General features: G+C 37.8%; 1 pseudogene; it reads left to right on the forward strand.

Annotated features, from left to right (window-relative positions):
- Positions 1-2,471: 2,471 nt before the first annotated feature.
- LOC129561275 (solute carrier family 25 member 36-like) lies at positions 2,472-31,632 on the forward strand (annotated as a pseudogene).
- The last annotated feature ends 40,457 nt before the right edge of the window (positions 31,633-72,089 follow it).

Below are 72,089 nucleotides of genomic sequence, written 5' to 3' on the forward strand. Positions count from 1 at the left end.
GTGCTCAGTTTTCTTTATGGTCCAATTCTCACATTCTTACTTGATTACTGGAAAAACCATTGCTTTGACTCGGTGGAATTTTGTCGGCAAATAATGTCTCTGCTTTTTAAAATATCCATAGTAGTCTCCATATTAGCTTTACATTCCTGTGCATAAGTATTCCAATTTCTCCACATCTTCACCAACACTTATCATTTATATTTTTGATGATAGCCATCCTAACAAGTGTGAGTTTATATTTTGTTGTGGCTTTGTTTTGCATTTAGGGATGGATAGTGATGCTGAACGTCTTTTGATAAGCCCATTGTTCATATGACATTTGTAAATCTTCTTTGGAGAGACATCTACTTAAGTCCTTAGCACTTTTTTTTCCAAATATTTATTGATATATTTTTTATTGAAGGTAATTGCTTTACAGAATTTTTTTGTTTTCTGTCAATCCTCAACATAAATCAGCCATAGGTATACATATACCCCCTCCCTTTAGAGTTTTCCTCCCACCTTTCTCCCCAACCCACCCCTCCAGGTTGATACAGAGACCTTGTTTGAGTTTCCTGAGCCCTACAGTAAATTCGCAGCAGCAATGTAACTTTACAAGTTACTCTTTCCACACATCTCATCCTCTCTTCCCTTCTCCCCATGTCCATAAGTCTGTTCTCTATGTCTGTTTCTCCATTGTTGCCCTGTAAACAAATTCTTCAGTACCATTTTTCTAGAAAAGAGGTAAGTAAGAAATTACCTAGATCTTTTTAAAATAGGCTTATTTGTTGCCATTGTTGTTGTTTGTTAGATTTCCTAATATATTTTGTATATTATCCATTGATTAGAATTATGACTTACAAACATTCTCTCACATTCCATAGGTTGCCTTTTCACTTTGCTTATTGTTTCCTTTGCTGTGTGAATCTTTTTCATTCTATGTGTTCCATTCTTTTTCTTTATTTACTTAAGTTGATGGCATGTTTGATGTCATATCCATGAAATAATTGCCAAAACAAATGTCATGAAAAATGTCTCTACATTTTCTCCTCATGGTTTTATAACTTCAGGTCTTATGTTTAAGTTTTTAATCTAGTTATGTTAATTTCTGTGTTTGGTATAAGGATCCAGTGTAATCCCTTTCAATTTGAGTATCTAGTTTTACTAACACATTTGTTGAAGGCACAATCCTTTCGTCCAGACTTCATCAGGCACTATATCTATCAGATCTAGTCCCTTAAATCTATTTCTCACTTCTGCTGTATAATCATAAAGGATTTGATTTAGGTCATATCTGAATGGTCTAGTGGTTTGCCCTACTTTCTTCAATTTAAGTCTGAATTTGGCAATAAGGAGTTCATGGTCTGAGCCACAGTCAGCTCCTGGTCTTGTTTTTGCTAACTGTATACAGCTTCTCCATTTTTGGCTGCAAAGAATATAATCAATCTGATTTCGGTGTTGACCATCTGGTGATGTCCATGTGTAGAGTCTTCTCTTGTGTTGTCGGAAGAGGGTGTTTGCTATGACCAGTGCGTTTTCTTGACAAAACTCTATTAGCCTTTGCCCTGCTTCTTTCCGTGCTCCAAGGCCAAATTTGCCTGTTACTCCAAGTGTTTCTTGACTTCCTCCTTTTGCATTCCAGACCCCTATAATGAAAAGGACATCTTTTTTAGGTGTTAGTTCTAAAAGGTCTTGTAGGTCTTCATAGAATCGTTCAACTTCGGCTTCTTCAGCGTTACTGGTTGGGGCATAGACCTGGATTACTGTAATATTGAATGGTTTGCCTTGGAAACGAACAGAAATCATTCTGTCGTTTTTAAGATTGCATCCAAGTACTGCATTTCGGACTCTATTGTTGACCATGATGGCTACTCCATTTCTTCTAAGGGATTCCTGCCCACAGTAGTAGATATAATGGTCATCTGAGTTAAATTCACCCATTCAAGTCCATTTTAATTCACTGATTCCTAGAATGTCTATGTTCACTCTTGCCATCTCCTGTTTGACCACTTCCAATTTGCCTTGATTCATGGACCTAACATTCCAGGTTCTATGCAATATTGCTCTTTACAGCACCGGACCTTGCCTCTATCACCGGTCACATCCACAACTGGGTATTGATTATGCTTTTGCTCCATCCCTTCAATACTTCTATAGTTATATCTCCACTGATCTCCAGTAGCATACTGAGCACCTACTGACCTGGGGAATTCCTCATTCAGTAGCCTATCATTTTGCCCTTTGATACTGTTCATGGGGTTCTCAAGGCAAGTATACTGAAGTGGTTTGCCATTCCCTTCTCCAGTGGACCACATTCGGCTGTGGTCCATGTGATCAGATCGACTAGTTTCCTGTGATTATGATTTCGGTGTGTCTTCCCTCTGATTCCTCTTCGCAATACCTACTGTCTTATTTGGGTTTCTCTTACCTTGGGCATGGGATATCTCTTCACAGCTGCTCCAAGAAAGTGAAGCCCCTGCACCTTACCTTGGATGAGGGGTATCTCCTCAAGGCCGGCGCTCCTGATCATGAACGTGGATAAGCTGCTCTCGGCCCTCCTGTACCCGCACAGCCACCGCCTATTGGACGTGGGGAAGCTCCTCTCGGCCTCCAGCCCTGGCTTCAGGCGTGGGGTAGGTCCTCACTGCTGCGCCTCTTTGCCAGGTCGGTTGCACCGGGGCCTGCATCTCTCGTGTCTGCGCTGCCAGGGCCGGCGTCTCTCACATCTAAAAAACTCAGCAGTGGCCAAAGGCCTGGAAAAGGTCAGTCTTCATTCCAATCCCAAAGAAAGGCAATGCCAAAGAATGCTCAAACTACTGCACAATTGCACTCATCTCACATGCTAGTAAAGTCATGCTCAAAATTCTCCAACCCAGGCTTCAGCAATATGTGAACCGTGAACTCCCAGATGTTCAGGCAGGTTTTAGAAAAGGCAGAGGCACCAGAGATCAAATTGCCAATATCCGCTGGATCATGGAGAAAGCAAGAGAGTTCCTGAAAAACATCTATTTCTGCTTCATTTACTATGCCAAAGCCATTGACTGTGTGGATCACAATAAACTGTGGAAAATTCTGAAAGAGATGTGAATACCAGACCACCTGATCTGCCTCTTGAGAAACCTGTATGCAGGTCATGAAGCAACAGTCAGAACTGTACATGGAACAACAGACTGGTTCCAAATAGGAAAAGGAGTACGTCAAGGTTGTATATTGTCACCATGCTTATTTAAATTATATGCAGAGTACATCATGAGGAACGGGGGGCTGGAAGAAGCACAAGCTGGAATCAAGATTGCTGGGAGAAATATCAATAACCTCAGATATGCAGATGACACTACCCTTATGGCAGAAAGTGAAGAGGAACTCAAAAGCCTCTTGATGAAAGTGAAAGAGGAGAGTGAAAACGTTGGCTTGAAGCTCAACATTCAGAAAACAAAGATCATGGCATTTGGTCCCATCACTTCATGGGAAATAGAAAAACAGTGGAAACAGTGTCAGACTTTTTCTTTTTGGGTTCCAAAAACACTGCAGATGCTGATTGCAGCCATGAAATTAAAAGACGCTTACTCCTTGGAAGGAAAGTTATGACCAACCTTGATAGTATATTAAAAAGCAGAGACATTACTTTGCCAGCAAAGGTCCGTCTAGTTAAGGCTATGGTTTTTCCCGTGGTCATGTATGGATGTGAGAGTTGGGCTGTGAAGAAGGCTGATCGCCAAAGAATTGATGCTTTTGAACTGTGGTGTTGGAGAAGACTCTTGAGAGTCCCTTGGACTGCAAGAGATCTAACCAGTCCATTCTAAAGGAGATCAATCCTGGGTGTTCATTGGAAGGACTGATGCTAAAGCTGAAACTCCAATACTTTGGCCACCTCATGCGACATGTTGACTCACTGGAAAAGACTCTGATGCTAGGAAAGGTTGGGGGCCCGAAGGAGAAGGGGACGACAGAAAATGAGTTGGCTGGATGTCATCACCGACTCTGTGGACATGAGTTTGAGTGAACTCCGGGAGTTGGTGATGGACAGGGAGGCCTGGCGTGCTGTAATTCATGGGGTCGCGGAGAGTCGGACAAGACAGAGCGACTGAACTGAACTGAACAATCCTTTCATCTTTGTGTGATTTTGGCACCCTTGTCAAAGATGATTTACCCATATGTGGCAGGATTTACTTCTGGGTTTTATTACTGTTCCTTTGGTCTGTGTGGCTGTCTTTATTCTTGGATATTGCCTTGATTATTATAATATGATTGTATGTCTTCAGGTCAAGAAGAATGAAGTTCTCTTTATTCCTCATTTTCAAGATTGTTTTGGATATTTGGGGTCCTTTGTTTATTCCACATAAATATTTGATTTTTCCCATTTCTACAAAAATATCACTAGAACTGATATTTATTGGGATCTGAAGGAATCTGAAGATTGATTTGGGTTGTACAGACATCTTAATAATATTAAATTTTATAATCCTGGGACATGGAATCTCTTTTCATTGATATCTGTCTCTTTTCTTCCAGCAGTGTTTTGCAGTTTTCAGTGAATGAGTCGTTCATTATCTTGGTTAAGTTTATCCCTAGTATTTTGTTTTGTTTTCTTTAGATGCCATTGTAAATAGGATAATTTCCCCATGTCCTTTTCAATTGTTTTTTGTTAGTGTATACAAAGGCAACTGATATATTTATGTTGATTTTGCAATATGCAACTTCATTAAATTTATTTTTTTAGTTATAAAAAGTGTGTGTAGTGCAACATTTAGTTTTCTATATATAAAGTTATGTCATCCACAATCAGAAATAATTTTACATCTTCCTTTACAATTGGGGTGTCATTTTTTTTTTCCTTTCTTATCAAATTGCTAGGCTAATACTTCCAGTACCATGTTGACTAGAAGTGATAAAAAAGGAATTCATCCCTTGTTTCAGGTCTTAGTTTAAAAGTTTTCATTTTTTTACCATTGAGTATGCAGATATTTATGGGCTTTTCATATAGGAACTTTATAAGGAGTGAGTCTCCTTTAGACAGTATATAGTTGGGTGTTGTTTATTTATTCATTTCATAATTCCATGGCCCTTAAGTAGAGATGAGTGCAATTGTGCGGCAGTTTGAGCATTCTTTGACATTGCCTTTCTTTGGGATTGGAATGAAGACTGACCTTTTCCAGTCCTGTGGTCACTGCTGAGTTTTCCAAATTTGCTGCCATATTGAGTGCAGCACTTTCACAGCATCATCTTTCAGGATTTGAAATGGCTCAACTGGAATTCCATCACCTCCTCTAGCTTTGTTCATAGTGATGTTCTCTAAGGCCCACGTGAGTTCACATTCCAAGATGTCTGGCTCCAGGTGAGTGATCATGCCATCGTGATTATCTTGGTCATGAAGATCTTTTTTGTACAGTTCTTCTGTGTATTCTTGCCACCTCTTCTTAATATCTTCTGCTTCTGTTAGGTCGAAACCATTTCTGTCCTTTATTGAGCCCATCTTTGCATGAAATATTCCCTTGGTATCTCTAATTTTCTTGAAGAGATCTCTTGTTTTTCCTATTCTGTTGTTTTCCTCTATTTTTTTGCATTGATTGCTGAGGAAAGCTTACTTATCTTGCCTTGCTATTCTTTGGAACTCTGCATTCAGATGCTTATATCTTTCCTTTTCTTCTTTTCTTTTCACTTCTCTTCTTTTCACAGCTATTTGTAAGGCCTCCTCAGACAGCCCTTTTGCTTTTTTGCATTTCTTTTCCATGGGGATGGTCTTGATCCCTGTCTTCTGTACAATGTCACGAACCTCCGTCCATTGTTCATCAGGCACTCTATCGATTATATCTAGTCCCTTAAATCTATTTCTTACTCCAACTGTATAGTCATAAGGGATTTGATTTAGGTCATATCTGAATGGTCTAGTGGTTTTCCCTACTTTCTTCAATTTAAGTCTGAATTTGGCAATAAGGAGTTCATGATCTGAACCACAGTCAGCTCCTGGTCTTGTTTTTGCTAACTGTATAGAGTTTCTCCATCTTTGGCTGCAAAGAATATAATCAATCTGATTTCAGTGTTGACCATCTGGTGATGTCTATGTGTAGAGTCTTCTCTTGTCTTGTTGGAAGAAGGTGTTTGCTATGACCAATGCATTCTCTTGGCAAAACTCTATTAGCATTTTCCCTGCTTCATTTCCTGCTCCAAGGCCAAATTTGCCTGTTACTCCAGGTGTTTCTTGACTTCCTACTTTTGCATTTCAGTCCCCTATAATGAAAAGAACATCTTTTTTTGGTGTTAGTTCTAAAAGGTCTTGTAAGTCTTCATAAAACCGTTCAACTTCAGCTTCTTCAGCATTACTGGTTGGGGCATAGGTTTGGGTTACCGTAATATTGAATGGTTTGCCTTGGAAATGAACAGAAATCTTTCTCTCATTTATATGATTGCATCCAAGTACTGCATTTCAGACTCTTTTTGGAAGGAAAGTTATGACCAACCTAGAAATCATATTAAAAAGCAGAAACATTACTTTCCCAACCAATTTCCGTCTAGTCAAGGCTTTGGTTTTCCCGTGGTCATGTATGGATGTGAGAGTTGGACTGTGAAGAAAGCTGATCGCCAAAGAATTTAATGCTTTTGAACTGTGGTACTGGAGAAGATTCTTGAGAGTCCCTTGGACTGCAAGGAGATCCAACCAGTCCATCCTAAAGGAGAACAATCCTGGGTGTTCATTGGAAGGACTGATGCTAAGGCTGAAACTCCAATACTTTGGCCACCTCATGTGACAAGTTGACTCACTGGAAAAGACACTGATGCTGGGAAGGATTGGGGGCAGAAGGAGAAGGGGACGACAGAGCATGAGATGGCTGGATGGCATCACTGACTCGATGGACATTAGTTTGAGTGAAATCTGGGAGTTGGTGATGGACAGGGATGCTTGCCGTGCTGTGATTCATGGGGTCACAAAGAGTCGGACACGACTGAGCAGCTGACTTGAACTAAGTAGAGAGTTTAATTCATTTACCTTTAATATTATTGCCAAAAGGTAAAGACATACTTTACTGTCTGAGCCACTAGAGAAGCCCAATGCAAAGAAATAGATGAAAACAACAGAATGGGAAAAGCTAGAGATTTCTTCAAGAAAATTAGACACCAAGGGAACATTTTATTCTAAGATGGGTACAATAAAGGACAGAAACAGCAAGCACCTAATAGAAGCAGAAGATAGTAAGACTAGGTCATAAGAATACACATAGGAACTGTACAAAAAAGGTCTTAATGACCCAGATAACCATGATGGTGTGATCACTCAACCGGGAGCCAGACATCATGCAGTGTGAAGGCAAGTGGGCATTAGGAAGCATTACCATGAACAAAACTAGTGGGGGTGATGGAATTCCAGCTAAGCTATTTCAAGTCCTAAAAGATGATGCTGTGAAAGTGCTGCACTCAATATTCCAGAAAATTTGGAAAACTCAGTAGTGACCACAGAGCTGGAAAAAGTCAGTTTTCATTCCAATCCCAAAGAAGTGCAATACCAAATAATGTTCCAACTGCCACACATTTGCACTCATTTCACATACTAGCAAGGTAATGCCCCAAATCCTTCAAGCTAGATTTCAACAATATGTGAATGAAAAGCTTCTAAATGTTCAAACACGATTTAAAAAGACAGAGGAACCCAAAGATCCAATTGCCAACATCCTCTGGATCATAGAAAAAATAAATAAATAAAGAGGTTTCCAGAAAAAATCTGCTTCTGTTTCTTTGACTGTGCTAAAATCTTTCACTGTGTGGATCATAACAAGCTGTGGAAAATTCTTAAAGATATGGAAATACCAGAGCACCTTACTTTCCTCCTGAGAAACCAGTATGCAGGTCAAGAAGCAACAATTAAAACAGGTCATGGAACAAAGGACTGGTTCAAAATTGGAAAAGGAGCATGTCTCGGCTGTTTAATATCACTCTGCTTTTTAACTTCTACGTAGAGTACATCATGCAAAATGTAAAACTGGATGAATCACAAACTGGTATCAAGATTGCTGGGAGAAATGTCAACAACATCAGATATTCAGATGTGTGTGCATGCTAATTTGCTTCAGTTATGTCCAAACCTTTGAAACCCTATTGACTGTAGCAAACAGGGTTCCTTTACCCATGAGATTCTCTAGGCAAAAATACTGAAGTGGATTTCCATGCCCTTCTCCAGGGGACCTTCATGACCTAGGGATTGAACTTGAGTCTCCTGTAAAGCTTGCGTTGCTAGGCAAGTTCTTTACTACTAGTGTCACCATGCAGATGGTACCACTTTAATGGCAAAAAAGCAAAGAGGAACTAATGAGCCTTCTGATGAAGGTGAAGGAGGAGAGTGAAAAAGCTGGCTTAAAACTAAACATTAAAAAATAATAATAATAAGATCATGGCATAGAGTTCCATTACTTCATGTCAAATAGATGGGGAACAAATGGAAACAGTGACAGCTTTTGTTTTCTTGGGCTCCAAAATCACTGGGGATATTGACTTGCAGCCATGATATTAAAAAACACTTTCTTTTTAGAAGAAAGGCTATGACAAACCTAGACAATGTATTAAAAGGTAGAGCCATCGCTTTGCTGACAAAGTTCCGTGAAGTCAAAGCTATGGTTTTTCCAGTGGTTATGTATGGATGTGAGAGTTGGACCATAAAAAGACTGAGTGCTGAACTCTGAGGAACTAACTGATGCTTTCAAACTGTGGTTCTGGAGAAGACTCTTGAAAATCCCTTGGACAGCAAGGAGATCAAACCAATCAACCCTAAGGGAAATCAACCTTGACTATTCATTGGAAGGACTGATGCTGAAGCTGAAGCTCCAGTATTTTGGCCAACTGATGTGAAGAGCTGGCTCATTGGGAAAGACCCTGATGCTGGGAAAGATTGAGAGCAGGAGGAAAAGGGGGCAACAGATGATGAGATGATTGAATGGCATCCATCACTAACTCAATCGACATGAATATGTGCAAATTTCAGGAGATAACGAATGACAGGGAAGCCTGGCCTGCTGCAGTCCATGGGGTCGCAAAGAATTAGATACAACTTGGCACCTGAACAACAACAAAATGCATACTGCTGCCAATTTGTTTGTTTTTTCCCAGCTTATAGCCTTTTTGTCTTCCTTTTCCTTTCTTGCTGTTTTTCTTTCCTCTGTATTTATTTTTTGTTGTGTTTGTGGTGACATGCTTTAAGTTCTTTCTCTTTCATGCTGTATCTTCTATATGCATTTTCTTTATTTTGACCATGTATCTTACTTAAAGTTTATTATATGTATATCATTCTAATTTTACAACATTCTATCTTTAATTGATAATTTTATTTCATTCGAACACTAAAATTCTATCCTTCACTACACCTTGCTCACATACTTCGTGTTATTAATGTGAAATTTGCCTCATTTTATACTTATATTTGGTATTCCCATATTTATTCTATATATTCAAATTATATTATAATAACATTTATATTATAGCTATTTTTAATATTTTTGTGTTTTAAATTCTGTTTCAGAGGAAAAGTTATTTATGTACCACTATTATACTATGATTGTATTCCATATTTGACTATATATTCACATGTATCAGTGTCAGTGAGCTTTGTACTTCCATATTATTTTGTTTTGCTAACTAGTGACCTTTTATTTCAACTTGAAAGACTCACTTTAACATTCCTTCTAAGGTAGTTATAGTGGTGATAAAAATAGGCTTTTATTAATCTAGGAAAGTATTTCTCCTTAGTTTTTGAAGGACAGTTTTGCTGGATAAACCATTCTTTATTAGCAGTTGTTTTTTTTTTCTTTTTTTTTTTTTCCTTTCAGCACAGATAGTCTATTTTGGTTGCTATAAAACCTATATAAAACATCTTGTAAATATGTTCTATTTTAAAGTGGTGACAACATAACTTGAATTGCAAACAACAACTCCACACTTTAACTTCTCCTCTTTCCACGTTTTTATTATATGTATTTGTCATAATTTTTATCTTTCATATATGATGTATCTGTTAACACATTGTAGCTATAGTTATTTTTAATACTTTGCCTTTTAACTTTCATAGCAGAGTTAAAAGTCATACATACATAGTATTAAAGTATACTGAATTTGATAATGTTTTTTCCTATTGACTTTTTATTTATTTATTTTTAATTTATTTATTTTACAATGAGTTTTGTACTTTTATGAGTCTTCAAATTATTTACTTTAAAAACTCTTGTATTTTCTGTAAGGCATGAATAGTGGTTACAAACTGCTATCACTTCTTTTTTTTTAACTTCAGAAGAGTGCTAAACTCTTCATTTCTGAGAACATCTTTATGGGGCAAACTATTATTGGTTGGCAGGGTTCCACATGACTCCCCCCACACTCCCACCAGCACTTTAAATGTATTGAATATATTGTCTTACTCTTTCCTAGCCTGCGGTTTTAATTAAGAAATCTGCTAATAACCTTGCAGGGCTCCCTTTTCTGTAAGGAATTATTTTATCTTGCTGCTTTTAAATGTTATTTTTTGACTTTGATTTTATGTAGCTTTAATGTATCATTAAAAGGATCTTTTTAGATTGAATATTTTGGAAGATACATGAACTTCATGAACTTAAATTTCTAAATCTCTTCTTATGTTTTGGAATTTCTTAGCCATTATTTATTTAAATAAGCATTCAGCCACTCTTTCCATTCTGGGGTTCCAACAATGTATTGATGATTTTTTTCTTAATGATAATCCATAATTCACATAAGCTTTCTTCATTATTTTTTATTTTTTCCCCTTTCCTTTTCTTTATTTTTTTGATCCTCTGACTGAATAATATTAAATGACCTGTCTTTTAGTTCACTGTTTCTGTTTGTTTTCACTGAGTCTGTTGTTGATGTTCTTTATTTAATTATCCAGTTTGATCATTTTTTTCTTCAGCACTATAACTTTTATTTGTTGATTTTTTTGATTCTTCTGTCCATGGAGGCAAGATTAGAATCTGAGTTCCCTGGATAAGGCCTTAGTTTTGGATCTGTGAGTGGATCTGGCACTTGAATCCAAGGTGCTGGGCCTGACACCTGAGTCTGCATGGACAGACCTGCATCCTACGTCACTTGGAGCCGACTAGGTGCCAGACACTCTTGAGGGTAAAACCTGGTGATAGAGCCTTTAGAGCTCACCATGGCACTATATTGGTCCAGTCTAGAGCCTGGAGTCTAACCTGATGCAGGCATGGGCCAAGAATCTGGATTTATGAGAGCACACCTGGAGCCTGAAGCCACAGAGTGTGACCTGGCACTCCGACGGCTCTGTGCTGGCTTTGTTGCTTACTTTACTCTCCCTCCATAAGGAAATTGTCTCTGTATATACAAAAGACCAAGAGCAATTGGTTAATATGAAGTTGTCTTTCCTGTCCTCTCTCCAGTGTATCTTCTCTTATTTCTGGGCTTCTCCGTAAGGACTTAACCTGGAATTCATAAGTCTTGTCAAGATATTTCTGTCCATGGGTAGTTGTTCAAATGGTTGTTTTTAGAAGAGAATGAGCACTAGAAACTCTCATTCTACCATGTTGTTTATGTCACTTGTGTTTCCATCTTTCATTTTTAAAACTACATACAACATAGTATAAGCACAATAAACACACAGGTTAATGTTGTCTTAACTAATCAAAAGATAATTGTTTTAATATTCATTCTATTCATCAACCCTTCCAATCACAGCTATGTATTATATAACAGAGAAAGTCCTACAGTGATTTATAGGATCAATTTTATTCTCTCTATGTGGATGTTGGGGTGTGGGATCCTTCTTTTACTGGCTTACAACGAGTTTACTAGAAATAAATAATTTATTTTGAAAGAGAAAATAAACTGAAATATACTAAACAATCTTTAGAAGATTACATTAAAAATAATGTGAATCAGCTTATAAGTTAATCATGACATCTGGCCAACAGCCCATGAGACAAATGTTCCAACTTTATATAAAACATTTTTATAGATAGCAAAGAAGATTTAAGTCCATGATTATTTAAAATTAAGATATTAATCTAGAATCATCCTCATATTGGTGGAATATTGGCTAATGACAGTTTACCTTGAACAACAGGGGTTTGAATTGTTTGGATCCATTATTTTTATAGATCATTTTTCCCAATGCTAATTCTACAGTACTGCTTGATATGCTGTTCATTGAATCATAGATGTAAAAGCTCTCATATGCAGGAATCACGTATATGGAGGGTTGAATACAAGTTATATGAAGGTTTTCAATAGTAGAGGAGGGTCAGCACCCCACCCTTCATATTCCCTAAAGGCCAAATGTACAATGATTTGAAGTGAGAAAATCAATGGTTGGCTTGTCCCATATATACCAATTATCGATTTATTTCCTGTCAAAATTCAGCATCTGGCCTATAAAAATAAACTGGACTGCTAAGCACTTCTTCACAATGAGCACACTGTTAAACTTATCTACAGAGTGGGTGTGAGTGTTCAGTCCTGTCTGCCTCTTCATGATTTCCTGGACTGTAGTCCACCAGACTCCTCTGTCCCTGGAATTTTCCAGGCAAGAATACTGGAGTGGGTTGCCATTTCTCTAGGGCATTTTCCTGGCCCAGAAATCAAACTGTGTCTCTTGCATCTCCTGCATTGGCAGGTGGAATCTTTGCAACTGTGCCACCTGGGAAGCCCCATCAAAAGTGTACTGGGAGGATACAGTAGAAGAGAGGGTGTTTTATTTCTCATTAAGGTGTGTTGTAGGGTTTTTAATATTAATTATTAATTTTCTACTCCTGCTATACTGTCAGTAGTGCAAGTATGTGAAGACACCTAGTGGTGACCTGACCCAGGTGCATGTCCAAAACACACAGTCCTGGGACAACTGTAGACGCCCAAATCTGAATGCAGTGACCACCTTCCCAAGTCTTCCCAAAATAGATACTGCCAGCTCCAGTCATCAAATGTGAAACTGTGTCCCAGTTCACTCCAGGTAACTGTACACCAACACTGGCTTGCTTGTACCCTAGAGGTTTCTTTCCTACTTGACTGACTGTAGTAGACAAACTCTGACTCCTGCAACCTGGCAAAAACATCTGTCATCCAGTGGCTGTATCATACCTTCTCCAATGAGGTCCTTAGTCCAGTTTTGGAAATCTTCCTTATTTAAGTTTGTTCTCCCTCAGACATAGTGTGTATTTTAGATATACATTTTTTTTTAATATTTTAACAATTAATCTCCTTTCATAACATAATCAGTCTTTGCGTCCCTTGTAAATAACTTTGTAGTTTGTGTCCAGATTATTTTTATTTGGCCTGTCCTGATTAGAATTACACATTATTTACCTCATCTTAAAAGAAGAGGCTGACCTTTTCCAAAGAAGATTGACTTTTGTTTTGTTTTGTTTGTAACCAAACTGACTCACGTTCCAAACCATATAAGGATTAGAAATTAAACTACATCCTCACCGTGCTGACACCATTTTTGACAAAGGAAAGTTTGTGTGATAGGAATAATAATTTCTTCATTGCACTGTTGTTTTATGTTTTTTTTTTAATTCCCAGAAGAATGCGGTAGAAAATGAGACAAGATAAGTGTTAAAATATCATTGTGTATTGTATGAACCGAAATCCATGTTAATAAACAATTGTAAAATACTTAGAAAATAACGACAGTATATGGTGCAAGAAGAACATTTGTCCTAAGGATATATACTATAAAGCCAAATTGAGAACAAAGATTTTGGCTTAAGAGTTACTTAAACTTTTGCTGCTAAGTCACTTCAGTCGTGTCCGACTCTGTGCGACCCCATAGATGGTAGCCCACCAGGCTCCGCCGTCTCTGGGATTCTCCAGGCAAGAACACTGGAGTGGGCTGCCATTTCCTTCTCCACTTAAACTTTTACATGCCTTCAAATCCCTCTTATCTGGAGAATGCAATAAAAAAATTATGTATTTGGAAGAAGGCATACAACCCATTTCTGATTCTTGACTTCTTTATCTCTTGTGAAGGTAAAAGCCACTTTCTCCAAGAGTGCAGGCAACTTTGGATTAGATTTATGAAACTTTAGAAAGATATTTCACAGACAATCTATGACACGTGGATTTCTGTGGTAGAAGTGGTCATTGCTATATTTTAGTGTGACTTGCTCCATGTTTTGATCTACTTATTTGGACATAAGCTTGATTTTCAGAGATACAAGAAGTAATGACCATCTATATTTGTAGGTCGCAGCTCTTGGGATGGAAATTTCTACCCATCAACTTAAATATCTGTGCTTCCTACTTTGATCAATTATTATTCTTAGAATCATATATTTTACTGTACATATAAATTCTGAGTCTCCAACTGACAAATTTTAAATTAAATCATCTCCTCCAAAGTCTTAGGCTTTCTAGACTTATAAAATTATACTACATGTGTTTACACTAACACTCAAAAACTGGTAGAGTTTGTGTCAGGTTTGCCACAAATCTTCACTTTGTAAAAATGCAATATCTGCAAAGTGTAATAAAGTGGAATGCAATAAAATGAGGCATATCTTTACATTTAAGCTGGAAGTGACATCATTAAAATTTCTAGATAGAAAATATAAGTGCAAAAGAGTGTACAATTCTTCTAAAACTGAAAAGTTTTCCCTCATCTCATTTCTTTGACATTTGAAAATGTGAAACTAAATCCTTTCTGAGTATTAGACAGTGGAGGAAGAAAAAAGTGTCACCTATCCAAGAGGGACTGCACTAGATCACTGACTGGCAAACTATGTCAAATGAGCTAAATCTGGCCTATTACCCTTTTTTTCTGAACAAAGTTTTATTAAACAGAGTCATGTGCATTTACGTGCTGTTTGCTTGCATGCATTTTGCCATCAGTGAATTTTAGTGTTGGAGAGGACAATAAAGATCATTCATTTTTATTCTCTTATTTCACAGATGAAGAACCTGAGGTTTAGGGGAGTTATGTCACCAGTTCAGTAGCTGTTTATATATAAAAATAAATAAATAAATAAATAACCTACAGCTCTTTTCACTTTGTTGCTTCACCCATTCCTTTTTTTTTTTTTTTTTTCCTAGCACACCTAGAGGGAGGCTGGGGAACTACTAGTTTGAGCCACTGGTCTGGCTTGATAATGACATCTGTGACCCCAAAGAAAATAGAGAAAAGTCTCCATCTGTCTTTTTCCATGTTATTGTGACCAAGGGGGCCATATGTTATATATAGGACACTAGAAGCCTCCAGCATCCTTGGTCCCTGAATGTCTCCATGTAGTAGAACTCCAGAGAGCTGGGTTAGAGAAACATGGCATGAATTTGAAATGGATAGACTGTACTTTGAAGAAGTACAGTGGTAGAAGATGATGATTTAGAAGTCCCTGCACCTACCTCTTCCAATAGACACAGTGAATCTATACCTTTGTAAATAGCAATTTCTCTCAAAGAATACCCAAATGTTGATTGTACAGGGAGTTCACATAGGATGGTCACATAGGAAATGGCAGAAACGATGGAGAAACAGTATTCATAGTAACTCCGTTCTCTATGTGGCAATCTGTAATAGGGTTATTGCTGAGGGGCCTGAGCACAGACTTGCCCACCAGGGTATACAGTGAAAAGTCAGTAGTTTAAGTGGCATCTGGGCTATATGGGAAGTAAATTTATTTATGAACCCTGGAAATTCTGCCAAACAGGCAGAGAATTGCTGACGTTTTCTCCAGAGTCAGAGGCACCGCTGGTTGAGATTCTCTAGGATACCTTCTGGCTATGCCTGCACCCCTCCCCAACCACATTACCAAGGTGACTTTGGGCCAGGAACTGACCCAAACCAGGGTTTGCTATAGTTCCACCCAGTCTGCCAAAGTTTACAAGTGCAAGCAGTCTACACATGACTACTCCTTCAATAGTACAAGTAGGTATTTTACCTAATTCATAACAAAAAGTTAAACAAATGAGGAAAGAGAGGAATATGATCCAAATGAAAAAAGAAACTAAAATTACAGAAAACAATCTTCAGTCAAGTGGAGAAAAGTAATTTACCTGATAGAGTTCGAAGAAACAGTCATAAAGAAGCTCACAAACTGGAGAAGAGAATGGAGAAACTAAGAGAGTTTCATCATAGAGACTATTTTAGAGGGATGGGTTGGGGAGGGAGGTGGGAGGGGGGTTCAAGATGGGGAACACATGTACACCCAGGGCAGACTCATGTCAATGTATGGCAAAACCAATACAATAATGTAAAGTAATTCAGTTCAGTTCAGTTCAGTCGCTCAGTCGTGTCCGACTCTCCTTGACCCCATGAATCACAGCACGCCAGGCCTCCCTGTCCATCACCACCTCCCGGAGTACACTCAAACCCATGTCCACAGAATCGGTGATGCCATCCAGCCATCTCATTCTCGGCCGTCCCCTTCTCCTCCCGCCCCCAACCTTTCCCAGCATCAGAGTCTTTTCCAGTGAGTCAACCCGTCGCATGAGGTGGCCAAAGTATTGCAGTTTCAGCTTCAGCATGAATCCCTCCAATGAACATCCAGGACTGATCTCCTTTAGAATGGACTGGTTGGATCTCCTGGCAGTATAAGGGACTCTCAAGAGTCTTCTCCAATGCCACAGTTCAAAAGCATCGATTCTTCGGCGATCAGCCTTCTTCACAGTCCAACTCACACATTCATACATGACCACGGGAAAAACCATTGCCTTGAATAGACGAACCTTGGTTGGCAAAGTAATGTCTCTGCTTTTTAATATACTATCAAGGTTGGTCATAACTTTCCTTCCAAGGAGTAAGCGTCTTTTAATTTCATGGCTGCAATCAGCATCTGCAGTAATTTTGGAGCCCCCAAAAATAAAGTCTGACACTGTTTCCACTGTTTTTCCATCCATTTCCCATGAAGGGATGGGACCAGATGCCATGATCTTTGTCTTCTGAATGTTGAGCTTCAAGCCAACCTTTTCACTCTTTTCTTTCACTTTCATCAAGAGGCTTTTGAGTTCCTCTTCACTTTCTGCCATAAGGGTAGTGCCATCTGCGTATCTGAGGTTATTGATATTTCTCCCAGCAATCTTGATTCCAGCTTGTGCTTCTTCCAGGCCAGCGTTCCTCATGATGTACTCTGCATATAAGTTAAATAAGCAAGGTGACAATATACAACCTTGACGTACACCTTTTCTTACTTGGAACCAGTCTGTTGTTCCATGTCCAGTTCTAACTGTTTCTTCCTGACCTGCATACAGGTTTCTCAAGAGGCAGGTCAGGTGGTCTGGTATTCCCATCTCTTTAAGAATGTTCCACAGTTTATTGTGATCGACACAGTCCAAGGCTTTGGCATAGTCAATGAAGCAGAAATAGATGTTTTTCTGAAACTCTCTTGCTTTCTCCATGATCCAGCGGATGTTGGCAATTTGATCTCTGGTGCTGCTGCCTTTTCAAAAACCTGCTTGAACATCTGGGAGTTCACGGTTTACATACTGCTGAAGCCTGGCTTGGAGAATTTTGAGCATGACTTTACTAGCGTGTGAGATGAGTGCAATTGTGCGGTAGTTTGAGCATTCTTTGGCATTGCTTTTCTTTGGGATTGCAATGAAGACTGACCTCTTCCAGTCCTGTGGCCACTGCTGAGTTTTCCAAATCTGCTGGCATATAGAGTGCAGCACTTTCACAGCATCATCTTTCAATACTTGAAATAGCTCAACTGGAATTCCATCACCTCCACTAGTTTTGTTAGTAAAGTAATTAGCCTCCAATTAAAAGAAATGAATTAAAAAAATAATAAAATCAGCAAAAAATAAATAAATAAATAAAATATGTATTATATACATCATATAACAGTCAAAAAAAATACATCATATGATATAAAAATATAATAGAAGTATTCACCAGCAGATTAGATGATACAGAGTAATGAATATGCAATCTGGAAGATAGACTAGTAGAAATCACCAAATAAGAAGAGCAAAAAATGAAGTTTTTGAAATAAAGAAAATTTAAGGGACTAAGCATGCAATTGCTATTAAAATTAGATAAATTTATCTAGACAGAAAAATAAGGAAAATCATGACTTAAATGACAACACTATATTAGATGATTGCAATATTCAGATATAGACAGACTATTCTATCCAAAAGCAACAGAATACACATTCTTTTCAAGTGCACAGGGAATATTCTCCAGGGTAAACCACAAGTTAGGCCACAAAATAATCTAAATACTTGTAAGAAGACTGAAATAATATCAAGATATTTTTTAGCCTTGCAAAGTATGAAATTAGAATTCAAGTATAAGAAGAAAACTAGAAAAATACTGAAATGTAGAGATGCTAAGCAGTGTGCTGCTAAACAACCATTGATTTAACAAAGAAATCATAGAGGAAATTTAAAAATATCTGAGACAAATGAAAATGCAATACAACTGTCTAAAATCTATGAGACACAGAAAAAATAGTGCTAAGTGGGAAGTTCGTATCAATATAGGTTTACATCAAGACTTAAGGAAACTCTCAAATAAGCAATTTAAATGTACACCTGAAAAAAAAAAAAAAAAAACTACAAGATAAAGAAGCCAAAAGTTACCCAGAGGAAGGAAATAATAAATATCAGAGTGGAAATTAATGAAATAGAGACTAAAAAAGTCATAGAAAAATCTGTGAGACTAAGAGTTGATTTATTAAAAAGATAAACAAAACTGATTAATCTATACCCAGACTCATTAGTAAAAATAGAGTCCAAATAAATAAAGTTAATTATGAAAGAGGAGAAATTGCAAGCAACACAAATGAAATGCAAATGATCATAAGGGAATTGATTTAAAAAAATACATGTCAACATATTAGACAACCTAGAAAATTGGAAAGTTCTTATAAACATACAATATGAAGAAATAGAAAACTTGAATAGACCTGTTGTTGCTGCTGCTGCTGCTGCTAAGTCACTTCAGTCCTGTCTGACTCTGTGTGACCCCATAGACGGAAGCCCACCAGGCTCCCCTGTCCCTGGGATTCTCCAGGCAAGAACACTGGAGTGGGTTGCCATTTCCTTCTCCAATATGTGAAAGGGAAAAGTCAAAGTGAAGTCGCTCAGTCGTGTCCGACCCTTAGCGACCCCAGGAACTACAGCCTACCAGTCTCCTCCATCAATAGGATTTTCTAGGCAAGGGTACTGGAGTGGCTTGCCATTGTCTTCTCTGATAGACCTGTTACTTGTAACTAAATTGAATCAGTAATCTAAAATCTCTCCAAAACAAAAGCCCAGGTTCAGATAGCTTCAAAGGTAAATTCTCTCAACATCTATCTCAATTTTTTTCCAAAAACTTGAAGAGAAGGAAACACTTCTGAATTTATTTAAACAGGTCAGCATTTCCTTGATACCAAAAAACAAAGGATATCATTTAAAAAAAAAAAAAGTTAGTTACAGGCCAATATCCTAAATAACATAGGATAATAATCTTTGAGAAAATATTACTGAGCTGAATTGCACGACATATTAAAAGGATCATACAATATTATCAACTGGGTTGCACCCCAAGGATTCAAGAATAGATTAATCCCCATAAATCAGTTGATGCAATACACTATATTAAGAAATTGAAGGATAATAATCTCAATAGAGGCATGGAATATTTTTTACAAAATTAGACATTCATTTATGATAAAAAACTGTCACCAAAGTGGCTATATTAGGTAAATACTGCAACATGCTGCTGCTGCTGCTAAGTCACTTCAGTCTTGTCCAAATCTGTGCGACCCCATAGACGCAGCCCACCAGGCTCCTCTGTCCCTGGGATTCTCCAGGCAAGAACACTGGAGTGGGTTGCCATTTCCTTCTCCAATGCATGAAAGTGAAAAGTGAAAGTGAAGTCGCTCAGTCATGTCCGACTCAGCGACCCCATGGACTGCAGCCTACCAGGCTCCTCCATCCATGGGATTTTCCAGGCAAGAGTACTGGAGTGGGGTGCCATTGCCTTCTCCAATACTGAAATATAATAAAGACTATATATGACAAACCCTCAGTTAACATAATAATGATGAAATGCTGAAAGCTTTTCCTCTAAGAGTAGGAACACAACAAGAGAGTGGTCCCACTCTCACCACTTTATTCAACATATTGTTGAAAGTTCTAACCAGAGCAATTATGCAAAGAAAAGTATATAAAGTACATCTCAATTGGAAGGGAAAACATAAAACTGTCACTATTTGCACATGGCAGAATACTATATTTCTCTCCCTATACATATAAAACACTAAAGTCTCCACCAAAAACCTATTAGAACTAATAAATTAATTCAATAAATTTGCAGGATGTAAAATTAATGTACAGAAATTAGTTGTATTTCTAGACACTAACACAGAACTATCAGTAAAAAAAAGAAAGCAATAATATCTACCATTGCGTCTATTATAATAAAATACATAGACATAAATTTAAGAACACAAAAGACTTGAACTCAGAAAACTGTAAGAAGCTTTAATCAGAAAGAAATTGAAAAAGACAATTTGAAAGTTATTCTGTGCTCGTGGATTGGAAGAATCAATATCATTAAATTGTACATATGACCCCAAACAATCTGTAGATTTAATGGAATCTCTTTCAAAATACAAATTTTTCATAGAACTAGTATCAATAATCCTAAAATTTGTATGGGAACACCAAAGACCTAAAGTAGCCAAAGCAAAATTGAGGAAAAAGAGCAAAACTGATATAACATGCTATCCAAAATATAAAGGCATACTTTATATATAGAAAGTAATCAAAACAGTATGGCACTGAAAAAAGCAAACAAACAAAGACATACATATAAATGGAACAGATTAAAGAGTCCAGAAATAAACCCAGGCTCATGTGGTCAATCAATGTACAGAGGAAATAATGTACAGCAGGGAAAGGCAGTTTATTCAACAAATGGTGCTGGGAAAACTTGATAGTTATAGGCAAAATAATCAAACTGGAACACTTTGGTTCACTGGATACAAAACTATACTCAAAATAGATTAATAACATAGATCGTACTTACATGTAAGACCTGTAAGTTCTTAAAACTTAATAGAAGAAAACTCCTAGAAGAAAGCAGGGAATATATTCTTTGATATTGGTCCTAGCATTATTTTTGCATATGTCTCCTCAGGCAAGAAAAAACAAAGGGAAAATTAAAAACTGGGACTACATCAAACTAAAAAGCTTTTGACCAATGAAAAAAGATATCAGCATAATGAAAGGACACCTTACTAGTGGAAGATACAAGCAAATTATATATTGGCTAAGGAAGTGATATCCAAAATATATAAACAAATCACACATCTCAATACGAAAAAAAAAATTCTGCTTAAAAAGTGAGCAAAGAACCTGAATAGATTTTTTCACAAATGAGACATAAGCAGATGTATATGTATATATATGAGCAATATATGCCTATATATATATATATACACAATATATGCCTATATATATATATATACATATACATATATGTACATTATTGTTGTTCAGTTGCTCAGTCATATCCAACTCTTTGCGACCCCATGGAAAGCAGCATGCCAGGCTTCCCTATCTCCCAGAGCTTGCTCAAACTCATGTCCATTGAGTCAGTGATGCCATCCAACCATCTCAACCTCTATCGTCCCCTTCTCGTCCTGCCCTCAATCTTTCCCAGCATCAGGGTCTTTTTTAATGAGTCGGCTCTTCCCATCAGGTGGCCAAAGTACTGGATCTTCAGCTTCAGCATCAGTCCTTCCAATGAATATTTAGGACTGATTTCCTTTAGGATTGACTAGTTTGATCTCCTTGTAGTCCACAGGACTCTCAAGAGTCTTCTTCAACACCACAGTTCAAACGCATCAATTCTTCAGTGCTCGACATTCTTTATGGTCCAATTCTCACATCCATACATGACTACAGGAAAAGCCATAGCTTTGACTAGATGGACTTTGTCAGCAAAGTGCTATCTCTGCTTTTAATACACTGTCTATGTTGGTCAAAGCTTTTCTTCCAAGAAACAAGGAACTCTTAATTTCATGACTGCAGTCACCATCTGCAGTGATTTTTGAGCCCAAGAAAATAAAATATCTCACTGTTTCCATTGTTTCCCCATCTATTTGCTATAAAGTGATGGGACAGGATGTCATGATCTTCATTTTTTGGAAGTTAATTTTAAGCCAGGTTTTTCACTCTCCTCTTTCACCTTCATCAAGGGGCTCTTTAGTTCCTCTCTGCTTTCTTCCGTAAGGGTGCTGTCATCTTCATATCTGAAGTTATTGATATTTCTCCCAGCAATCTTGATTCCAGCTTGTGCTTCATCCAGCCCAGCATTTCGCATGATGTTCTCTGAATAGAAATTAAATAAGCAGGGTGACAGTATACAGCTTTCAATTAAAAAGAAATAAATTAAAAAAGAAAAAATATGTATATTGTAAATTTGAGGAAAGTCACCTGAAAACTTTTAAAAGCATAAATAAAAAATAACTATAAAAGATAAATATAGTGATTAAAAATGGTCACTTAAAACCAGAAATGACAAAAATAGAAAAAAATTAAACAATGAATAAATCCATGACAAAAAGCTGTTAGAAATATAGCTATCTTTACCCAACTATATCAATAGTTACTTTAAATATGAATGATCTAAACACAACAGTTAGAAGATAGGGAAATTTAGGCTGGATTTAAAAACTAAAAGTAACACTGAAAGATCTACAAGAAACTCACTGTAAATATTGACTCAGATAATTTAAAAGTAAAGTAAATGGAGAAACATATGTAATTTCTAACCAAATGAAATTTGCTGTAACTATATTTATGTCAGACAAAGCTAGCTTTGTTACAAAGAAATTTAAATGTGATGGAGGAACATCACATAATGATAAAGTGTTTAATTCTGCAATAAGATATAATTATCAAATCACACAGTTATACAAAGCCAATACTTGGGAGAAAATCATCATTTTTATGATATCCATAAAACTTGCCTATGAAATAACTGCTGATTGATTAATTTACTTAATATTTGTTTCAAACATTTCTGTATTTGGCAATATCACTAAACTTTGGGGGAAAATGCAATAAAGAAGAAAAATAGGTAGAAAACAATACATAACTTAGCTGGCATAATAAAAATGTGTCAATTTCTTTTAGCAGTGTTTTGATTGTATTATATTACTATTACTTTCTCCAAAAGGAGTCATATCTGTTCTATTTGATACTTTCCATGAAATTAAAAGATACTTGCTCCTTAGAAGGAAAGCGTATTAAAAAGCAGAGACATCACCCTTCTGACAAATGTCCATTGAGTCAAAGCTATGTTTTTTTTCCAGTAGTAATGAACAGATATGAGAGTTGGATCATAAAGAAGGCTGAGTGCTAAAAATTTGATGCTTTTGAATTCTGGTGCTGGAGAAGACTCTTGAGAGTCCCTTGGACAGCAAAGAGATCAAATCAGTCCATCCTAAAGGAAATCAACACTGAATATTCATTTTAAGGACTGATACCGAAGCTTCAATATTTTGGCTGTCTGATGCAGAGAGACAGTTCATTGGAAAAGACTCTGAAACTGGTGAAAATTGAAGGCAAAAAAGGAGAAAAGTGTGGGACAGGATAAGATGGTTAGTTATACAGCATGGTTGACTCAATGTACATGAGTTTAAGTAAACTCCAGGAGATAGTGAAGTACAGAGAAGCCTGGTGTGCTGCAGTCCCTGGCATCCCAGTATTGGACATGACTTAGTGACTGAATAACAATGGCAGTTTAGGCATGAGGTAAGAAATTTTATAGCTTCCAATTATTGAACCATGTGATACTAGCTAGTTTCATCTCACATTTGAATTATCCTTCAGTTTAGTTCAGTTCAATTCAGTTGCTCAGTCATGTCCGACTCTTTGTGACCCCATGAATCGCAGCTCGTCAGGCCTCTCTGTCCATCACCAACTCCTGGAGTTTACCCAAACTCATGTCGATCGAGTCGGTGATACCATCCAACCATCTCATCCTCTGTTGTTCCCTTCTCCTCCTGTACCCAATCCCTCCCAGCTTAATCAAATTCAATTCAGTTATATTTTACTTTAAGAATTTTAGATTTCAAACGAAATGCTACTCTTTAGAGATAGCTTGTATATACTACAAGCATGTTCCCCATTTTCCCCGATGTCATTGACAGCCTCTAATGTGGCCCTCAATCATATCCCTACCTGGTATTGATGGCTTTGTACAATTACCTCTAATTCAATATGGAGAAGGCAATGGCACCCCACTGCAGTACTCTTGCATGGAAAATCCCATGGACTGATGAGCCTGGTAGGTGACAGTCCATGGGGTCTCTAAGAGTCAGACACAGCTAAGTGACTTGATTTTCACTTTTTACTTTCATGCACTAGAGAAGGAAATGACAGCCCTCTCCAGTGTTCTTGCTTGGAGAATCCCAGGACGGTGGACTGCTGGTGGGTTGCTGTCTATGGGGTCGTACAGAGTCGGAAAGACTGAAGCGACTTAGCAGCAGCAGCAGCAATATGGCCTGAATATCAGTTCAGTTCAGTTCAGTTGCTCAGTCATATCCAACTCTTTACAACCCCATGTACTGCAGCATGCAAGGCCTCCCCATCCATCACCAACTAGTAGAGTTTACTCAAACTCATGTCAGTTGAGTCGGTGATGCCATCCAACCATTTCATTCTCTGTCATCCCCTACTCCTCCCACCTTCAATCTTTCCCAGCATCAGGATCTTTTCCAATGAGTCAGTTCTTCACATCAGGTGGCCAAAGTATTGGAGCTTCAGCTTCAGTATCAGTCTTTCCAATGAATAGTCAGGGCTCATTTCCTTTAGGATGGACTGGTTGATTCTCCTTGCTGTCCAAGGGACTCTCTAGAGTCTTCTCTAACACCACAGTTCAGAATCATCGATTCTTTGGCACTCAGCTTCTGGAGAAGGGAATAGCAAACCACTTTAGTATCCTTGCCTTGAGAACCCAATGAACATTATGAAAAAGCCTGAATATAGTGACTCCTAAAAGAATAAAATGCATAAAAGTGATGGATTGTGACTTAACGATAGATATGAAATTATGAAACTAATGTAGCTTTTATCCTGCATGCAAATTCTTACCCTCTTACTGGCTCACTCTGAAAGAAGCCAACTAACATGTTGGGAAAACATCCTCTCTACCAATTGACTCTTCAGATGAGACTAAAGTCCTGGCTAAAAGTTTAAATCCAACATCATGAAAACTCTTTAAATAAAGGTTTAAACTAAGTCCTACACCACAGAAACTGTAAGATAATAAATGTTTGTTTTAAGTGGTCATATTTTGTGTTATGTTGTTTTGTAGCAACATAAAATTCATATAATGGAATGTGGAATCCACAAGAGCAATGAAAGAGTAAACATCATTGCTACAAAGTTAATCATTTTACTTACCTTACCCAGTTGTGGAAAGTCTCTGTAAAAATGACCTTTAGCTCAGATTTTGTAGAAAGAGTAAAACTCTGGGTCAGAGAATAAGAAATCTGATTTGGTAATATGTGCAACTAATAATTAACATAATGGGGAAAAGTAGATATAATAGTTCTCTTTATTATTTGAAGTTCATGGAGCACAAATTATTAGTATATAGTAAAAAGTAAACCTTGAAATACTCAGCAATGAATATAACTGGAAAATCCTCTCTGCATGTAAAATTCAGTGTGGTCTCAGGTGGCTGAAAACCAGATATTAAATGGAACATAACTTCCCATTTAAATACTATTTAATACATCTTGTAGAACTTCAAAGTCATCTGTGTGCAAAGAGTTCATGCATGCTAAGTCACTTTAGTCTTGTCTGACTCTTTGTGAGACCCTACATAGCCTGTCAGGCTTCTCTGTCCATGGTATTCTTCAGGCAAAAATATTGGAGTGGCTTTTCATGCTCTCCTCTAGAGGATCTTCTGACCCAGGGATCAAATCTGTGCCTCTTATGTCTCCTACATTGGCAGACTATGTATATGTATATGTATATATATATATATAGTCTCTCTCTCTATATATATAGTCATATATAGAGCAAATATATATATATATAGTCTCTCTCTCTCTATATATATATATATATATATATATAATACTTATAATACAGATGATACATATATACTTCTAACTCTTCTGGCTTCTAGAATTATTCATGGTTCCCATACATGATGCTATGATAAATAGAGAGTAATGTTCTCTTTTCTTCACCAACAGCAGCAAAACGAATTTTCGTGAATTTAGTACCCAAAAGGAAATTTGCACAGATAAATTTCCACTGACTATTGCTTTCTTTTTGAATTCCAAATGTTTATTCCACCTTCTTGCACCATATGATTATTTACTACTTATATAGAAAAAAAAAAGGTAAGTTTTTTTTTTTTTCTAAAAGAAGAGCAGAATGAAGGAAGTAAAAGAGGCAAGAATGCATCATCAGATATTTATAGACACATCACTGTCGAGAATAAATACTGGTGAGAGACAATAAAATCTACTCATAAGTATCTACAGAATATTTACCTATTACCCAGAACTAGGGTGAAATCATTGAAGAATATTTTACTTTTGTTTTAAATTCAAGGATAAATGAAACACACAGTGGTTTAAAAAAAAAAAAAATGATTCTCTCTTGATATGTCTAAAAAGCAATGCAAAATTAGAACCAAGCCAACTCCTAATGTTTGAGTTCTCAAAGACAAGTCAGTTGTGAATAGAAAATCAGAGAGGATTGACTGGTAGCTAGAGTTTGGATCACACATCTGTCTTGTATTTTTTCCAGTCTCCATAGTCCTGAGATAGAGGAATGTTGGAAACATAAAAGTACCCTGGGTGAAGATAGGCTCTGAAAGTAAAAGCAGTGTGATTCAGTAAAGTTGTTAATGATAGTGAAAGTGAAAGTGAAGTCGCTCAGTCGTGTCTGACCCTTAGCGACCCCACCGACTGCAGCCTACCAGGCTCCTTCCTCCGTCCATGGGATTTTCTAGGCAAGAGCACTGGAGTGGGTTGCCATTGCCTTCTCCTTGTTAATGATAAATTGCTATAATAATGAACATTTTATTGACAAAAACACGCGTATTTGTCAGCATGCAGTGGTGGTCAGAAGTGGCCATAGGACTGAAAAAGATCAACTTTAATTCCAATCCCAAAAAAGGGCAGTGCCAAAGAATGTTCAAAGTACCATACAATTATATTCATTTTCCATAATAGTAAGGTTATGATCAAAATCCTTCAAGCTAGGTTTTAGCAGCTTGAGAATTTCTAGATGCACAAACTCGATTTAGAAAAGGCAGAGGAACCAGAGATCAAATTGCCAACCTTCATTGGATCATAAAAAGCAAGGGAATCCCGGGGTGGCGGCGGGGGGGGGGGGCGGAAATCTACATCTGCTTCATTGACAACATTAAAGCCTTTGACTGTGTGGATCACAACAAACTGTGGAAAATTCTTAAAGATGTGGGAATATGATACAACCTTTTTTGTCTCTTGAGAAACTTCTATGCAAGTCAAGAAACAATGGTTAGAACTTTACATGGAACAAATGACTGGTTCAAAATTGGTAAAGGAGTATGGCAAGGCTGTATATTGTCACCCTGTTTATTTAACTTCTATGCAGAGTTCATCATGTAAAATGCCAGGTTGGGTGAGTCACAAGGTGGAATCACGTTTGCCAGAGACATATCAACAACCTCATATATTCAGAAGACACCACTTCAGTGTCAGAATGTGAAGAGGAACTAAAGAGCCTCTTAATGAGGGTGAAAGAGGAGAGTGAAAAAGCTGACTTAAACCTCACCACTCATAAAACTAAGATCACTGCATTTGACCCCATCATTTCATGGCAAATAGAAAGGGAAAAAGTGGAAACAGTTACAGATTTTATTTTCTTGGGCTCCAAAATCACTGCACATGGTGACTGCAGCCATGAAATTAAAAGATGCTTGCTCCTTGGAGGAAAAGTTATGACAAACATCAAGAGCATATTAAAAAGCAAAGATATCACTTTGCTGATAATGGTCCATATAGTCAAAGCTATGGTTTTTCCAGTAGTCATGTATGAATGTGAGAGCTGGACCATAAAGAAGGCTGAGCACCAAAGATTTGATGCTTTCAAATTGTGGTGCTGGAGAAGACTCTTGAGAGTCTCTTGACAGCAAAGAGTTCAAATCAGTCATCCTACAGGAAATCAACTCCAAGTATTCATTGCAAACACTGATACTGAAGTTATAATACTGTGGCCACCTCATGCAAACAGCCAACTCATAGGAAAAGACCCTGATGCTAGGAAATATTGAAGGTCAAAGGAGAAAAGGGCAGCAGAGGATGAGATGTTTGGATAGAATCACTGACTCAATGGACATGAAGTTGAGCAAATTCCAGGAGATGATGAAAGGCAGAGAAACCTGGCATGTTGCAGTCTGTGGGGCTGCAGTGTCAGACACGACTTAGTGACTGAACAACAATAGTAGTGGTCTACTAAGTTTGGAACTTAGTAGCAAGTATTCAGAGTCACACTGGGAATAAAAGGTGTGATTCTCCAGTCTGGTCAGTGGCAACTAAAACTTGAAGATTTATAAGATCAAGTATACAGAATTCAGTAATAAATTAGCATCTAGAAGCAAAAACTACAAAATGAATTAACACCACAGGTGGCTTCTACCTGTCCTAGGCATTGATAGCTTTGTTTAGAAATTGTGTTTCATATATACTTAAAGTAATCTCTTAATGCTTTTCTATTAGTACTTCTTTTCTTATGAACGGTCCCATTTGCCTGTGAACCACGGTCAATTGGAGCATCTCCTTGGCATCTCAGGTTCATCCTACAGCTAGCTTGAGTGATTTTATTTGAGCCTTTGCCGTATTGCATCTGCCTCTGTCTCAAGCTCTTTAAGGAGCAAGGGCCATGTGGGTGGGGATGAATTATGTGCTCTTTCCAGCCTCTGCCTTTCTCTCCTCTTCCATCCTTTCTGTAGAGGGTCAAGTTTGGGGCGAACTCTCCCTACGCTTCATGTCCACACTACTACAAGACAGGAGGCCCTCCAAGCTCAGAGATGTGGTCTTCTGGTGTTTTGGCCTCAAATTTCCATCTTCATTTTTCTTGTTGCCTATGCTAGTACCAAAACTCTATATAAAATTCATTATTTAGAATGTATATATCCTGAAATAATTTATAGTTAAGCCAAGTACATTGTAGGGATTATTGATGCATTTAGGCAAGTACCCTGCCTCACAAAACCAGTTTTAAAGACAGTTTAGAATATCCTGTATTAGAAAATGTTGTATATTCCCTAAACATCAACAACTGCATTTACTACATTAGAGATCTCTTTTTAAAGGCTACCATTTCCTGAAGACTTTCTATATTAGAGGCTTCATAAATGTTTCCTGTCCTATAGGGCATAACACTGTTACAAGATCGCATGGACTAAAATAAATGTGCAATGTGTGAGTTATCAAGTTGTATTTGGAACTTACTGAGGACTATAACCCGGGAGGCAACCTCTCAGTAGCTTTGAGGGACTGCTCCAAGGAGGCAGGGGAAGGTCATTGGTACACATGACTTTGGTGAAGGAGGGTACATGCAGTTAACACGCATTTTAGCTGAAGGTTGCTGCTAATTACAGGGAGGGCATGTGTCCATTAACAGTTCTAGTGCTTTTCTAGACATGAGAAGATTCAAGAAATTGGGCTCATAAAATCTCCTGAAAATAAGTGTCTGAAGGTCTGTTCTGTCGATTTTTCCCAGAGTACAGAGTATCTCACTCTTGACCTCCACCCAGAACTCCTTTCAGTGGGTGTTGAGAGTCAGCGACTGCACTGGTTGGTGACTTAATCCTTATGGAGCCAGATAGCAAGTGACAGTCTTTAGTTCACGTTTGGTACTATTTTAATTTTAAAGTTTAAATAAATTCAGTGTGGTTCTCAACTAAAATTACAAGTTTATCTGAAGAGGTAGGATTTAAACTCAGATATCTTCTCTCTAAAGCCTAAAGTATTTTCTAAGTACCACTGAAAAGAAAAGAAAGTAGAACAAAACAAAATATCATGTAGAGATTTAGTCCATTATGCCAGGATTTGCAATATTATGATTATGTTTTAACATATGAAGAAATTTAGAGAACATAGGACATGAGAGAGGGAAACTAAGTTATTTTAAGATTATCTGTGTTTAAGACATTGAACCAATTGTATTGGGTTGGTCAAAAAGTAAAGCAAAAATACACACATATTCCATTTTCACTTAAAGTAAAAATTTTAAAAACATGTATTTCATTTTCACGAAGAACTTTTTTGAACCATTTCTTCACAATTTTGTCCCACCATCTTCTGCCATTTTTCGGGAAAGTTCATAATGCCATTCTCCCAAAACTTTCTTTAACCTTTTTAAGTAAAGAACTGTTCCAGGTACCTTTTACAGTCTTACAGGGAATTTAAATATTCCCCATCAAGAGGATTTTGTAAATACTAAAATAAACAGCCCTCTAGCACGGGTGGTGAGCGTGGGGCCAGAGGGGAAGGCTCCAGCTGCAGCGCTGCGGGCAGGGCTGCACGGGCTCCTTCTGCAGCCATGTGTCCATCCATGCCCCTCGCCGTCCCTGGGGCGCCTGATACTCCAGGCAGGGCGGAAGCTGCCGCCGGTGGCTGGATCCGCGTCCCGCCTCAGCGCCCGAAGGACACTCTGGAGAGAGGAGGAGCCAGAAGCACAGGCTGGTGCACCTGTTGGCCGGATGATGGATGATGTGGTGGTGCAGTGGGAGTCATTCTGACACATCCGCTGGAATGTCATCTTCTGTGACACCTTGTATCTCTGCAGTTCAGCTGAGCACCACAGCTGGAGCCAGGGTCAATGGAGTAGTGTCTCTTGGACTTCTCCATTGTCTAAAGGTGATTTTGGAAAAAGAAGGGCCTAAGTTCCCTGTTTAGAAGATTAGTCCTCAATTTGGTGGCGGTGGCCCCTTCCAGAGCAATATAATTTGCTGCTTATTCAAACCACAAGGAAAATTTGAATGGTTTATTTGATACTGATTCTACCCAGGTACACATGATTTCAGCAGCAATGGCAGACATTTATTGTACATTTCTCCCCGAGGAAAGAGTGAGATCGTGTCATATCATGCTCCCCATCAGCAGGTCACTTCCTGGATGGACTAACTTAAACCTCGTTGTACTACAATCACAGCGACCAACCCCATTTGACTTATAAAGACTCGATTACAGCTTGATGCAAGGAACCGTGGGGAAAAGCGAATGGGTGCTTTCCAGTGTGTCCCTGAAGTGTATCAGACAGATGGACTTAGAGGATTTTATAGGGGAATGCCTGCTTCATATGCTGGTATATCAAAGACTGTTATCCATTTTTCCATTTATGAAAACATTAAGCAAAAACTACTGGAATATAAGATTGCTTCTACAATGGAGAATGAAGAAGAGCCTATAAAGAAGTGTCAGATTTTGTGGGAATGTTGCTAGCTCAAAAACTTGTGCCACAAGTATAGCATATCCACATGAAGTTGTGAGAACAAGACTGTGTGAAGAGGGAGCAAAATATAGATCCTTTTTTCAGAAATTATATTTGCTTGTTCAAGAAGGCTCTGGGTCTCTTTACCGTGGTCTGACAACTCATCTGGGGTGAGAGATTCCAAACACAGCCATTATGATGGCCACCTATGAGTTGGTGGTCTACCTGCTCTATGGACAGCACCACCAAACTGCTCTGCTATAAAGAGGGAAGACCAAAAGAGAAAGTGGACCATGGAGTACCAAAGCCAGCATGGTAGACAGAAGGAAAATAGTGTGGGAACATGAAACTATGCCTAAGTGGAACTTTAGTTGTAGGAATTAAAATAATCCTAACCACAATACTTAGTATTTTTAGTAATGCAAAAAAACAAAACAAGCAAACAAACACGGCTGCCTCCAAGAAAAAGTCTTTAGAAGCACTATTTACTCAAAATTGCCATCTTCCCTATCATGTCTACAGGATACTGTTGGCATTTTGTTGATTTATGGCAACAAGAGTACAGTGTTTATTCCATTAGCACTTTTCCAGTCTTCCAGACAAAGCCATCTGTAACAATATACTATACTAGAACTATACAAAGAAAATACTAACAGTCATAAATTTCTAACTTCTGGCCTCTGTATAGTTCCCATAAAATTGGAAAATAACAATACTACTATTTACATTTCCTTAAGAGGATGTGGCAAGGTATTTTAAAATTAATTGTTTGGTATTAGTAGCCACTGTTTTTGACAAATAAAGTAGCAACCAAATATTGTGCTTACTTTTAGCTTTAAAATGTTTTGGTTTCTACTGCTCACAGGTGCTTTATGTTTGGCCCAATGTGAACACTAAAATTGTTTAATGTATCAACTCAAATGTTAATAGTTTCGGACAGAATAAACCTGTAAAATACTGATTCTTGGCCATTTCGATAACTTGAGCATGTCTTCTTATCTTTTCTAACCTAATGATACATAAATGAATGCAATGTCTTTTCAGTGACTTACTAATTATGAACTTGAATTATCATCCATCATACCTAGGTGTCATTTTCTTAAAGTGGAAAAAAAAGTGTCCTGTTTCTGAATCTTTCTCTGGCATCTACCATTTTAAGAATTTGAACCTTTGGATTATTTCTGGAAGATCTGCATACATTGCATTTATTTAGTAGAGAGAAAGGCAATTTTCAGCTTTTCGCTTAAACAGGGCTTTTCTTTTTAAGGCCACATTTTAAGTATCTGGGGCAGCGTAAACATTCATAGAAGGGCCTCTGTTATCTGATTGAGTGGGTAGGGATCCTAATTGACTTATAGTTTTATAAGTGAACAAACTACTTTGGATAAGAAATTTATTCCATCCTAATTTCTTGAATGGTAAATCATAAAAATGATGCAAGTTAATTCAGATTAAGTGTGTTAACAGGAGATAGATTTTACATTTTGCTGTTGAGTTCAACTGTACCTTTTAATGCTGTAAGTGTATTATATGTATGGCCCTTATGAAGATATTTTCTGTAAGTCTATAACATTAAAGACCTTTGCTTATGGATGTTGCTATATGGGTATATGAAGATTATACCATTAAACTCTGTACTCATTTCAGTATACAGGGACTGTACATTGTGTGCAATGGCTTTATCTTAAGAACAACTCTTTGTGAATGCACTTTGTGGACTTTTGAGGGCTTTGGGGGCTGTGACTAGGAGAGAATTCCCATGTTAGATTTTTTTTAAAACACTGGTTAATGTATTATGCAGAAACAGTATTCACAACATTTTTCTCTGGGAATTAGGTGTATTGTTTGGGGGATCTTTAATACAAATATATTCAAGTATTCTTATGTGTGCTGCAGGGCCCCAACATAAAATTCATGTCATTGCAAGCTTGCTCTGCTGTCACCAGTGAAACACAGTGCCCTGTTGAATTCCTCTACCTTCTTAACTTCCTTGTAATCAACAGTAACTGGATGTTTTTGAGGTGCTTGAATTGAAATTACTATTTCAATCAATTTGGAGGCCAAAGGCAAATTCAGTTTAATTACCTTTGGTATAATTCATATCCTTTATGGTGAATTTCAGCTTTGCTTTGATTGTGAGAAACTTGCCAAAAAAAAAAAAAAAAAAAAACAGTAATGGAGTTTATAACTTAAATCTGTAGAGAAAGTGTCAATCTATAGTGTTTTGATTTTCAGGCACCACTTATACTGCCTAATACAGTGCCATTTGCCTTGTGAAGATCTGTAAACATTAGTTGTTTTGAATGTGCAAGAGACTCTAACTTTAGTGATCTGAATACCCCACAATGGCTAAGAATGATATGAAAACCAGAAAGTAAGGAACATCTTCATTTCAGTTCAGTTCAGTTCAGTCGTGTCCGACTCTTTGCAACGCGATGAATCACAGCACGCCAGGCCTCCCTGTCCATCACCAACTCCCTGAGTTCACTCAAACTCATGTCCATCGAGTTGGTGATGCCATCCCGCCATCTCATTATCTGTCGTCCCCGGCTCCTCCCACCCCCAATCCCTCCCAGCATCAGAGTCTTCTCCAGTGAGTCAACTCGTCACATGAGGTGGCCAAAGTATTGGAGTTTCAGCTTCAGCATCAGTCCTTCCAATGAACACCCAGGGTTGATCTCATAGTAAATTCATAACAAGTGTCCTTCAAGGGTGAACTCATATTCTGTTACTGTTTGTATATGTATTGACCTTTTAGTGCATTGTATTCAGCTTTTATTTTATTTTTTTAATTTATTTATTTTAATTAGAGGCTAATTACTTTACATTATTGTATTGGTTTTGCCATACATTGACATGAATCGGCCCTGGGTGTACATGTGTTCCTCATCTTGAACACCCCTCCCACCTCCCTCCCCATCCCATCCCACTGGTTCATCCCAGTACACCAACCCCGAGCATCCTGTGTCATGCATCGAACCTGAACTGGCGATTCGTTTCACCTATGATAATATACGTGTTTCAATGCCATTCTCCCAAATCATCCCACCCTCACCCTCTCCCAGAGTCCAAAAGACTGTTCTATACATCTGTGTCCTTTTGCTTTCTCGTATACAGGGTTATCATTACCATCTTTCTAAATTCCATATATATGTGTTAGTATACTGTATTGGTGTTTTTCTTTCTGCCTTACTTCACTCTGTATAATAAGTTCCAGTTTCATCCACCTCATTAGAACTGATTCAAATGTATTCTTTTTAATGGCTGAGTAATACTCCATTGTGTATATGTACCAAAGCTTTCTTATCCATTCATCTGCAGATGGACATCTAGGTTTCTTCCATGTCCTGGCTATTATAAACAGTGCTGCGATAAACATTGGAGTACATGTGTCTCTTTCAATTCTGGTTTCCTCAGTGTGTATGCCCAGGAGTGCGATTGCTGGGTCGTATGGCAGCTCTATTTCCAGTTTTTTAGGGAATCTACACTGTTCTCCATAATGGCTGTACTAGTTTGAATTCCCACCAACAGTGTAAGAAGGTTCCCTTTTCTCTACACCCTCTCCAGCATTTATTGCATGTAGAATTTTGGATAGTAGCCATTCTGACTGGCGTGAAATGGTACCTCATTGTGGTTTTGATTTGCATTTCTCTGATTATGAGGGATGTTGAACATCTTGTCATGTGATTGTTAGCCATCTGTATGTCTTCTTTGGAGAAATGTCTGTTTAGCTCTTTGGCCCATTTTTTGATTGGGTCGTTGATCTTTCTGGAACGAGCTGCAGGAGTTGCTTGTATATTTTTGAGGTTAACCCTTTGTTAGTTGTTTCATTTGCTATTATTTTCTCCCATTCTGAAGGCTGTCTTTTCACCTTGCTTGTAGTTTCCTTTGTAGTGCAGAAGCTTTTAATTTTAATTAGGTCCCATTCATTTATTTTTGCTTTCATTTCCAATATTCTGTGAGGTGGGTCATGGAGGATCCTGCTGTGATTTATGTCAGAGTGTTTTGCCTACGTTCTCCTCTAGGAGTTTTATAGTTTCTGGTCTTACGTTTAGATCTTTAATCCATTTTGAATTTATTTTTGTGTATGGTGTTAGGGAGTGTTCTAGTTTCATTCTTTGACAAGTGGTTGACTAGTTTTCCCAGCACCATTTGTTAAAGAGATTGTCTTTTCTCCACTGAATATTCTTTCCTCCTTTGTCAAAGATAAGGTGTCCATAGGTGCATGGATTTATCTCTAGGCTTTCTATTTTGTTCCATTGATCTATATTTCTGTCTTTATGCCAGTACCACACTGTCTTGATGACTGTGGCTTTATAGTAGCGCCTGAAGTCTGGCAGGTTGATTCCCCCAGTTCCACTCTTCTTCCTCAAGATTGCTTTGGCTATTCGAGGTTTTTTGTATTTCCATACAAATTGTGAGATTATTTGTTCTAGTTCTGTGAAAAATTTCATTGGTAGCTTGATAGGGATTGCATTGAAAATTACTTTGGGTAATATATTTATTTTCCCAATATTTATTCTTCCAATCCAATAACACGGTGTATTTCTCCATCTATTAGTGTCCTCTCTGATTTCTTTCACCAGTGTTTTATACTTTTCTATATATAGGTATTTTGTTTCTTTAGGTAGATATATTCCTAAGTATTTTATTCTTTTCATTGCATTGATGAATGGAATTGTTTCCTTAATTTCTCTTTCTATTTTCTCATTATTAGTGTATAGGAATGCAAGGGATTTCTGTGTGTTGGTTTGTATTCAGCTTTTAAAAGTGAGTTTATTTCTGTACTGGAAGAAAATGATCTTAGTCTCAGACTTTGTTTCTTTGTGTGACATCTTGAAAGGAGCGATGATGTTTAATTCTTTTGTCCCACCAAAACTACAATCTGTTGCAGTTTACTTTATGTATGACAGAGATAATTTAAAAAAAAAAAATACAATAAAATAAGCAGACATCTGAAGTGGTGAATATAGGGAATGAATCAGAACTTTCAAACCAAACTGTAATAGCTTTTGCCCGATTATCAAAGAGACATGTGGTCTTGTGATATCCTGATGGAAGGTTATGTATAAAGTTGACTAACCCCAGATGCTTTTTGTTGAGTGCTGCCTTCAGTTGGTCTAACTGGGAGTAGTACTTGGAATTAATTGTTTGATTCTCCAGAAGGAGTTCATAAAAGAGGATTCCCTTCCAATCCCACCGTATACATAATATCACCTTTGGATGAAGACCGACCTTTGGTGAGGCTAGTGGTGGTTCATTTCCCCTTCTTCATGATCTCTTCCATTCCACATAATTGTACATTATCCATCTTTTATTGCCTATTATGATTTATTTTAAAAATGGAGCATTTTTTGTTACATTTAAGTAGAGAATTGCATGCAGAAATAAGATCAAAAATATTTTTTTGTTTGTTTTTGTTTAACTTATGTGGAACCCAAACATCAAAGCAATTAGCATAACTAAGCTGGTACAAATTATTTTCAGCACTTCATTTGGATATTTTGAGTATGTCTGAACTGAACTGAAGCTGATACAAATTATTTTCAGCACTTCATTTGGATATTTTGAGTATGTCTACTATCTCCTCCATGGTGTAACACTGATTATTCTCAAATAATGTCTCAGTTGAATCATTATCAAATTCAACTGGTGTACCCAACTGTGGGATAACTTCCTGTGAAAAATCTCCTGCATGAAACTTCCCAAACGACTTTTAACATGTTCAATCAATCACAGCACTTTTCTCATACATGCACAAATCTTTCTTACATCTCAGTTGAGTTTTTACCCTTAAATAATAAAAGATAGTATGTTGGAAATTTTGCTTTTTTTCTTCCGTCTTCAATATTAAAGTAGCTACACAAAAATTCACCAACTTTGATAATTTTTTCAGTGCATGCTGATATGATTGATATCACAATATAATAAAAGTGTTTGGAATTATTTTAAGGACAACTAAGACTCTGATGCTGGGAGGGATTGGGGGCAGGAGGAAAAGGGGACGACAGAGAATGAAATGGCTGGATGGCATCACCGACTTGATGGACATGAGCTTGAGTGAACTCCGGGAGTTGGTGATGGACAGGGAGGTCTGGCGTGCTGTGACTCGGGGTAGCAAAGAGTAGGACACAACTGAGAGACTGAACTGAACTGAACTGAAGCACTATTAGAGCCATCTTACAGAAAATCCTAAATGAATCTTTTGGCTGACCCAGTAATATACTCAATATTTCCTCCTCATGGATGATTTCTTTGTGATTGCTGGTAGGATAATCATTTCTGTATATATGTCAAGACTTAAAGGCAAGAAAACTAGTTTGGCATATATGTGTTACCCATCTTAATACCCTGGTGAACTGATAGCTGCCACATCAGAATAAGGAGTCAGTCCCTTGGAGATGAAGTCTATCTGAATCATTCAAATGGCTATTGTTTATGTGACTTAGTCTACTAATTGGAATTTGTGTTTGCTTATTTCTCTAAAAATGGGGAAGTAGGAGGTTGAGTGGATACTATTGCCCATACTTAACCTGCATTTGACCTAAAATTACATTTCCAAGGAAATTAGATCTTGGGTCCAAAACCATAAAAATTCTGCAGTGTAAAGCATAAATTATGCCTGATTTTAATCAGTGTAAATTACTCTGCTAGATGAGATGTATACATGCCATGAACAGCCATGTTTTTCAGAAAGGTACTCTTTGAATAAATTCTTACAGTCAAAATTTAATGAATGAGATTTCAACACACTTTTCAAATGAAACAGTTGAATGATTTATTAATTTTCTAAGTTTATGTTTTACTTAATTGAATGACAGACCTGTTATTTTCATTTCATCTGCCCTTGGAAGCTTCTGGGGATATTGCTCTCTTTGTCTGTCTTAAGCTCTATGAATATATTTTTATAAGTGAAAAAGACAGTATTAAATCCTTATTTGCATGGTACTAGATCTCAGAGTAAACATGATCATGGTAAAAATTGAAATTGTAAACATAAAATATTTTACCTTTGACAATGTTATTGCTAGCTATTGTTGAAATACAATAGGTATCTTTATCATTATCAATCTATCATCCTTCATTCCTACTGAATACTAATCAGTAGGTTTTTACTCATAGTTTTAGCACTGTTGCTAACCTTCTGTGAATTAATAATAAAACCTTTAAATGCAATAATTCCAGTTCAGTATAATATACCGAAAATAAAGCTGCCTTTTTCAGGTTCAGTTATAAGTCACTGTCCTAATAATAGAATTTCCCAAAGTGAGAGAAAACCTCTTACACCTAATGAACAGTCTGCAAATGAAAAGGTGTCTCCCATATTTTACTCTGGCATGATACTGAAATCCTTCCCCACTGTAATTAGAACTATATCAAGCTCGTGTTATTCTCCTGATTTTGCTTTCTCCAGTGTGTGTTATGTTCATCCTAATCATATAGGCTCTTCAATCAGGGAGAGTTAATGCTGATGTCTAGTTCACTCTGCCTCAAAGAAATGGTCTGTTGTTTCTTCCTCATTTGCCAATATAATTTAAATTACCGTAGAAAACAAAAGTGACACATGTAGCAGAGCAAAGAGGTGTTTACACAACAGTTTTTAGGAGTATAACAATACTGATTAAAGTGCTAGATTGTTTACTTAATCATTATGAAGCAACCAGGCTCAGGTCAATGGGAAGAAAAGAGAATTTTTGTGCAAATTCTTCTTTATGGGAGTTGATTTCCATTCAATAATGAGCTATGGAAGGAACAACTAAAACAATCCAGCTGCAAATTATACAATTCAATACCTTGTAAAATATCTTGGACAAGGTCAAATGCTAATGTGACCTCAACATTGTTCTTGTATTTTCCCATTGTGAATGCAGAACTGTGCCCATTGCATGGGATTTTAAATAAAAACTTTGATTTTAGTTCATTTATAAACAGGTGCTGATATCAGAGGACCTTTTTTAATATGTTATGTATCTGCTTATTCAATTATTTTCCTGAATATTTGTCTCTTTCTCTTGCCATGTTATCTAAATGTCACTATACTAGACCAATTAGACGGAGTATGGAATTAAAAATGCACAAATTGTCTGATTAACTAGGTGCTGCTATTAAAAAGAACTTTCCTAATAATTTTCCTGCTTTTCGGAAATGAACTTCCATTTTCACTTTCATAAGGCACATTCACTCTGTCTGAATTTGTATCTACATACTGGGTACCTTGTGGTTGTCTACTAAATATTTACTGATAAAAGCAAAGTCAGTCTACACATACTTGGAGGAGGAAACAAGTAAGAGCACAGGGTATAGCTGTGCTATCACGTCACTGGGTCACAAATCTCCTTTACAATAAATTAGCTACGTTTCATAGTCCTGCTTCCCACTTACTTTTGGATGTGACAAAATATTTTTATTATCTAAGTGCAACTTCCAGTCTTTGCATCTGTTTCTGTCTTTAGTTCTTACTGAGAGTGTTTGAATACAAACTTGAAAGGAATTCAAGCATCTTAGAATAAAGCTGTGCACTACTTTGTGACAAACTAACTTCAGACAAAATTATGTAAAGACACTTCCATAAAAGGAGCATTTGAGTTGAGTTAAATGTGCACATTAGTTCATTAATATTGATACTACTCAAATTGTTCTTGTCATAGAAAAGCTAAATAAGCCCAAGGAATTGTATAATAGATGGTCCATTTGAAGAGGAAAGGATGTGTATTCATCTTGAATTATTGAAATGATTTTTCCTTTACATTAGTACATGTGAGTGACAACAAACTCTTGCACAGTGTAGCAATATTTCTCATCTTCTTAATCATTAGTTAGCCAAATAATCAGCAGCTGTTTCTACTCTGCGTGTCATATCCTTTACTGGGATTCCTTGGGAGTTAAAGTAACTTCAGATCCAGTCTCTACCTCCTGAGCTGTGGAGATAAGGTATTTAGATGTGGAAAAGTAATATCATTAGCATAACAGAAATGAGAGAAATAGAGAAGAGGCTTTATCATCTGAATAAATGCTTGGGAAAATTGGAAGCAGAGGGTAACAAACCAAAAATTTAAGACACATGTTTCTTACAATGCTTTTAGGTTGGTTTAAAAAAAACATAGGTAAAAAAAACATGGCAAAAGTGTGAGGTGGGCAAATTTGATAGTTTCTTTTGTGTCACTTATTTTACTTTAGTGTCATTAAATTTCAAGGCAACCCAAGTGTATCCAAGAGGCCTTGGCAATATTTCTGAGGCAGAATAACTGATAATCAAGTTCAAGTGTATTTCAAGACTGGAAACAGACCTATAGAAATGCTACTGGTATAGCTGCTCTTTATTTAGCAGTCTGCAGTGTGTCTTGTTCCTACCCTGCGTCTCCTTGGGCTACCAGTTAATCACCAATTTTGTATATATGCCTTTGGTCTTTTTCCCCCAAAAGTAGCATGTGTCTGTGGCATTTTTGAGACAGAGATAGAAAATGTGGAGTCTGAATTCACAGCCTGCCCCTAGCACTCAAGGTTATGCATACATTTCAGCACAGCTTTTGTTTTCAGTGGAATCTCTGTCTATTGCCCTGTGATCTACTCGTAATGATCAAGTGTAAAAACATCTTGACTGGCATCTGCCTGGAGTTTCACTTAATGGAGGCTTTCAGTCCTCAGATACCAAGACTAAATTAAAATGTGTATCTGTGGGAAAACTTTCTGAGCATGTTTTCCATCCTGAATTGGTTGATTAAAAAAAAAAAAGTTCGAAGTAAGAATGTACAGTGACAAGAATAGAGAATTGTGAAACTGAAGAAGAAGAAAAAAAAAATCTCAGGTTAATGTTCACATAAGTTAGGAGCTATCCCAGGGTTGGTTGGCACTGTGAATGAAATATGCTTTTATTAAAACTGTTAGGAAGAACACATATTCATCAAAAAGTCCTTTACACAAGCAAAGCAAGCAAACCTAAACACCAAAAATCCTAACTGAATAGGAATAAGAGTTAGCAGATTAACCTTTAAAGAAAATTGCTTTACATTCATTATAGATTTGCTAATACAAATTCTTCATGTTTAACTGTAAGTCAGTTAATGGCTTATGATTCAAAAAGAAAATCATCTATTTGCAGTTGTCTTTGAACTATAGAAGTACTCAGATTTTGTTGTAGAAACATTGGAAAAAATATAACCAAAATGTAAATAATTCCATCATCCTAAAATAGTCAATTTGAAAGATTGTTATATTATTTTCAAACATACAGCTACACACAGACCATGTTATGTGTCTGTGTGTGTTTATAAAATTATGAACATATAATAATTGATCTGTATTTTAGAATTTTTAAAATTCTGGTTTGAATTGGGCATCAAAGCTGGTAATATATTAAAAATATTTCCTCTATGAAATTTACCTGTCAATATGTATGTGGCATATGTGCATATATATATATGTATGTGTGACTTTTTGTAGTATTTTTAACATTCATACATTTAAATATTTTGTGCTAGTCTGTCAACACATTTCTTTGTATTTTCTTCATTTGCATTTTGATTGTGAATTTGATTATTATTTATGCCATATCACTGTTTTACTTGAGGCTTATATAACTTCTTAAAATATGTGTTTTCATAAAGCACAATGCATACTCAATGGTTTCTTACATTGCTCTCATTATTGTGTTAATCTTAACTGCATTACTGGATACGTTCTTAATTACCGATTTAAGTTTTTAGCATCATATCCAGTTCTTTCTACCACCCATTAAAAGCTCGGATTGTCTCTCTTTACTCTTAAATTCCTTCAAAAGTCATATGCGTCTGTGTAAGTCACTTCAGTTGTGTCTGACTCTTTGAGAACTAAAGATTATAATCCACCAGGCTCCTCTGTCCATGGGATTCTCCAGGTAAGAATACTGGAGTAGATTTCCATTTCGTTCTCCAGGGTATCTTTTCAACTCAGGGATCAAACCCATGTCTCTTACATTGGCAGGCAGGTTCTTTACCACTAGAACCACCTGAGAAGCCCTCTATGTCATTTACTTCTTTTTAACCGCAGGTTATTTTATTCTCGTGACTTTTAAGCATTACTTTTTACTTTTTTTTTTCTTCTTTTGAAAGATGCTTATAAATTCTCTGTCATTAACTTTTTCAGGATTGAAGAGACTATTTTCAAAAGTATGCCTTCTTCAAAAAAATAAAGTATGCCTTCTTCAGAAAAACTTAGATATGTCCTCAACTTCTTGTTTTACGGTAATAGTATAGGTACCAAGATGATTAAAATAATGCTTTCCTTGTAGTCACAACAATCAATATATAATTAAACATAATTTCAAAGTATAAGGTTCATATATTATTTGCACCTCATTGTTCATCTGGAAGATACCTCATATATATAAATTCAATTCTCTTAGAGAGAAAAAGTTTGAGAAAATTTTCCTAAATCCAACTTTAAACCATGTGCAAATGTGCAAATAATCATTCTTCCAAGATTTGATGTAACTAGAAGAGACAGTTGCTCAGCCGCTCAGACATGTCTGATTCTTTGCAACCCCATGGACTGCAGCACACCAGGCTTCCCTGTCTTTCATCACCTCCCGAAGATTCCTCATACTCACATCCATTGGTTCGGTGATGACATCCAACCATCTCATCCTCTGTTGTCCCCTTCTCCTCCTGCCTTCAATCTTTCCCAGCATCAGGGTCTTTTCTAATGAGTCAGCTCTTCACAGCAGGTGCCAAAGTATTGGAGCATCAACTTCAATATCGGTGCTTCCAATGAATATTCAAGGCTGATTTTCTTTAAGAATGACTAGTTTGAAATCCTTGCTGTCCAAGGGTCTCTTCCAACACCACAGTTCAAAGTATCAATTCTTCAGCACTCATCCTCCTTGATGGTCCTACTCTCATGTCCATACATGACTACTGGAAAAACCATAGCTTTGACTATGTGGACCTTATTTGGCAAAGTAATGTCTCCACTTTTTAATGCTCTGTCTAGGTTTGTCATAACTTTTCTTCCAAGGAGCAAGTACCTTTTAATTTCATGACAGCAGTCACCATCATTAGTGATTTTGGAGCTTAAGAAAATAAATTCCGTCAGTGTTTCCACTGTTTCCTCATCTATTTGCCATGAAGTGATGGGACCAGAAGCCATGGTTTTAGTTTTATGAATCTTGGGTTTTAACCCAGCTTTTTCACTCTTCTTCTCCTTCATCAATAAGTTCTTTAGTTCCTCTTCACTTTCTCTCACAAAGGTGGTGTAATTTGCATGTAATCTGCATAACTGTAGTTATTGTTATTACTCGTGACAATCTTGATTCCAGCCTCTGCTTCATCCAGCCTGGCATTTCTCATGGTGTACTCATCATATAACCTAAATAAATAAGATGATAATATACATACTTGACATATTCCATTCCCAATTTTGAAACAGTCCATTGTTGCATGTATGGTTCTAACTCTTGCTTCTTGACCTGCATACAGGTTTCTCAGGTGGTAGGTCAGTTGGTCTGGTATTCCCATCTCTTTAATATTTTTCCACAGTTTGTTGTGATTCACACAGTCAAAGTAACTTTACCATAGTTAATGAAGCAGAACTAAATGTTTTTCTGGAACTCTCATGCTTTTTCTATGATCCAGCAGATGGTGGCAATTTCATCTCTGGTTTCTCTGCCTTTTCTAAATCCACCTTATACATCTGGAAGTTCTCAGTTCACAAACTGTTAAAGCCTAGCTTGAAGGATTTTGAGCACGACTTTTCGGGCATGTGAAATGAGTGCAATTGTGCAGTAGTTTGAGTATTATTGGACATTGCCTTTCTTTGGAATTGGAATGAAAACTGACCTTTTCCAGTCCTGTGGCCACTGTTGAATTTTCCAAATTTGTTGGCATACTGAGTGTAGCACTTTCACAGCATCAACTTTTAGGATTTGAAAAAGCTCAGCTGGAATTCCATCACCTCCACTAGCTTTGTTCATAGTGATACTTTCTAAGGCCCACTTGACTTTGCACTCCAAGATGTCTGACTTTAGGTGAGTGATCACACCATTGTGGTTATCTGGGTCATTAAGATCTTTTTTGCATAGTAATTCTGTGTGTCTCTGCCTCCTCTTAATATCTTCTGCTTCTGTTAGGTCCAGACTGTTTCTGTCCTGACTGTGCCCATCTTTGCATGAAATGTTCCCTTGGTATCTCTAATTTTCTTGAAGAGACCTCTAGTCTTTCCCATTCTGTTGTTTTCCTCTATTTATTTGTATTGATCACTGAGAAAGGCTTTCTTATCTCTCCTTGCTCTATTTGGAACTCTCCATTCAGATGGGTATATCTTTCCTTTTCTCATTTGTCTTTAGTTTCTCTTATTTTCTTGAAGAGGAAAAGTTAACATTTTACGTAACCTCATACACCTTCTTCTTCTGAACCCAGCTTGCTCCTTGCAAAGTCTAGATCACATAGGTCTCAGAAAGTGGGACTCACATTACTAGCAACTGGAGCTTATCTCACTCACCTTTGTCCTGCTCTTTGCAATCGCCCTAGGCCCTGCAAACCAGAAAACCCTGTCCATGTAAAATAAACTCTGTAACCCTTTTGTTTGAGACTCAGAGCTTACAGTGTTGACTCCTCTGGGCCCACAGTAGTAATAAACCTGAGAGTTCTCCAACTCTCCAAATCAATTGTGTTGATTGATTTCTCAAGTACTGGTTTCTGCAACATTTCTGGAGGTCCCAGTGAGATTACAACCACCTTGAGGCTCCTTGAGCCACTGGACTGGTGGCTCCACTGGGCTGGAGCAAAGGTACCCCGAGAAAAACCCAAGACGAACAAGAAGGTGTGCCACCTGATGGTATTATGGGCTCTCTTTCAGACCGGTGTTCCAACTCTCCTGACAGCCGAGCCCTGAGTCCACTCATTGGAGGGACGGAACAACTCACCAGTAACAGCCACAGGAGAAGGTAAGGCTCTGGGGCCGATCTCCAGGCAGGAACCTAACCCAACAGGTAGAAGAGGAGACAGATCACCTCCTTGGGCTCCCAGGAAGGGAACATCAGATAGGGAAAAATGGGAACTAAGGAGAAGGCAGGCATGGTGAATGATAACCTCCTTGGGGCTCCCAGGAAGGGAGCAACAGTTAAGGAAACCTCTGAAGGATTGTGAGTACGTGATTGGTGATTGAACAGTGAGAGATTTTTTTTTTTCTTCTTTGGAAACTGCAAAGCCAATTCTTTTTGCATATACAATTAAAAACAAGTAGCATGTTAAAAGGTTCTGCCTAGGTAAAAGATTAAAGTTTACTCTTTTCATGTCCTTGAAATACACAGCCCAATATGCCTGAGACCTCAGCCTTGAGCAAATTAGAACTTCAAGCAAAGGAAAAAAAAAAGGGGGGGGGTGGTAAAAGAGATATTTTAAATATCAAACAGAAAACTATAAGGTCTCTGTCTGGATTTATGTATGTCTTTTTTTTTTTTTTTTCTGATAATATTGTGAAGTTGTAAATGCATTCTAATGTAATTGGCATAAAGAAAAGTAAGAGCTTACAAATATGACCCAGAGGGGGGATATGGGGAGGAGGGAGGTGGGAGAGGTGTTCAGGAGGGGGAACACATGTACATCCGGGGCAGATTCATGTCAATGTATGGCAAAACCAACCAATATAATATTGTAAAGTAATTAGACTCCAATAAAAAATTTAAAAAAAAAGACATATGAGTATCTGAGAAAATGTAAAACTCTCAATATTTGCTGATATTTATAAATTATAACTTTTGTTAGCTGACAATGGTTTGTGATTATGGGTTCTTTAATAAAATAATAATTTTAATAATAAATTTAATTAAAATAATATAAAAATAAATAAATATAAGAAAATTTAAATAAATTTCAAATTCATGTAAACTGGAAACATTCAATATTAAATAATTAGTATTAATGTTTGTTTGCTAATCTAATAATGAAGTAAGATGTATGATTTTAACAAAGAAGATATAAAAAATAAAATTATATTTTATAAAGGGAAAAGAAAGTAGGTCTGACTTACAGGTGGCTGTTACACAAAGTCATTAAAAGGTTTGTGGAAAGTGAACCCTAAAAAGTTTAGTGCATAGTTAGGACTAAGTTTAAAATAGATTTAATTAAATTTACCTATAAGTTTAAAGTAAACTGGTGTAAAACAAATTTGGCCTTTCCCTCTGTTAAGAGGACATACTTTCTTCAGATATTTAACTGTTTTTAATAATAGATTAAAGTTTGTTTACCTCTTAATTGATCTGTTCTATATTTACCTTTAAAATCTTTTGTTAACTTTGGCTAAGTGAATAGCTATTATTTTACAGAGACTTATATGATCCTACCTGACTGAGTGTTATAAACCCTTTTGATATTTATTGACAAAGATTCCTAAATAAATTGACTTCTAGCTAACTTTGGGATGCTCCAGAGGGCCCCTGAGACAGTCCGAAGAGCTATTAAGCTGCTTGGGTTCATTGGGCATGTTAAATTATATGAGAAGTACTGTTAAAGGGATGACAAATCTTTTCAGATTGTACTATAAGGTTGATGTTACTAATATAGATATCTTTAAATTGTGTAAAATTCATATAGATCTGATATGCCCTGATAAAATATGGTCAACTATAATTCTAGTTGTCATATTAAAGTGTTATGACCAGGTTTCTTTGTCAATTGCAATAAAATCGGATTTTAAATATGCCTTCTATGGTTTTTCTCTTATGCCTTTAGAAAAATACTGCTAGTTCTAAAAAATTTATAGAAAAGACTTTCTAAGATTAAGCAGATAAACAAATTTTGTTACTAACAGTAAGCTGGTACCAGACTGGAATTTTGTCTTCTTTCTATTTAAAGAATAAAGTTTCATTAAAATGCAGCTTTTGATAACAGATTATGAGTTTCTTTGCCTTTAAGTTATTTATATTTGTTTTTAAAATCTTTTTGTTACTTTGACAAAGTAAATAAGCATTATTTAAGATTACAGTACATGTAGACAAAGTTCATTCTGCTACAACAACAACAAAAAATAACCCTTCATCGGTGAAATTTAGATATCTTGATGTCTTTAAAACATGGCAATAGTTTGCTCCTAAATCAGGAAATCAAAAATGGATAAGCAACAGCTGAAAATCAAAGGCCCAGGGCTATGGGAAATCCAAGATGGCCTCTTGGCTTTACCCAGTTCCCTGACATACCTCATTTTTATTTGATGGGTTGAAGCCTTACCTGGCTACAGTGTTAACGCCCTCACAATGAGTTCTCCAAAAAAGAAAAAAATCATGTTTCACTGAATATTAAGTTCTAATTTTGTTAGTTAAAGTCTGTGCTTACTAAGACTCACTTCTGAGATAGTTCCTTATTATGGTATATTGCTAAAAAGTTTTAATTAAGTTATTTAAAAGGACACTCTAAGGTTTTCTAAATCTTATATCAGTAACCAGTCTTTGGATAAAGGTCAGATATTTCATGATGTACAACCAGGAGATTAACAGTTGGCTATAATCATTTAACTGAGTCAGATGACCTGAGGAATACCGGGCTATACCCAATGAAAGTTTTTGACTTGAATTCTTGCTTGTGACCTTATTAATAACTGGTAGCTATATTATTTTCTATATAGCTTGCTTCAGAAGATTATCTGTTATGTTACCAATTGTGTGACTGAGCCTGTGATAAAATGCTGATATGCAGTTCCATATGAGATCAATAATTGTAATAATGTAAATCTAGATATGGAAAGAAGCAGCAAGACGAAATATTTTCCTGGACCAAGAGGTTAGTACGACAGAGATGGTCCAGAGACTTTTGCTACTTACAAGGCCTGGTCTACTGACAACACATTGAGTGGCCTGTCAAGGGAATCTTTGTTAGACTGGGAATGAGCCCTCCCAGCACTGCGGGACACAATGACCATGAAATGCCCCCAAAACATGGTCAAATATGTTGCTATGAAGGGGCCCTGCTGACTGGAAGTTGGCCCTTGCCAGCTGCCTCTACAAAGAGTGAATCATGACCATTACAAGATGCTAACCTTCAACACCGCCTTGAAAGGAATTCAGGGTGGAAACAAAATATAAGTCACTCTGTGCTCTGGGAAAAACCCAGAAAACATGCCTTCAGATAGCCAGATGTTTTCAGGTAAAGGTTTTTATAAGTCCAAGTTCTTGCATCTTCTCATACCTAGAGAAACACTAATGTCACAAAGCAGTGTCTGGGCCTGGTTCTCCTGGCTAGCCCCTCAGCAGCTTTCCTACTTCTGTTAATCTTTGGGCCATATATCTTTAATTTTCTTGTTAAGTTTGTTTCTCCAAGTAGTAGTACAACAAAAATATCCTTCGGCCAACACCCAGGCAGTGCTAGAACAAGCTGCCTTATCATTCTGTGCACTCTCCTCTCCCCCCGTAAATGCACCCCAAGGTCCTCAGTCTATGCTCCCTTTGAGATCTTATATAGGAGATGACCCCCAGTAATAGAAACGCTCAAGGGAGACCAACAGCAACTAGCTGACTTGGAGATGTCCATCTCTAGGACCTGGAAAAGTGGTCTGCCACATCACCCAAGAAACCTTAAAAAGGACACCCTTTCCTTTGGGCAATTGGGTTCATCCTTATCTGCCAGCAGATGAGATATGGGTTAAAGATTAAAAGAAGAAACCTCTTCAGCCAGTTTGAACAGCCCTCACACGGTCGTCCTGGAAATCCCTACTGCTGTTAAAGTTACAATGTCATCCCTTGGATCCACCACACCGGAATCAAGAAGGCAGCAGCTTCCTGTGATGAGGGCACCTGGAAAACAATCTGGGACCCCCAAAACCTCCTCAAGGTCTGGTTCCAAAGACAAGGGTCCTCACCCACTAAGGATGTTGAGCCCTACTCTAGTTAATCTGGAAGCTGACTAGGCAACGCTTGGCAGAGGCTTGAGGATTCTGCAACCTTGCTCCAGCTACACTTCTGCAGCTTGCTGGTCAATGCACAGCAGAAGATTGAGGATCTGGCTATAGAAGTATTAAAGGATTTTCATTGTCAACCCTGGCCTCTATCCCTAATCAGTATTATTGCTGTGCTTTTCATTGTAAGACCAACTAGACTCCCTGGTTGAGGTGGTATTATAGAATAGGAGAGGGCTAGACCTACTGACAGAGAGGACTCTGTCTCTTTTTTTTTTTTTTTAATTTATTAATTTTAATTGGAGACTAATTACTTTACAAATGAAGAATGTTGCTTTTATGTAAACCAATCAGAAATAGTCAGGGATGGCCCAACAGCTAAGGGAACAAATCATAAAAATGAGAGAGGAGCTAGCTAATTCCTTGAGTAATTAGAGCAGTATCTGGAACTGGGCATCCTGGCTTCTCCTTTTAATAGGTCCTCTCTTCATCCTCTTTGTCTAGATCTTGTTTGACCCTTGTATTCTCAAAGTAATTAGCAGTTTATAACCTCTCAGATTGAATCCATAAAGTTACAAATGGCAATAGCTCAATATAGCCCCCTAAATGATGGGGAGCTCTGAATGTCCAACCAAAACATGAGATGATGCTTTCTGTAATGAGTGATAGAAGCATCAAGAGGAGGGAATGAAGAGGAAAAGTTAAATTTTTACATAACTTCCTGTGTCTTCTACCTTTGTAATCCAGCTTGCTCCTTGCAAAGTCTAGATCACGTAAGGTCTCAGAAATTGGGGACTCACAATACTAGGAACTGGAGCTTATCTCACTCACTGTTGTCCTGTTCTTTGTAATCGCCCTAGCCCCTGCAAAATACAAACCCACTTAATCATACCTGTTCATGCATAAAAACGTCTGTAACTACTTTGTTTGGGGCTCAGAGCTTAGAGTGTTAACTCCTCTGGGCCCACAGGAGTAATAAACCTGAGTTCTCCAGCTCTCTGAGTGTGGTGCGTGGTTTCTCAAGTACTGGATTCTGCAATATTCTCAGCTCAGTAAGACCTCATCAGATAACCATTTTGCCTTTTTACATTTATTTTTCTTGGGGATGGTTTTGATCGCTGCCTACTGTACAATGTTACAAACCTCTGTTCTTAGTTCTCCAGTCATTCTATCAGATCTAATCCCTTGAATCTATTTGTCACTTCCATTGTGTAATTGTAAAGGATTTGATTTAGGTCATAACTGAATGTCCTAGTGGTTTTCTATCGGGGTCCAGCCCCGATATGACCAAGGGTATCCTCGGGATGAACGGCGTCGGCGTTAGAGAGAGAGAGAGAGAGAGAGACAGGGGCTGATGATTCCTTGGTTTACGCTGGAAACCAATAAAACCCCAGCATGGGGTTTGCTCTGTTTACGTAGGCCGCAGGCGCCCTCTCGAATCGCCGGAGGCACCCCACCAGGGCACCCCCTCGAGTGAGTCTTAGAAGCCCAGGCAGATAAGTAAACGCAGAGGGCCCAGCGCTCCAAGGATCTCAACCAGAAAAAGGAGAATAGAGAAAAGAATGGAAAGAGAGAAAGAACGACACGGGGAGACCAAGCTTCAGTGAGCAAGGCCCAAAACTTTATTTTCCAGTGTTGCTTTTATACCCTAAGTTATGCGCATAAGAAACAGAGAAAGGGAGGTATAGAGTTACGCCAAAATCGCGTGGGGTCAGCAGTCTTGACCCTTATTAGGATCAGGGCTTATTTTTGTGTGTCTCGTGATAAAAGTTTTTTAGGTGGTTTACATTATCTTCTGGCCAGGGGGCCTACTAACAGTTTTATGGCCCTCTTCTCCTGACAATAGGTTAGTTAGCAAGTAAAAGACCCTTTTTTTAAGGTGACTTTCCTAAAGTTAGGTGCATAACAAAGTTACATTCCTATAAGGCACCGGTGTAGTGAGCTGCAAGAAAGGAACTTATTAACTTAAGATCTGATGTGGTTAAATCAAAGGTTACTACTTATATTCTCTATATGTGATTAATATATTTCCAAGGATACAATAGATAGAGGAAACTTTGCAGCAAGCATTGATTCAACAATGAAATCTTTTTTAGTACTACCCTAATGATTTTAACTTCTTCAACAGATTCCTGTATATTAGAATATTAGGCTTTCTGTCCTTGCATGGCTGGGAGGCTATAAACAGTCACACTCATAGTTGTAAGAGTCCGGACAAACTTGTCATGCAAGTTAGAAAGCTATCAGAGGGGCTTGGGTCGGAACACTCCTATTAAGCTGAGGAGAACTTTTAAACTACAGTTCTGAATTAATGTTTTCAGAGAAAGTTGGTTGGGGGGAAGGCCCCGTAAGTATTAGAGGACTTGGTAAGAGGCGTAAGATAGTAAAGCAGTCAGATTCCGGTTTTCTTTGGGGTAGATGCTCAGGTAAGTCCAGGGGGCTCCTCGAGTCCTGATTAGCCTTTGCCCGTCAGGCATCTTCCCCAGTTGACCTTTGCCACGGGTAGGATTTCCCTCGCTGGCTCCCGGCAGTTTTCCCTACTTTCTTTGATTGAAGTCTGAATTTTGCAATAAGGAGTTCATGATCTGAGCCACAGTCCGCTCCCTGTTTTGTTTTTACTGATTGTATAAAGGTTCTCTGTCTTTGGCTGCAAAAAATGCAATCAGTATGGTTTCACTATTGACCATCTGGTGATGTCCATATGTAGAGTTATGTTGGTGTTGTTGGAAGAGGGTGTTTGCTATGACCAGTGTGTTCTGTTGGCAAAACTCTGTTAGCCTTTGCCCTGCTTCATTTCGTAATCCAAGGCCAAACATGCCTTTTACTCCAGGCAGAAGATGTGATATGGAGAAGGCAATGGAAAGCCACTCCAGTACTCTTGCCTAGAAAATCCCATGGATGGAGGAGCCTGGTGGGCTGCAGTCCATGGGGTCGCTACGAGTCAGACACGACTGAGCGACTTCACTTTCACTTTCACACATTGGAGAAGGAAATGGCAACCCACTCCAGTGTTCTTGCCTGGAGAATCCCAGGGATGGGGGACCCTGGTGGGCTTCTGTCTATGGGATCATCCAGAGTCGGACACGACTGAAGTGACGCAGCAGCAGCAGCAGATCTGCGAAGATAAATTTCCCTTCTTATTTCTTATAACTAATCTAAAACTTACCAAGTACTTGGGATGCTTTGCAGTTAGTAGAATCATGGTCACATTCTGTTTCTGAGGCACCTACACCAAGTGAGATATAGGAAAAGAACCTCAACATTAGAACTTACATTAGAAATTGCAACACAAGTGGACTTTGAAAGGCATTACTGAGACTATTTCCTGGTACAAAAGACTGAAGTTTGCAATCGAATTTACAATAGAAAAAAACTTCTCTTATCTTCAAAAGATCTTCTTTTCTATTATTTACATTGATGAGGAAAACAGCAAACATAACAATAGGAGTGACAAGTGAAAGAACGTCAGTTCAGTTGTCTCTCAGTCGTGCCCGACTCTTTGTGAACCCATGGACGGCAGCACGCCAAGCTACCCTGTCCATCACCAATACCCAGAGCCTGCTGAAACTCATGTCCATTGAGTCGGTGATGCATCCAACCATCTCCTCCTTCATCATCCCCTTCACGTCCTGCATCAGAGTCTTCTAATGAGTCAGTTTTTGCATTAGGTGGCCAAAGTATCGGAGTTTTGGCTTCAGCATCAGTCCTTTCAATGAATATTCATGACTGATTTCCTTGAGGATTGTCTGGTTTCATCTCCTTGCTGTCCAAGGGACTCTCAAGAATCTTCTCTGACACCACAGTTCAAAAACATCAACTCTTAGGTGATCAGCTTTCTTTATAGTCCAACACTGGCATCCATACATGACTACTGGTAAAACCATCACTTTGACTATGGACCAGTGTCAGCAAAGTAATGTCTCTGCTTTATAATATGCTGTCTAGGTTTGTCATAGCTTTTTTTCCAAGGAGCAAGAATCTTTTATTTCATGGCTACAGTCACCAACTGCAGTGATTTTGGAGCCAAAGAAAATAAATTCTGACATGGTTTCCATAGTTTCCCCATCTATTTGCCATGAGGTGATGAGATTGGATTCCATAATCTTCATTTTTGAATGGTGGGTTTTAAACTAGTTTTTTCACTCTTCTTTTTCACTTTTCCTCTTCACTTCCTGCCATGATGGTGGTGTCATCTGCATATCTGAGGTTAAGAAATAATATAGCAGAGTACATTTGCGGCTATCCTCTAAATTGCATAATAAATTTAAAAAAAGAAAATATATATGAGTAGACCAACCTAGATAACATATTAAAAAGCAGAGACATTACTTTGCCAACCAAGGTCTATCTAATCAAGGCTATCGCTTTTCCAGTGGCCATGTATGGATGTGAGAGTTGGACTGTGAAGAAAGCTGATGGCCAAAGAATAGATGCTTTTGAACTGTGGTGCTGGAGAAGACTCTTGAGAGTCCCTTGGACTGCAAGGAGATCCAACCAGTCCATTCTAAAGGAGATCAGTCCTGGGTGTTCATTGGAAGGACTGATGCTAAAGCTGAAACTCCAATACTTTGGCCACCTCATGCGAAGAGTTGACTCACTGGAAAAGAGTCTGATGCTGGGAGGGATTGGGGGCAAGGGGAGAAGGGGATGACAGAGAATGAGATGGCTGGATGGCATCACCGACTCAATGGACATGAGGTTGAGTGATCTCCAGGAGTTGCTGATGGACAGGGAAGCCTGGCGTGCTGTGATTCATGGGGTCGCAGAGTCGGACACTACTGAACGACTGAACTGAACTGAACTGAAGGTGTAAAAATTTTCAAATTTGCCGTGATTTTAACTATAGCTTTTGGTTTAATCCCCAGATCTCAGTTAACCTGCTGTTAAAATTATAACATACCTGAAGTATATTAATGTGTATTATTTAAAGGACTTAGCCTATATAACAATAATGCAATGTAACTAATTAAAATGGCATTATTCAAAGGTCATATCAATTTTAATAAAGACTTATTTTTCCCCTGATGGAGATAAGTTCAAAATTTTCTGAAACTTGAAATTTTAATTTCAAATATGATAACTCCCTGAAAGTAACAGGGTGGCTATGAATCCCAAATGGAAGTTGTTGATGATGAAAAAGCATCCCTTGAATCTAGCACTTACTCCAGTCAAATCTAGACTTTAGATTTATTTTTAAATTTGAGTGACCTCATTATACATCATCATTGCTGTTGTTGTTCATTACCCCAGTTATGTCTGACTCTTTGCAACCCATGGACTGCACCATGCAAGGCCTCCCTGTCACTCACCATCTCCCAGAGCTTGCCCAAGTTCACATTCATTGTATCGGTGATGCTATCCAACCATCTCACTCTCTGTCATCCCCTTCTCCTCTGCCCTCAATTTTTCCCAGCATCAGAGTCTTTTCCAATGGGTCAGCTGTTCATAACATGTAGCCAACGTACTGGAGTTTAGCTTCAGCAGCAGTCCTTCCAACGAGTATTCAGAGTTAATCTTCTTTAAAATTGACCAGTTTGATCTCCTTGGTGTTCAAGGGACTCTCAAGAGTCTTCTCAAGCACCACAGTTTGAAGGCATCAGTTCTTTGCCATCTGCCTTCTTTACAGTCCAGATAGCACAACTTTATGTTACCACTGGAAAGACTTAACTATACAGATCTCAATCAGTTTAGTTCAGTCGCTCAGTCGTGTCCGACTATTTGTGACCCCATGAATCGCAGCATGCCAGGACTCCCTGTCTATCACCAACTCCCGCAGTTCATTCAAACTCATGTCCATCAGATCGGACATGATGTCATGTCCTTCTCATCCTCTATCGTCCCCTTCTACTCCTGGCCCCAATTGCTCCCAGCATCAGAGTCTTTTCCAATGAGTCAACTCTTCTCAGGAGGTGGCCAAAGTATTGGAGCTTCAGTTTCAGCATCAGTCCTTCCAATGGACACCCAGGACTGATCTCCCTTAGGATGGACTGGTTGGATCTCCTTGCAGTCCAAGGGACTCTCAAGAGTCTTCTCAAAAACCCAATTCAAAAGCATCAATTCTTCGGCGCTCAGCTTTCTTCACAGTCCAAATCTCACATCCATACACGACCACGGGAAAAACCATAACCTTGACTAGACACACCTTTGTTGGCAAAGTTATGTCTCTGCTTTTTAATACGCTATCTAGGTTGGTCATAACTTTCCTTCCAAGGAGTGAACGTCTTTTAATTTCATGGCTGCAATCACCATTTGCAGTGATTTTGGAGCCCCACAAAATAAAGTCTGACACTGTTTCCACTGTTTCCCCATCTATTTCCCATGAAGTGATGGGACCAGATGCCATGATATTAGTTTTCTGAATGTCAAGATTTAAGCCAATGTTTTCACTCTCCACTTTCACTTTCATTAAGAGGCTTTTTAGTTTCTGTTCATTTTTTGCCATAAGGGTGGTGTCATCTGCATGTCTGAAGTTATTAATATTTCTCCCGGCAATCTTAATTCCAACTTGTGCTTCTTTCAGCCCAGCATTCCTCATGATGTACTCTGCATATAAATTAAATAAGCAGGGTGACAATATACAGCCTTAACGTACCACTTTTCCTATTTGGAACCAGTGTGTTGTTCCATGTCCAGTTCTAACTGTTGCTTCCTGACCTGCATATCAGTTTCTTAAGAGGCAGATCAGGTGGTATTGTATGCCCTTCTCTTTCAGAATTTTCCACAGTTTATTGTGATCCACACAGTCAAAGGCTTTGGCAGAGTCAATGAAGCAGAAATAGATGTTTTCCTGGAACTCTCTTGCTTTTTCCATGATCCAGCTGATGTTGGTAATTTGATCTCTGGTTCCTCTGCCTTTTCTAAAACCAGCTGGGAAGTTCATGGTTCACGTATTGCTGAAGCTTGGCTTGGAGAATTTTAAACATGACCTTACTATTGTGTAAGATGAGAGAAGTTGTGTGCTAGTTTGAGCATTCTTTGGCATTACCTTTCTTTGGGATTGGAATGAAAATTGACTTTTTCCAGTCCTGTGGCCACTGCTGAGTTTTCCAAATTTGCTGGCATATTGAGTGCAGCACTTTCACAGCATCATCTTTCCGGATTTGAAATAGCTGGAATTCCATCACCTCCACTAGCTTTGTTCATAGTGATGCTTTCTAAGGCCCACTTGACTTCACATTCCAGGCTATCTGGCTGTAGGCGAGTGATCACACCATCGTGGTTATATGGGTGATGAAGATCTTTTTTGTACAGTTCTGTGTATTCTTGCAACCTCTTCTTAATATGTTCTGCTTCTATTAGGTCCATACTATTTCTGTCCTTTATTGTGCCCATCTTTGTATGAAATGTTCACTTGGTATCTCTAATTTTCTTGAAGAGATCTCTAGTCTTTCCCATTCTATTGTTTTCCTCTATTTCTTTGCATTGGTCACCAAGGAAGGCTCTCTTATCTCTCCTTGATATTTTTTGGAACTCTGCTTTCAAATGGATATATCTTTCCTTTTCTCCTTTGCTTTTTGCTTCCCTTATTTTCACAGCTATTTATATGTCCTCCTCAGACAGCCATTTTGCTTTTTTGCATTTCTTTTTCTTGTGGATGGTGTTGATCCCTGTCCCCTGTACAATGTCATGAACCTCCAACCGTAGTTCATCAGGCACGCTGTCTATGAGATCTAGTCCCTTAAATCTATTTCTTCTCACTTCCACTGTATAATCATAAGGGATTTGATTCTATACATACATAAATATATACATATACACAGATTATATTTAATTCATTGGAAGATTTATTATGACTGCATCAAAAATGAGTATCCAGAAACAATATATCTGAACAATCCTAGGGATGAACAATCCTAATTTCTGTTCCCTTTTCTACCTCTTAAACATTTCTTCCAACAGAAATTTTCTCTGGACATCAAAAATTATATTTTGTTAAACCCACACTAGAGTGTATAAAACCTGAGGTAAAATCAACTTATAGAAAATTGAAAGCATGTAATTTCCTCTTATGCTCATAAATTTTCTACCTTACTTCTTAAAAAGTTCATATGTCTTTCTGCCAGACTTATACAATTCCAGCTGAGGCCCTGCTGTGGAGAGCATGTCCAAATCCTTTGAGCAAAAAACTGCATCTGGCTTTATAAACAGAGTTGTACCTTTTTTTCAGGAAATATTATGCATTTCCACAAGTTTGTGCTTTTAAAGAAGTGCCCAAGGCCTGTTATTGCAAAGGAAGACAAATTTATTTTCTATATCAAAATGTTTCTAAAAGCACATCTTTATGCATATATTATTTGTGTTGAGGTCTAAAATTCTCTCTTTATATAGCCAAACACACAAAGGCAATAACATATAAAAAGAATATCAGTGTTTCAATACCGTCTTTTCATCTGATTAGTTAGCAATTTGTACAATTACACCTAAATGGATGCAATGTTAATATCACTTCTTATTTTATTATAGCAGTGAAACAGGTACAGTACTATCTGCCCTGCTCATTTGTAATATTACTCATAAACACTTTTGTGTACACTCTATTTCAATTTCCCAGGTTGATTAGCTAACAATCTGCACTAAAACATTCAAGGTAAAATGGAAAGCTAACTGCATAGAGATTTTTAAACTCATTTTTACACACCGGGGCTTATTAGTGCCAATGAAGGTAAAATGCAGTAGGACTTCATTCATACCCTCACTAATTCCCTCTGTTAATTCAAATATCCACGAAAAACTTAAATGGGATAGAATGCAGCAGTAGCATTTTTGGTAAGAACAATATTTGAAGAGAAGAAAATGTTCCTTGAGTCTATGTGTGGATTATGACTTGCTTTTGTTCTGGATTATGGCCTGAATTGTAGACTGCTGCATCAAATGATGGAAAAAAAGACAAAGCTTCTTTCTATTAAGGGCTGTTTTTCACTCATTGCATTCTCTCACAATTTCCCATTTGGTGTCTCTATCTTATTCCCCTTAACTGAACAATACCAGTTATAATATTCCACAAGAGGAATCCAAGTGATAAAAGGCTCAAAATATATAACATGGAGTAGAAATTAAAAATATGCTATTCTCTAGTGGAAAAGAAAAAAAAATTAAATTGAAATTGTCTTAAACAATGCAAAGCAGGCCAAAACTGAATTTTTAAGCTCTCAAAACTTTTAAAATAATGAACTTATAATATTTTAGCACAAAATACTATTTCTTTTTCTTTTTTTTAAATTTATTTAATTGGAGGCAAATTACCTTACATTAATATATTGGTTGGTTTTGCCATACATTGACATGAATCCGCCCCGGTTGTACATGTGTTCTCTTTCTTGAACCCCCCTCCCACCTCCCTCTTCCCCATATCCTCCCTCCATGTCATCCCTGTGCACCAGCCCCAAGCATCCTGTATCATGCGTTGAACCAGGACTGGTCACTTATGATAATATACATGCTAAAATGCCGTTTTCCCCAATCATCCCACCTTCACCCTCTCCCACAGAGTCCCAAAGACTGTTCTATATGCCTATGTCTCTTTTGCAGTCTCATATACAGGGTTCATGTTACAAAATACTATTGATTGACAAAAATTTACAGTTGTCACAAATATTTATAACTTAGGGATTAATTAATTCAAATAACACTTAAAAGATAAATATTTTCTGGTAGATATTCTATAAGAGGAAGTCCAAAACTGTTGTCAATGTTCTAGTTAAAAGCTAAAAGTAGAAAAAGACCAAACAACAACAATGATACTTATCAATATTTATTCTTAACCTAAATGAAATTAATCATGCCATTACTTTGAGGAAGAAACATTTATATCCAGTTACTAAGAGGTGCTGACTTTTACTTACTGTTCTTGTTTTTCTGTGTGTGGCCTCTATCACTCAGTTGTGTTTCCCTCTTGTGACCCTGTGAACTGTAGCCCACCAGGCTCCTTTGTTCACAGGGTTCTCCAGGCAAGAATACTAGTATGGGTTGACATTTCCTGCTCCAGGGGACCTTTTCATCCCAGGGATCAAACCAACATCTTGGGCATCTCTTGCAATAGCAGCTGGAGTCTTTACCACTGAACCACATGGGTAGAGACATTCATATCACTGTCTTTGCAAACTCTCCCCAATATCCATTTTTCCATGTCCCTAGAAGAAATTTCAGTCTTTCATCATATTTAGGAAGAAAATTTTCTTTTAGATATATTAGAGGATGCTGAATCCAAGGGCATCATCAAACCTGCAGACTTTTCTCCAATTCTAGACTTCTCTACCCTCTTCTCCAAAGCAGGTCTTGTACACCTGTGGATAGATTGGGTGCTGAGAGCCTTTAATCTTTTCCCCTTCAAGAGGTGCATTAATGGCCCTGCAGTGGTTTCTTCTGACTATGGAGATCTCAGTGTCTGATTCTGTCCAATAGTGGGGAAGGAGGGAATGTTTCTCTTGTGACTTCCTCCCGTTGCTGGGCTGCTACCAGTTCTTTGAAGCAAGCCATGCGTGTTCTGACCCCTCAGATTTTCTCTATCTGCTGCCAGTTTCTGAATTTCCTCTCTGTGAACTCACATTGCTCCTTCTACTTTCCTCTTGAACAGCTTTCGTGCCAGGTGGCCTGGTCCAGCTGCTTTCTCATGAATCATATTATACTTATGCTATATATTGACGTGACCTTGCATGACCTTTCAGTCTGAAAGGAAAGACATTCACAAACAACTATGCCTACTTTACTGCCTCAAGATAACTTGCTGACAACTGACTCTAGACCTCAGGTTTTTCAGAATGTGTCAGATACTAGTTCCTCAGCCTTCAGAGAATCTCAGTTCAGTTCAGTCGCTCAGTCATGTCTGACTCTTTGGAACCCCAAGGACTGCAGCACACCAGGCCTCCCTGTCCATCACCAACTCCCAGAGTTTACCCAAACTCATGTACATTGAATCCGTGATACTATCCAACCATCTCATCCTCCGTTGTCCCCTTCTCCTCCTGCCTTCAATCTTTCCCCGCAACGGGGTCTTTTCAAATGAGTCAGTTCTTTGCATCAGGTGGCCAAAGTGTCTGAGTTTCAGCTTCAACATTAGCCCTGCCAATGATCACCCAGGACTGATCTGCTTTAAGATGGACTGTTTGAATGTCCTTGCAGTCCAAGGGACTCTCAAGAGTCTTCTCCATCACACAGTTCAAAAGCCTCAATTATTCTGTGCTCAGCTTTCTTTATAGTCCAACTCTCACATCCAAACATGACTACTGGAAAAACCATAGCCTTGACTAGAGGGACCATTTTTAGCAAAGTAATGTCTCTGTTTTTTAATATGCTGTCTAGGTTGGTCATAACTTTCCTTCCAAAAAGTAAGTGTCTTTTAATTTCATGGCTGTAGTCACCATCTGCAGTGATTTTGGAGCCCCAAAAAATAAAGTCTGTGCATCCGCCGCTCCTGCACCATTCAGCTCCCAGTATCAGGGTCTTTTCAAATGAGTCAGCTCTTTACATCAGGTAGCCAAAGTATTGGAGCTTTAGCTTCAACATCAGTCCTTCAAATGAACACTCAAGACTGATCTCCTTTAAGTCAACAATTCCAACTGAGGCTCTTGGACTTCTGAGATGAGAGTGAATTATTCTCCTACCCATGCTCTGAAAGTTTAGGAACTGTGCCTAAAAATATCCTTCTCTAAACAAAGCCCTGTCTTGTCTCTTCATCTGATTAAACTCATACTTTGGCTTCTCTTCTATAGACTGAGGTCCTGATGGACAAATGCTGATTAAACCAATTTCACAGTCTTTTACCAAGGCCAGCCTGTACATTCTAGCAAATCAGAATGTGGATACATTGTTCTTATTTTACTCTTGTTTGGAAACTCAGCCCTAACAATATAAGAAAAGTTACATGGTTATATTTCTTTATCTGTTCTCTGTCACACAGAGTCATGGTAGACCTGACTCATTCATCATTAGGCTATTGTGAGGTTGCAGACTTAACAGAAAGGCAATAGGAGTAGAATTGTCACCTACTACCTTTGCTTTATGGGCTTCCCTGATGACTCAGATGGTTAAGAATCAACCTGCAATGTGGGAGACCTGGATTTGATCCCTGGGTTGGCAAGATCCCCAGGAGGAGGGCATGGAAACCCACTCCAGTATTGTTGCCTAGAGAATCCCATGCACAGAGGATCCTGATGGACTGCAGTCCATGGGGTTGCAAATAGTTGGATATGACTGAGCAACTAAGGGAACACACCATTGATTTATAATTCTAATTTTTTAATGTTATGATTTATCTTAAATTTTTTAAAAAGATTATCATCTTCTGCATTCTTTTTCTCTTTAATTAAAGGGCTGAAATCTTAGCACTTGTTCATTTATCCTAATATAATAATACATAAAATAGGTCTATTTGAAATATAAGACATAAATTATTTATACATTAGCAAATTGGTCAATTGTTTTCTCTGGACAATTACAAAAAAGTCCATTGCTAGATGTGAGGTTAAATTTTGAAGGTATTTCATTCATGTACACAGAAGTTCAATTCCTTATCTTACAATTCCCCTTTCCCAATCTCTTTCTACTTTCCAAACAAGTCATCTCCATGAAATAAAAATGTTTAATGGGAACTGGCGTGATGTGATTCATGGGGTCGCGGAGAGTCGGGCACGACTGAGCGACTGAACTGAACTGAACTGAACTGAAGCATTACTTCACCATGTTAAAGTTCACAAGTTCACAGTACCTCTTTCACAGCCAAATGTGGCTTAGACTAAATCCTAATGAAGAAGGAAATGGCAAAACAGTATTCTTGCCTGGAGAATCCCATGGACAGAGGAGCCTGACAGGCTACACTCCATGCGGTCAAAAGATTCAGACACGACTTAGCAACTAAACCACCTCCACCAAATCCTAATGGACCTAATCTAAATCTTGGAAATGATGTTTAAGCATACTTTTTGAAGTGCTGGGGAGGGAGAGAAAGACAAGGAAAGAGAGGAGGAAGAGGAGGAATATGTTAGTCAGTATAGGCTTTTTTTTCTATCATAAAAAGCAACCACACGGTCTCGGTGACTTAATATAAGATGTTTACTTCTTGCTCACTCTTTACTTCCAAAGTGCATCAGCATGTGTGTTCTTTGTCAATATTCTGAAACTCATGGCCAGAAAATCAGAATATAGTAAATTGCATATTTCCTCCTAAGCTTGCATACTATCCTCCTACTCAGACTAAATATTATTAGCTAAAGCAAATTGTATATCTAGATTTGGTTTCAAAGGGGACAGAATAATACAACTCTACCTGTGTCTATGTGCAAAAGAGAATCAGAGTATTTGAAAACACCCCTAATGACTTCCACAAGTCCGTTAATCCAGTCAGCAGCAAGAGTCAAACAAGATAGGTAAATGAGGTCATGCTTTAAATAATAGTGACTGTGTTCATTTTCAGAATACAGTCTAATGCTGTGGTTCTTAAGGCACAGTCCACAGACTCCTGTACATCTCCAAAACCCAAAATATTTTTTATAAGAACATTGTGATGTTATACGGAGAAGGCAATGTCAACCCACTTCAGTACTCTTGCCTGGAAAATCTCGTGAATAGAGGAGCCTGGTAGGCTGCAGTCCATGAGGTCGCTAAGAGTCGGACATAAATGAGTGACTTCACTTTCCGTTTTCACTTTCATGCATTGGAGAAGGAAATGGCAATCCACTCCAGTGTTCTTGCCTGGAGAATCCCAGGGATGGAGGAGCTTGGTGGGCTGCCATCTATGGGGTCACACAGGGTGGGACATGACTGAAGCAACTTAGTGATGTTGAGTTTTTCAGTTCCTTCTCTCATGAGTTTGCTTGTGGAAATTTCCAGAAGTTACATGACATGCCATATGGCAACAAATTAAATCCAGCTTCTGTCTACTAAAGCAGAAAATAAAGAAATTTACACAAAAAATATTCTTCTCACTAAAACATTTGTCTTCAAAATAGTTACTTTTTTATGAAAATACACTGTATAACGTATGATGACTGTATTATTATCTTAAATTAATTAATAAATACCTGACCTCTGCATCAGAGCCTCCCATAGGATGGGCTGGACCTCTATTGTTGCTATATTATGGTTACAGTTTAAGTTCTTCCTTTGTCCATACTCCCATCCTTCAGTCCCCCAAGGATGATATTCCAAGAACAGTTTCCCCCTAAAATTCTTGCATTCAGATCTCTATCTTAGAGTCTGTTTCCTAGACATTCTGTTTAAGATAGTTGGTGCAAGGAGTCTAAGGAGGCTAAAATTGGATTTTTTTGTTCTGTCACCCAGGAGGCAGTGAGGATCCCCTCACTGGTGGTAAGTGGAAGACTAATTGCATTTGTTAAGTGGAGTGATAAAAGTGCATTTTTAAATACTTCCACTCATGGTAGTGGATCGGATAGGACACCAAGGTCACACTAGTGGGTCATGTGTCAGATATTTGGGAAGCGTGAGATAAATAATAATAGGAGAATTAGAGAATTATGTCTCTTTCTGGAACCAATGAATAATATGAAGAAAAAAAAAAAAAAGACTAAGACTGATTAATCACCAAGAAACCACAAGGGATGAAAGCAAGAGGGCCTGGGAGCTTATAAAGAGAGTCAATTCTTATAGCAGGAAGACAGAAACAGCTGATCATCCTTTATTGCAATCATCAGAGTAGCATAGCCCTGGGAGAGGGTGAATTTTAAAGTGAGGAGTTTCCTACCTCAGTATTAGGATCCTGAAAGGAAGAAGTAAGATCCTGAGTTATTATGAACTAGATTATCTTGACTCCTCTGATCTTTTTGAACTGTCTTGAAAAAAAGTTAAAGTGTTAGTTTCTCAGTTGTGTCCAACTCTCTGTGACCTCATGGACTGCTGTGCCAGAATCCTTTGTCCATGGAATTCTCCAGACAAGAATACTGGAGTGGGTAGCCATTCTGTTCTCTAGGGGATCTTCCCAACCCAGGGATCCAACCAGGCCTCCTGCATTCCAGACAGATTTTATTATATATATATATATTTATATAATATATATTTATATAAATAAATTATATATTATATAATATTTATATAATATATATATAAATAAATATATATATATATATTACCATCTGAGCCACCAAGGAAACCCAATTGCAACTGTCTTGCTAGATATAGTACCTCTACTACAGCGAATTAGCACTGTAGGAAGGCAAGGAAGATGCCATGTGGGCACTGATCTGACAAAGACATTCTTTACATCCCTATAAAAAAGGAGGATTAGGAACATTTTACATTAATTTGGAATGGACTACATTGCTCCCTTATGGTCTTGCTATATTAACTCCCCTACCTTCTGTTTAATACCTCCCTAGGGACTTGGACCATCTGGACATTTTACAGAATATCATATTGATTCAAAATACAGATATTAATAGGAATGACTGAGCAGAAATTTGCACAAACCATGAAAGAAAAAGTTGACAAGTTGGAGTTCATCAAAATTTTAAAAGTTTACTTTTTAAATGTCAATATTTATAAGACAAGCCACTGTAAGAAAATATTTGAAAATAATCTATTTGATAAAGGATCTTTAATTGAGTATATAATCTTCAATATCAGTAATAAGAAAAGCATTCACTTTAAGAATGGACAAAAATTTGGAAAGAAGCTTAATCAAGAAGATATAGGGTATGGGGAATAAGTAGACAAAAAATATTCAACATCGCTAGAAATTCAGAAAAACAAATTAAAAGTACAATGAGATACTATCTCACACCAATTATAATTAATGGGCTTACAGATAGAGAAACAGAAACAGGGGGAAACAAGTAGCTTATAATGTCCCAGCTAGAAGCAGAGAAGAGCTAGGACTCAAACCTAGAATCATTTGACTTCAAAAAATTACCTCTGCAATACACTGTGTAACACACTAGAGGTGACAGAATTGTTCAAAAATACTTCCACCTTTTGCATGTGATTGTTTTGAAATTAACAATTATGGCTTTGCATGCACTAATACACACAAAATTAATAAACTTCACTCCTATTGACTCATTAATAACATTTCCCTAGTGGGTCTTTAAGTGCTTTTCAGAAGTATTGGGATCATGTGCTTCATTTAAAATTATATGAGGCAGTATCACACAGCAGTGAAGGGTTTAAGGGTCAGTTTTCCAACTAGAAGTTGGAATAAATTAATGAAACAAAATCAAAGGCCCTGAGATTTCTCTTGTCTATTCTGGAAGACTCTCATCCCCAGTCATATATCCACTTCATCCCTGGATGTGAATAAACTTTATTTCGTAAGTCATATCATTACCATATTGGAGCATGCAGGAAATAAATTGTGTTATGCCCTATCTTTCCCTTAAAACTACTAAAATGTTTATTTTTCAACCTGCCAGTCTAGAGTCTGTTTTAACTCCATGGTATCTTCTGAACATAATCCTGCAGACTTTGTGATGACTAAAGAGTATATATATATATATATATATATATATATATATGATCAAAAAAGTGGTTTGAGAAATCTCCTACAGAATTACATAGACTTAGTGTTTAGACTTATACACATAAGAGTTCAAATCTAGGCACTCACTACCTGTGAGAAGTTTGAACAGATTTCACAATCTTTCTGAGGCTTTGTTTGCCCTTTTTAAATGAGAACCCTAGTACCTATATTTAGTATACGAGACAGCAAAAGAGACACAGATGTATAGAACAGTCTTTTGGATTCTGTGGAGAGGGTGAGGGTGGGATGATTTGGGAGAATGGCATTGAAGCATTATATTATCATATGTGAAATGAATCACCAGTCCACGTTCAATGCATGATACAGGATGCTCGAGGCTGGTGTACTGGGATGAACCAGAGGGACGGGATGGAGAGGGAAGTTGGAAGGGGGTTCAAGATGGAGAACACATGTACACCCGGGGCAGATTCTTGTCAATGTATGGCAAAAACAATACAATAATGTAAATAATTAGACTCCAATTAAAATAATTTTTTTAAAAAATTAAAAAAAAAGGATTTCACAAATTCAAGATATCAGTATGAAAAGCCCAATTTAAAAGAAAAGTATAAGCATTTTATATGTATTAAGGTAAAGCCTTTCTATTTACTTAAAAGTCTTACTTTTAAGGTATGTGAATTTTTATAAGATTTTTTTAAAGGTTCTGGGTTAACTATTTCAAAAGATTTATAATGCGAATATGTATAATTTTTGGAGGAATTTAGGAACTGAGGCCAGACTGAGTTGAATTATTCTACAACAAAGGGTGAGGAGATGAAGTTAGAGTTCCCCAAGTCCATCAAGTGGGGAGAGGAGAAGTAAGAAGAGAGAGATGGAGAATAAAAGCAAGTCTAGAGATCTTGACTTATTTCAGAAAAGTCAAAACTGCTATTACAAAAGACAAACCTAGAAATGGCACAGCCAAAAAGACAAAAAAACAGATGTTCAGTGTGTGTTATTTGTTTTTCTCTTTGTAATGAAGATGAGTGAGTATAAGCCTTTCCCCATAATCCTGTATTTTTACGTACTTAATGATATGATGGTTACCGCAGTCCTATTTTAGAGGTTCCATTTGTCCATGGTTCAAAAAGTCAGCTGGGGGGCTGATAGGAGAAAAGGATGTTGTCGCAGTTTGTGTAAAATCTAAGAAAAAGGTAAAGGAAAAGCAGTAAGTCCCGATAAAGGAAGAGCAATAAGTCAGAATAATGAATCAAAACCAGGTAGAAAGTCAGAGGCAATGAAGACAAGGAGCAGGAAAGCCCATCTGGGAATTTTCTGACATCTTGGAGAGAGAATGTGAAATGCTATAAAGATCATGTTGACCCCATCTAATATTTGTGGTAATACAGAGTGGTGAGATATGTAGTTATAATGTTCAAATTTTTGTCTATATTAAGTATGTTTTTATTTTTCTACCTTGATGTTTCCTTTTCCATTGAAAACTTTAAGGTAGAAGAGAAAATCTAGACCATTGCAAGTAAGGCCTGTTACGTAAATCAGAGAAAAATAAAAGCACATTACATCTGATAATGATATTATAGTAAAGGATTTCCTGGGCATCTTATCAAGGATAGTGCAATATTTCTTCAGAAGACTTTCCTGTCCTCCAGCTACTTTTAAAATCCCAGTCAGGATGTGATCTCCAAAGCGTCACAGACTATATCAATTTCTATTCTCCTTCACGACAGATCAAACCTTCTGTAGCCAGTACAATGTGGCCCCTTCACATATAACTCAGCTTTGCTAAAAGCATGCAATCTTTGTTTCTTTCTGCTCTCAGCCCAATAGAGATTGTGTACATTGGACTTTAAAGCAATGCTTCTATTTCCTTGAGTTTCTGCTGGACTGTGGTTGTTTTATCTGTTCTCAGATGATTTATGTATTTTCAATGCACAAATGTCTACAGGCTAAGATAAATAGAGATATTTTTTATAGTAAAATTTGAAAAATAGTTCAAGGCTTGAAAAAGCAAAGCCTATTAGGTGCTAAAAATTAAAATGAATGCTTTTTCTACCAAACTATTTTTGCAAGGAAGAAAAAAATACATGCAAAGAGAAAGTCTATTATATTTTCTACTTTTTATCTCTATTCACAGCACATGAATGCCTAGGATAAATATTAAGTCATTTACCATAAGATATTTGGATATTTTATTTTTTTTATATTTTTCTGCCTCCAATTTATTTTATTTTTTTTCAGTTTAAATAAGTTTTATTTAATAAATGATACAAAGCACAATGCCAAAAACATTAACAGTTAAAATTTCACCAAATAAAAAAAATACTATAGAATACACAGTTGCAAAAAGCTACATTATTTTACAACTGCCTCAAGCTGCAAAAAGAAAAAAACCTAATACCATACCTAAGTTATCCCTCTCTCAAAATAATGTCATTTATATTATAAACCACGGGTTCCCCATCAAAAGACAGGAACTGCTTTTGTTAATATATATATATATATATTATATATATATATATATATATTACTGTATCACTTTGCTATACACCTGAAACAAACACAACACTGTAAATAAAATATAGTACAATATAAAATAAAAATAAATAACAGATCTTTGGGGCTTTACACTGAGTTAGAATTCCTATCAGAGGGATAACAGCACCACAGCTGCACTGAATCATCATGATGGAGGCACACGAATGACTGGGTTACAAGAGTTACAGGAATGAGAGCTGCTCACTTCCCAGAAACTACAGCTCACAGAAAACCAACAAAGGCACGAGATACAGACCATTCACTTATGAATGTGTAAAACTCAAGAAAGTCCACATCACTCCTACAACATGTCGAAAGTGCCTCAGAATTCACACAATACCAACTTTCTCATGGTTCTGGTTAAATTACATATACCAATTTATAACAAATGGCAAAATCTGTAACTCTGTTCAAAGTTTTAAAAGATTACTTAAGAATAGTTTCTTGTATTTCTATGCCACCTTTATAGTTCTGAGTCACCAAAAAGGCTAAATAATAATTAATCATAAACATACTCAATATCAGGAATTTGGAGGGTTATAATTTAAACTTGATGGGGGATTAATGTGACAGCTACAAAACATAAAATTGAAAATATCAGTAACAATTTATCATCTCTAATACATTAAAAATGAGTTTTAAGGAAAATAGGTTTTTAATCTACTCTCTATAATAGTATGTGTTATGAGAAGATGCTTTCTACATCCACCATGGGCAGGAAGATGCCTTTCTGAAACATTAAGATATCAAATCCCCTTATAATGATAATTGATCAAAGCATAGAAGTGTGCAAATATGTGATATATTTTTAATATAATTGTAGCAACAAAACCAGGCCACAGAAGCACGAGACGGGCCCCCAAACAATAAAGCGATGGTGGCCTGAACCCCACAGCCTGCTCGGTGAGCTCAGGAAGTCAGTGACCCCTAGGACATGCTCTCTGCACACAGAGAAAAGCAATAACTTGTGGACCTAGTTTGAGCACGTGGAGACAGGAAAACTCCCCTGTCCAACCTGGAGGAGGAGCTGATGATGGACGTGTGACGTCCACTCGAGAAAGACAAGGAGGCTCTTCTCCCCCTCCCCACTTTTCCTTTGATGATAAAACTGTAGCCCACGAAGTTCTTGGGGTGCGGCATCTCTCACCTGCCCGCTTGTCAGCCTCACAAGCGTCCTATTCTAATCAATCACTTCTTACCCATCACTTTGCTCTTGCTGAACTCTCTGCACTGAGCCATGAAGGACAGTGAGCTCTTCTGAGCATCCCCCCCACCCCCACCCGAAATGACAATGATTAGTTTCAGGCTTGACTGATCCTTGAACAGCAGGGTGCCCCGTGCACGTAGTTCTGATTTTGGATGGCTTTTGTTCATAAAATCCCATGGTTGGGGGAGCCTGATAGGTTACAGTCCAAAGAATTGGACACGACTAAGTGACTTCACTTTCACTTTTGTTCACACAACCTGTAACTAATTTAATGTTAGCTTCAAGTTGACAACCTTTGTCCAAATTCCATTGATCGATGATGTAACGCTTTAAGTGTCTGTATAAATGGACTTCCTTATTAAGTTTTTGTTTTTAATTTCATAGGTTTAAAATAGCATGTAGCTAGCAACCCCTGCTATAAAGCTTTTCACATTCCTACGAAGACATGGAAAGATCAGAATTAACAACAGCAAAACAAATAAACAAAAGTGAAAACCAATCACACAAGCAGTAACCCTGTCATCAGAATGTGGAATGGTGCATCGGGGCTGAAAACGCAGAACTAGGTTGAATCCCTAGGTCAAAAAGATCCCCTGGAGAAGGGAATGTCTCCCCACTCCAATAATCTTGCCATGAGAATCCCATGGACAGAGAAGCCTGTTGAACTATATAGTCCATGGGGTTGCAAAGAGTTAGAGAGCACTGAGTGACAAACACTTTCACTTTTCAATTATTATTTATATAAGGCAACAAGCATGTTTACTTAAGTATATATGAATAACATCTAATTTAAAAATCAAAGTTAAAAGAATTATGGGATAAAGTGCTAAAGAGATTTACTGTTAATAACTTCAACTATTCACCGCAAAAGTCTTGACAAAATGAGTACTGAGCAGCGCTGCATGCAGAAGTGTTCTGGGAAGGATAGAGGTCAGACATAAGTAGATGATGCACCTTACTACTCTCAGTGATAGACAGAGTTTGTGATGTTGGTTCACAGCCTGTATGAAGGTGATTAAAACCAACATCAGGTAGTCAGCCCTGGCTTTGACAAGGTGCTCAAGGGCAATGGACAAAAGGGAAAAGGGGCAGGGTTATAACTGGGTTGTGGTGAACACAGATAATAAAAAGTGAGTAGAAAATTAAAAAGCCAATGAAAGTACTGAACAGAAGCCAGAGATGCGGGGGTGGGGAGGGGAACAGAAGAGTATGTGTCAGGAAAATCAATGGCTTCCCTGGTGGCTCAGTGGTAAAGAATATGCTGGCCAATGCAGGAGATGTGGATTCGATCCCAGGGTCAGGAAGATCATGGAGAAGGAAATGGCAATCCAGTCCAGTATTCTTGCCTGGAAAATCCCAATGGTGGGCTACAGTCCATGTGGTCACAAAAGTGATTAAACAACAAAAGTAAAATGAAGAAATGGGAGTTTTCAGAGAAGGCAACAGAGACCATGCTGGAGAGGGCAGTTTCTAGAGAGTGCTGAGGGAAGAGAACAGAAGGTAATGTGGGGGTGATGAAGTGCATGAAGTGCTGATTGGTCATTTTGAAATTTCATCTTTAATTCAGTTCAGTCGCTCAGTCGTGTCCGACTCTCCACAGCCCCATGAATCACAGCACGCCAGGCCTCCCTGTCCATCACCAACTCCCGGAGTTCACTCAAGCTCATGTCCACAGAGTTGGCAAAGCCATCCAGCCATCTCATTCTCTGTCGTCCCCGTCTCCTCCCGCCCCCAATCCCTCCCAGCATCAGGGTCTTTTCCAATGAATCAGTTCTTCTCATGAGGTGGCCAAAGTATTGGAGTTTCAGCTTCAGCATCAGTCCTTCCAGTGAACACCAAGGCCTGATCTCCTTTAGGATGGACTGGTTGGATCTCCTTGCAGTACAAGGGACTCTCAAGAGTCTTCTCCAGCACCACAGTTCAAAAGCATCAATTCTTCGGTGATCAGCTTTCTTCACAGTCCAACTCTCACATCCATACATGACCACGGGAAAAAAAACATAGCCTTGACTAGACGGACCTTGGTTGGCAAAGTAATGTCTCTGCTTTTTAATATACTATCAAGGTTGGTCATAACTTTCCCTCCAAAGAGTAAGCGTCTTTTAATTTCATGGCTACAATCAGCATCTGCAGTGATTTTGGAGCCCCCAAAAATAAAGTCTGACACTGTTTCCACTGTTTTTCCATCTATTTCCCATGAAGTGATGGGACCAGATGCCATGATCTTTGTTTTCTGAATGTTGAGCTTCAAGCCAACCTTTTCACTCTCCTCTTTCACTTTCATCAAGAGGCTTTTGAGTTCCTCTTCACTTTCTGCCATTTAGGATAACAAAAAAGTCACCAAACAGCAGGCAAGGCGTGTTAGAAAAATAACTTGCTTTTCTTTTGATATTAAATAATTAATTACATGTGTTTAGGGTAAAAATCCAATAAGACAAAGGCTGATCATGAAGAAAAGAGCGAGCTTGCTGGATGGATCAAGGGAAGGTTGGGAAGGCTGGAAATCAAAGCTGGTGTGCAGGGATCTACTATGTATGGGGGGAAAAGCATGCCGCTTCCAGGGGTAAAGCAGGACAACTGGAAAGGGAGGGAATGAATGTCTGTTCAGGTGTAAAGCTGAGGAAAGACTGTATAGAAACCTATGAGTCTGATTGTCTTATTAAGGTAGGGAACAAATGAATTTGTCCTGAGACT

This window comes from Moschus berezovskii, chromosome 10 (assembly GCF_049115385.1).
Source record: "Moschus berezovskii isolate FMDL1 chromosome 10, NW_MosBer_1.0, whole genome shotgun sequence".
NCBI classification, from domain to species: domain Eukaryota; kingdom Metazoa; phylum Chordata; class Mammalia; order Artiodactyla; family Moschidae; genus Moschus; species Moschus berezovskii.